A 72,089-nucleotide genomic window follows, 5' to 3' on the forward strand; every position below is an offset into this window, starting at 1 on the left:
GAATTTTCAGGTTTACTGATCAACTTCTTTATCTTTCAGTGTGATTGATCTTGTTGACGATATCTTTAATTTCTTGATATTGCACCATTTGTTCCATCCTATTATCAATCCCGTTCACCGCATGCACCTTGTTCCTCGATTCCCAGCTTTAGTAGATGACGAAAATAACAACTCAGGTAATCGCCCAATTTACCCCATTGCTCTATCATATTTGTCCACTTAGGTGGTTTCATTTCATTTACACCAAATGGTACGTGTACATTGCATATAAGTCAAGTACTGCATAATACTTAAACTTATTTTAACTTAAAAAAATTAGAAATACATTGTTGGTGGTATGATGGTAATAAGTACGTTGCAACGTTGAAGTTTTTTGATACTCGAATGGATTGTTACAGTTGGTGTTTGTTTTTAGCCTTCCTAGTTTTTCACTAGGGGGTTATTTTTAATAATTTTGATGTTTCAAAAAAAAGAAATAAGTAAAATTATACAACAACATCTATCAAATAAACCATGTGACTCTTAACCAAGGGAGAGTGGGGTAACATGTATATAAGTCCTATTTTGTAGAGAGCTCCTCCAAGTGCTTTTGATACACAGGACTTGTTGTAGTGTGTACGTCCTTGAATAATAAACCTTGTACTTGTGTGCTTCATTAGCAGTCACGTTGCAATGATACAGATACGTATTCCCGCAATCTCAATCATGATGCTCATTGATGTGCGCAAAACGGACAGTTTATTTTACGCGGTTTCGTTAGGTCGCTAAACATATTAAGTGAACAACAAGGGTGAGTGGTTTTATATCTATATTTGTGGGGCTTAAATCTACTAGTTCTTCCTATGAGTGAGCAATGGAAGTATGACCTAGGGTCGTTCGTTTAAGAAGTCAACGGAATCGAACCTTTCGCTATTATGTAAACCTAGTATTATTCTTTGGAGTAGTTGAGATATATTTTGGTTTTCTAAATCCTGAATAATAGATATATAGATATATATATAAGTAAATAAAGTAGTAAAGGATAAAACTAGCATTTCAGATAAGGCTAAATTAGGGCATGTTATTGCTTTGGTTAGTATGATGCTGGATATGTGTAATGTCGGCTCATGGGTACGTTATGACCAGTTACATGCTATACTATCCTAAACGGCCATGTCAAAGACATGTCAATGGGTAATACCGATAGGCTTGGAGATTCTGAATAAACATCAACACCACATACCCCCGACTCCAGAGCAACACGACTACGTGAATACACTAGACGGCTCATCAATAAGAGCGACCCGATAAGGTAGCGTATTAATGATCCTTAAGGTTTAAACTTTCTTAAGCATAGCTAGCATAAAAAGCATATCGTAACCGAGAGACGTGATGTCATCCGAAGCTTTCGTTAATGATTGGGAAAGATCAGTTAGGTTCTTATTTAAAAGAAAGTCAACCATGATGAACACCATGGCCAGATTTACAAGTGTAAACTCCATGAACACGTCCGGTTATCCTAACGGTCCAATCCTTTATGATTTAAACAATACAATTCCTAAATTAATTAAAGAATCCCTCAAGTGAAGTGCAATGCCCGAGACCGTGTTATGGTGTATATGTACATTATCCAAACTGAAACCGTTTCCACTATCATACATGATAGAGGCATAGCTACTACAACAGTTGTGCCTCCTCATATACATGAAATGTTTAAATGCTACTGACTACAGTGGCATAGCCTGGGGCCAACTGTGTACTCCAAGAGTCAAGCAGAATGTACATTTACAAAAGACCACCTACTTGAATCCATAGTGTCAGTTGATGTACTATAAACGGTGTGCCTCTGTCAAGAGCACTATGTATCTGGCAGAGTTTTCTTACCAAGGGTGAACACAGATAGTGAACTCTGAATCGGGGATCGCGACTTCCCAATAACAAAGCCTATAACCACTTTCTATTAGATGGAAAAGCGATTGAGTTTAGTCATAATCAAAGAGCATCATAACAACATCACATTACACATTCAGTATTTCAACATCGTAATAACTATAACATAACATACACTGAGAGATAACTACTCGCTAATCATGGTAACAATATCATCTATTAATCGAATACTGAAAGACATTATAAAAGATAGTATAAAAATATAAGAGTACCGTTGATTAATCGAGCTCTGAAAGTACAAAAGTGACTACTTGGGACGCATCTCGAATCTTTTACAGACTCCGTTTAATGCCTACTCTAGGTAATTATCACTAATCTCTAATTATTATCATAATCCTAAAGAGAGAAACTAGAGAAAGAAGTGAGATTAAGAGTAATTGTGTGTTGAAATGGATGACAAATGAGCCTATTTATAGCATTTTCTAGACCTGCAGCCCGTGCAGAGTTTCCCTGCAAATATGGGCAGCCCGTGGAGAGTACCCGTGTAAACTCCATGGTAGGCCGTGAAAACCACCCGTTTGAATCTTGTGCCCATGGTGAGTGCCCGTGTGTTGAACCAACTGGCAGCCCGTGGCAAGCCAAATGGCACTCGTGTAGCCTTGCTTGGCAGGCCGTATTTCGAGAAAAACTTGATGGTTTGGCTTGTTTTCGATGACAATAAGTGTTTTGATGATGACATATGCACATGGCTAAAGGTGATGGTAGACATCTTGACATAAATCTCCTTCATTACTATTCCACACTTGATCTAGCGAAATACCAAAAAGCAAAAAAAGCCTAAAAAGAGAAAGAAGGATCACGGCTGAACCACGGTTGACTGCAGGTCAGACCGTGGAGACCTGCACCTAGATTTGTGAAATCAGGGATCGCAGAAACCCACTGTCCGGTTTTTGATCGAAAATTGTTTGACCACTTCCGGGCATCTATAATTTATGAAACGTGTTCAAACATGCTTAGGATGGTCGCCTTCTTCATTCTCAAAGGAGTTTTGGTTACTAGAACACTAATCTTGCTTAATCACACATAATGACACCTTAATGACGATTAAGCCTAGATTAAGGATAACACATAAGTTTTATAGGAAAACACGTACATCTAAAATGTATTTAGACATTATTAAGATGGTCACCAAGTCCCAATCAAGAATTGCTCTTTCCTTGTACATGTGTTGGATATTGATGTATGCTTATACATTAATCTTGCAAATACCACTTTGCAAGTAAAACTTACTTGTCTTAGTTTAATGCTATGTTATGCTTAAATTTAAGATTACTTTAATGATCTCTTGCTAATCCTTATATGAATATTACTTGACTACTTGTTAATAGTACATGTATACTATTTGACTAAGTGCTAATATGATAAATGATAAGTAGTAAGTTAATATGCATATATATCAAACTTCTCTTGCTATGTGGAACTAGATGGAACTAGTATTTGGACTACTTCATTACATGCATGTGTTACTTGGATAAATTGTATAATGTCATAATCTAGTAAACTTAAAAGACAATGAAATATTAACACACATAGGTTTACTTAAGTCTAAAACTAAGTTTATGAATGAGTTTAAACTTGATTAACTTGATGTCTAACAACACGCTTAATTGTTACAACATGCTTAATTGTTACAACATGCTTAATTTGTCAAGACATCACTAACATACTTAATTAGTTACAAACAAGTTCAAATTTGAATACTAGCATGCTTTATGATTAAAGTGGGTTTGTGTCATCAATGACATGTTGACCATCCAATAGAGATTTAGCAAATGTGTTAATGACAAATAAAGGATTATGACAAAACGGAGATTGCCCCAAATGATTATCATATCTTGTATCCAAGAATGTTAGACTTTCCACTTTGGACATGATAAATCACTATCAAAGCAATCCATCCAAGGAAAATGGACAGATAATGAATATAGTACTTGTATAGGAGGTTGGTTATCTTTTGCGGGTGTTAAATGAAGTAAAGTATCCAAAGAATGATGTCCAAAACTAATTCAAACAGCTATACAACGGATACATATTTTGGACTAGATCACGTGCGGTTGACCCGCGGTCGACCGTGAGCTGAGCCGCAGACAGGGCTGACCTCGTTATCTCTCCATATAAATAGCAAGACTTGGAGAACTTTGAAGACTTGGACCTCTTGCATGCCACAACTCAAATTCATTAGAGAATCACAAGAACACAATACTTATACATATGTTTGTAATTAAAGCAAGAGAAGTTTTATAATCTCATAGATTATAAAAGGGGTTATTGTAAACATACTTTCAAATTCTAATCTTTGTAAGTTTGTATAGTGATGTAATAATTCTTAGAATTGTCTTAGGATTAACATCACTAGATAAGGGAAAGTTCTTGTACTTTGTAATTAGGAGCATATACTAACTTAGCTATCATCTTCCTTAAAGGGAACTAGGGAGTTGATTAATCTCATTGGATGTTAATACTTGTCCAATTTGAAGACAAGTTGATCTAAGTTGGAGGTAATCCTTCAAAGGGATAGAGGGATTAGGTTTGTTGTCTAAGGAGAAGTATAAGACTTGTAAATCGGATTCTCCACCGGATTTGGAGAAAGGTGCTTAGTGAAGCAACAAATCCCGATTAGTGAATCGGGGAGTGGATTAAGGTGGATTAGTTAACATCCACCCGAACCACTATAAATCCTTGTGTTTATGTTCTTTACTTTACTTTCCGCATCATTACAAATATAAACACACCACACATGAGTTTGAGTTGACTAAAGTGACCAAGTATTGTTCATATTGTATTGATCATCGAAAAAGTTTTAAAAATCGTATTAAGTAACTATTCACCCCCTTCTAGTTACTTACAATTAGTATCAGAGAGGTTGCTCGTACATTTTCTCTAGAAACTTTTTTGATTGAGTCAAAAATCATATTGGGCAAAAACCCGAGTCAAACGTTCTTGGGATCAACTCAAACGATGGCATATCTTGAGAGATTGGCTAATGAAGCACCAATATTTGATGAAAAGAATATCTATGTGTGGAAGAGAAGATTTGAAATCTATATCAAATCAAGAGATTATGATATATGGAGAATCATCAAGGAAGGAAACCTTGTGTCTCAAGAATCTTCAAAAATGGTGAATTCAACATTCTAAAATAGTGAAATAGTGAACAAAGTGCAAAAGCAAATTGATGTTATGTCACTACTTTATAGAGTTCTTCCTAGTGAATAAAGAGTTTAAATGCTTTCATATGAAAGTACAAAAGAATTTTGGGATTCACTATGTCGTCAAGAAGAAGAAGCTTCTAATTGTTTAATGAAGAATGGGTTAGAAGAAAAGGTAACAAGACATGAATGTCTTGATGGGAATTTGTTGGTTGATCAAGATGGAAATGAAGACTTTTGTCTCATGGGTTCAAGATACTCTTCAAGTCAAGATGCTCGTAGTGAAGATGAAATGGAATCGTGCTATCAAGAAGAAGAAGAAGGCGAAAGCTCAAGCTTGCAAAGTAATGAGGTACATGTATTCTATCCTTTTAATTATGAAGATTTGCTAGATGAGTACAAAGTTGTAAAATTTGTGTATACTAGAAGTTGTGACAAAATCAAAATATTGGAAAAAGAATTGCAAAAAGTAAATCAACTTAACAAAAGCATAAGTGAAGAAAACAATTTCTTCAAAAAGATCTTTAAATGAAAAAAATTGTTTTAAAGATAAAAATGTTCTGAAAACTACTCACAATTCTAGTGAACACAAGCAATATAGTCTAAGTCCAAGGTCAATTATCAAAAAAGGTTGAAAACCTAGGAAGGGTAAATAAATCTAGCAAGTCTATAGGAGGAATAAGTCAAGGTTTGGGTAATCTTAAGATAAATGAGAATCATTAATCAAAACTAAGAGAAAAGGATTGTGCATTTAAAACTTAATATGTTTTAAGTGAATTTGTCGAAATTTGAAAATTGCACATTCTCTAAATTGTTTAAAGGATTTCTCAGTAAGATTATTCTTAACTTAGGAATATATATGCTTACGTGAATGGATTTCATGCTAGTTGTAGGATAATGTGCTTTATTTGTATAATATATGTGTAACTATATATATAAATATGTATACACGCCTACATACATGTCATTGATGATGAAACATCGGTTAGATATGATCATACAATGTTAAGCTAAGAAAACTTGTCCTCAAGTATTCTTTGAAATCGACAAAATCGCAAAAACACGCTCGATGTGAAGAAACGGACAAGAATCCACTATTCCCTGATGCACGGTCAACCCACGGCAGACCGCAGAGTCAACCACAAAAATTCACTACGGTCTACCCCACGATCGACCGCAGTTCGACCGCACGGGTACAGGCGAGTGTTTAAATCTCCTTCATTACTCATTCCATATTTTCATCCAAAAATCGTTTTTATTTCCCTCTCCTCCACGGCTCAAGATCTCCGACCGCACACCAACGAATCTACTCCTTCTTATCTCTAATCTTCAATTTCGATAAGATTAATCTATGAATTCTCCACATTCAATTGTGTTAGTATGATGAATTCTTCAAACATTGCTTGAAGAAACCCTAATTCGAAATTGCTAATTAAATTTATGCTAACAATCAATTGTGTTCATGAAGACATCAAAATCCTTTGAAATCATGATTAACTTTGCATCAATTCAAGATTTTGAAGTCTAGGGTTCATCATACAACTAGATTCGGTTTTCATAAGTTAATTGTTCACATGATTCAAACATATTGTCACTTAGGAAGAAGTAATAATGTAAAATTTGGTAACATCAAAACACTTGTGTTGATGAAAATCAAGTTTACAATTGTATTGATGAAGCTTACATTTGTAAAATACGACTCCATGCGAACACTATGAAAATCACTAATTTAAGGTGCAAACGCATTGTCACCAACAGAATGTGAGAATGTGAAGAATGTTAACATCAAAATACTAAGTATTTATGATAACTAAGTTTGCAAATCATTGTTTTGTATGAATATTATGAAAACATATGTTCATATAGTTGCAAACATATTCTAACCAAAACAGGGTTAAATTGTGAACAAAAGTTAACACAAGAACACTAGTGTACTTATGTTAGCTAAGTTTTCAAAACATCGATTACACAATTGTGTCATTTATACTTTTACTTTGATTAAAATTAGAGTGCTAATTGTAGTGACCCTAACTTTTCCATGATTATATATTAAATGAAAACTATATTTGCATGATTAAATATTTTCAACATGTTAAGCAATCAAATTTGTTAAGACTTGATTTATTGAAATGAGTTTCATGTAGACAATTGACCACCCAAGTTGACCGGCGATTCACGAACGTTAAAACTTGTAAAAACAACATAATATATATATATATATATATATATATATATATATATATATATATATATATATATATATATATATATATATATATATATATATATATATATATATATATATATATATATATATATATAACATGATATTATGATGAGTAAGTATCTAACCAAGTACATTAACAATGAGTTATATACATAAAATGAAAGTAGTGAATTAAGAAACGCGAAACGATATATATAACGGCTATCGTTACAACAACGTCTTACTAAATACACATGTATCATGTTAAGATATTAATACACTATGTTTAACATCATGAAATGATAATTACATATATCATTAAGCGTATTAACAATGAACTACACGAGTAAGATGAGACTACTAACTTAAGGATTTCGAAACAATACATATATGTAACGATTATCGTTGTAATAGTATTTTACACATATTTATATGATATTAAGATATATTAATAAACCATCTTAACATGTTAACATAACAATTTAACATCTCATTTAAGTGTAATAACAATGGATCAATTACATTTAACAAGATCGTTAACTTAAAGGTTCCGAAACAACACTTACATATAACGACTAACGACGACTTAACGACTCAGTTAAATGTATATACATGTAGTGTATTAAGATGTATTAATACACTTTTGGAAGACTTCATGACATATATCAAAGTACTTCTACTTAACAAAAATGCTTACAATTACATCCTCATTCATTTTCATCAACAATTCTACTCGTATGCACCCGTATTCGTACTCGTACAATACACAGCTTCTAACATGTATATACTATTGGTATATACACTCAATAATCAGCTCCTTATCAGCCCATGTGAGTCATTAAACATGTGGGAACCATCATTTGGCAACTAGCATGAAATATCTCACAAAATTACAAAAAATATTATAAATCATTCATGAATTATTTACATGAAAACAAACTTACACATCCTTTATATCTAATCCATATACCAACGACCAAAAATACCTACAAACACTTTCATTCTTCAATTTTCTTCATCTAATTTATCTCTCTCAAGTTCTATCTTCAAGTTCTAAGTGTTCTTCATAAATTCTATAAGTTCTAGTTTCATAAAATTAAGAATACTATTAAGTTTGCAAGATTAATTCCAAGCTTTCTAATCCAATCCAAGTAATCATCCAAGATCAAGAAACCTTTGTTATTTACAGTAGGTTATCTTTCTTATTCAAGGTAATATTCATATTCAAACTTTGATTCGATTTCTATAACTATAAACTATCTTAATTCGAATAAAAATCTTACTTGAACTTGTTTTCGTGTCATGATTCTACTTCAAGAACTTTCAAGCAATCCAAGATCATTTGAAGCTAGATCATTTCTTGTCACTTCTAGTAGGTTTACCTAATAAACTTGAAGTAGTAATGGTGTTCATAACATCATTCGATTCATATATATAAAGCTATCTTATTTGAAGATTTGAACATGTAATCACTAGAACATAGTTTAGTTAATTCTAAACTTGTTCGCAAACAAAGTTAATCCTTCTAACTGGACTTTTAAATCAACTAAACACATGTTCTATATCCAAATGATATGCTAACTTAATGATTTAAAACCTGGAAACACGAAAAACACCGTAAAACCAGACATACGCCGTCGTTGTAACACCGCGGGTTGTTTTGGGTTAGAAAAATAAAAACTATCTTAATCTTTGATTTGGAAGTTTGTTTTCTAGAAAAATTATATTACATATGAACATGATACTATATCCAATAATCATGGTTAAGCACAAAGTGGAAGTATGTTTTTCAAAATGGTCATCAAGATGTCGTTTTTTCGACGGATATGACTACCTCTTTAAAAAATGACTTGTAACCTGTATTTCTGACTATAAACTTATACTTTTTCTGCTTAGTTTCATAAATTTCAGTTCATTATGAAACCATAGCAACTTGAATCACTCAAAACGGATTTGAAACGAAGAAATGACGGGTAAAACAAAATTTGATAAATTTGCTAGTTTTAGCTACGAAAATTTTGTAACAAATCTAGACTAACCATAACTTAACTAATTTATATTATATTATACATGTATTCTAACATATATTATGTAATCTTGGGATATCATAGACACGTATACAATGTTTTGACATATCATATCGACCCATCTATATATATTATTTGGAACAACCATAGACACTCTATATGCAGTAATGCTTGAGTTAGCTATACAAGGTTGAGGTTGATTCCAAAATAATATATATACTTTGAGTTGTGATCTAGCCTGAGACTTGTATACACTGGGTCGTGGATTGATTCGAGATAATATATATTGATTTATTTCTGTACATCTAACTGAGGATAACTAGTTGTAGATTACTAACGTTGGACCGCTAACTTAATAAACTTAAATCATTAATGTGACGACCCGGAAATTTCCGACCAAATTTAAACTTAATCTTTATATGATTTCGACACGATAAGCAAAGTCTGTATTGTTGAGTCACAAATATTTTGAACTGTTTCATGAAATCATTTGACCTTGACTATTCCCGACGATTCACGAACCATTGCTTGTAAATATATGTACACGTATATATATAATAACTTGAATTAAATTAATAAACTATTATTATATATATAAATATATATATATATATATATATATATATATATATATATATATATATATATATATATATATAAATATATGAATGTTACTTGTATATATATATATATATATTGTTATATTAAATTACTTAACATATATAATTAATATATTCAATTGTGTAATAAAACTTGCTATTTAAAACTCTTTATATATAGAAAGAGAATATATTAAAAATAGTTGATTTCGAGCTTAATTAGTAAACGTCAGTAACACTCGGTTGATGTTTTGTTAGTTTTAATATAGATATTGTACATGTTTATGATGGATTAAAATAAAAGTTGAACTGTAAATCGATTACGAAGATTTTAGATTTGTTAAATGTATCTTTACCTTTTTAAGTTTAAATATTAGTACTCCGTACGTATAAATCGGAACAGAAAATAAATAATTTTCGAACCTTTTTGATCAGGTTTCAAACAGTTAATGAGTGAAATAATTAATTATATTTAACCTAAAAGTTTGGGATTTTTTGGAACACTTTTATACGTTAACTGTTTAGCAATGGACACGCCCCGTGAAACTGTTGGTAGAAACAATCCAAATGATAGGCTGCTCACTGTTTTATTTTTCATCCACACTCGTTCATGATTATTGAACTAATATGCTATTATATTATTTTTTTTATTATTATATGATATTACATGAATGAGCTGTATACATGTTAAACTTGTGTGGTTCATAAATATGTACTGTGTAATATAATATATACAACTCTTCTTATGCATAATTGGAGGGATACAAAACAAAACCCACCATTCAATCTTATCTTCACTCGTTGATTAATCCATCACCTTATCACATATCTCTCTCTCTTCTACTCTAGTGTGAGAACCACCACAAACCTCACCGACATTGTTAACCATCACTAACCATGATCTACTGCAGCTGCTATGTATTACTAGGTTGATTGCAATTGTTCGGTTAAGGTTACTGCAACCACCAGTATCCTTTTGGTCAATCACCGGCCACCTTCACTACTACCACAAACCCGCCACCTTTAAATAAACCATCACCACCTTAACACATGATCAAACCATCTATGTTTTCATTCTTTCTGTCTCAAGCAAACCACCATCGATCTTTACTTTTGACTTCTGTTTCCGTATAGTTTCAAACCCCAAAACCAAAGACAACATAAGGCTACAGTTATGCATATGTTTTTCTGTCGAATCCCAAACAAAAATTAAAAGCATCTGTCCAGTTATCATCTCTATTACGCTGCTGCATCTGTACTTTTGTTTCTGTTTCGTTTTCTATTTCTTACTCGAACGAACCTTGTATGCTACAGCTACTGTAGTTTTAATTCCTTTCGTAAACCACGTCATAAAACCTCACCAACGAAATCAAATTAAACATCACCATTGAGAACCTGCAACTATTTAATTTCTGGTTTTCGTTTGAGCTGTTGCTCGTTATTTTCTATGTGATCACAACCCAAACACAATCACTTGAACCATCATCTTCGTTACTTGCTATTACTACGTAACTAAATTGTTGATTTATTCTATTATCGTAACCATCGGGAACTAAAGAAAACCTCTTAATGATCAAAGGAAATCAAAACCCACTTCACCATTAAACCACTTTCATCAAACCTTCTACTGTACGCCTCTGCTGTTTCGTTTCTTTTTCTGTTTGAATAATGATGATGGTGATGAATCGAGGAAGACGATGTTGATGATGTAACGATGATGATGGAATTGATGGTGATACACAGATGATGATGAGGATGATATCAACGATGTTATGATCGTGAGAATGATGATGTGAATATGATGATGACAGTGACGTTTGATGTGGATGATGATTATATATGTTGATGAACCGAAAGAATCAAGGGTTTAACTCTTTGATCACGACAGCTTGTAATCGACTGTTGAGCTAACCTAGTTGTTGGGCTGAGACTAGATTTTTCTATTAGGCCGAATCGAATTATTTTCCTGTTTGGCCGAGTCCCTTTTTATTTCTGTTGGGCCAAAGTCTTACTTTGGGCCGAGCTTTATTCTATGTTGGGCCGTGATTAATTGTTGGGCAGCGTTCTGTTTTCTATTGGGTAGATTTTATACATGATACGATGATAATAATGATGAACGATTTATTGAATGAAGACAGAACAGATAGATAAATGGGTTATATAGTTTTTAATCCTGGATTATTTCAGAAATGAGCAAACAGAGGAATGATTATGGGTGTTGGTGGGTAATCGAGAGGTCACGGGTTCGAGCCTTGGCAGAGGCATTTTTTTTAAAGCTTGTTTGGTTGAGGTGATGATAATAAAAATACATGATGCTGATGACGATTATGAAGAAGAAAACAGAAGGATGTAATGGTTATATAGGATTGAGCTGTGAATTAAAACAGAAAGACAAGATAGATCTGATGGTTTGGGAGTTGTGTTGAGAAGTTAGAGGTCGCGGGTTCGAAACTTGCTTGGGAAATTTTTCCATCTTTTTAAGGTTGTATTTATTATTATTATTATTATTATTATTATTATTATTATTATTATTATTATTATTATTATTATTATTATTATTATTATTATTATTATTATTATTATTATTATTATTATTATTATTATGATTATGATTATGATTATGATTATGATTATTATTGTTAGTGTTGTTATTATTGTTATTATTAGCGTTATAAAGATTATTATTATTATCTCTTGCATAAGTATTAAAATTATTACTATTAGTATTATTATTACTAATACAAGTAGTAAATATAATTTATTAGTAATATGATTATAATTACAATGATGATATATATTGTATTACTAAAATTAATATCATTACTAATATGAGTGTTATTATTATTAACATGTTTAGGATTATTAATTATCATTATTAACGATATCATTATTATTATTAGTATTATCGTTATTAATAAAGTTATTATTATTATTAGTAACTCGTTAACATAAAAACTAGCATTTTTAACAAATAAATATTTTATGCAAAATATATTTTGTACATATACTATAACGACATTAACATCTCATATAACTACATATTAACATTATATAGTTAAATATATATTTTTATCATGTATAAACCCTAAAATAAATTGTTATATTAGCTATATAAAATATATAAACTAAATATATTACATTTATAACATATGAGATAACAAGTATATTATTAATAATAATATATATGAAATTGTTTGATTACGAGAATATATTTTAATATAAATACGAATGATATAGGTTCGTGAATCCAAGGCCAACCCTGCATTGTTCAGTTGTTCAATATAGTCATATGTATTTTTACTACAAAATACATTATGGTGAGTTCATTTGAATCCCTTTTACTCTTTACATTTTTGGGACTGAGAATACATGCGCCGTTTTTACAACTGCTTTATTAAATGCTTTTGAAATATATTTTGAACTGCAAATACAGGAAATGCTTTTATAAATGTTTGACGAGATAGACACAAGCAAAACATTCCTCGAATGAATTATTATGCAGAAAGAAGTTCTGCGGATTATTATTGAATTATGTGGACATGATAATTGCCACCGTTGAATTATGTGGACATGATAATTGCCACCGTTGAATTATGTGGACATGATAATTTCCACCATTGAATTATGTGGACATGATAATTGCCACCAATTGATGTGAATGTTATGTATCGAGAGAATGATTTTTATACACAGGTTATGTGTATTAGTTTTTGTGCACGAGATATGTGTACGGTTACTAAGTTTTATGAAAAATGGATTGTGTACACGAGAAAGGTGTACTGTATTTAAAAGATATCGCATGTACATTACATGTGGGTATAGGATTCGGGCCCATTTGTACCATGCAGCATTTAAATCTTGTGGTCTATCAAAATGTTGAATTTTATTATTTTATGATAAACCTATGAACTCATCAACCTTTTGGTTGACACTTTAAAGCATGTTTATTCTCAGGTATGAAAGAAATCTTCCGCTGTGCATTTGCTCATTCTAAAGATATTACATGGAGTCATTCATGGCATATAGAGGTCAGAACCTCGCAATGAGACCATCTGATGAAGACTTTGTCCAGGTTGATTAGCGAACCAGGTCTTGCATTAGTATGTCTAACTGATAGTTGTTTAGATGCATTAGTGGGTCTGGACTTCGACCGTGTCTGCATGTCAAAAGTTTTGCTTATCATTTTTGTCAGAAATCATCTGCTTATCATCCTTAGAAAATTACCTGCTCATTATTCTTAGTCTAGACACATTTTACTGCATTGACTGCATGAATAGTGTATAGACAAAATTCATATCTTTGCGTATCTGACAATTCATATCTTAGCGTATCTGACAATTCATATCTTAGTGTATCTGTTACTGTAGACCTTGTCTGATATCTCTTGTAAACCTCTCCGTAATTTAAGGGATCCTGGTACTATATATATCTATGCATATTATGCATTGAGAATACATCCAAATATCAATTACTATCACTAAACTTTTCATACCAAAAATCTTTTCTGTGATCGAGTAAGATGGCCTCTACGAATCGACCACGTTCCTCTGACTTTGAAGACAGCGTGACAGGAGCACACCAGCCAATCAACTACCGTGATTACTGGATAAAATGGGAGTGGGTTCGTGACATACTCACCCTATGGAGAAGGGAAGAAGGTACTCCATATCATAAACCGAATCTACCACCTAACCTTGGAGTACTCGACCCGCTCACCGGAGAACCTGTTCGCAACACCGTGTATACCCTTTTTGCTAGAATTTTTCATCTTGAGACTACCATTAACGGAACTAGAGAAGATATCCGATCTCTACCTCACACTGATAACCAACCAGGGTTAGTAGAAGAAGTTAAAGAACTCCGAGCTCGAGTGTTAACTTTAGAGAGCACGGTACACAATTTGCAAGCACCAGCAGTATCACCAACACCAGTAACATCACCAGCCTCAGCACCAACAGCACTAATACCACTAACAACAACATCCGCATCACCAGATTTGACATCTCATTCTGTACCTCGAGTATAATCATCGTTCTACATGACGTTCTACATTATTTATCTTTGTACGACATGATGATTATATAATCTCTAATGTTTTAGAGATTATGTACTCTTATTCTAACTGAAAAGCCAATGAGTTTAATGTTATATTAATTCATTAAATCCATAATTACATCTGAAGAAAATATATATGTATATATGTTTTCATAAAGATTGTGATTAAAAATTCTTTTGTACAAACTGTTAATGGTGAAAATATTTTAACGGGTAGGTAATACCCGAGGAATATTTAGATTTCACATTAATAAGTTATACTGTACATTCTTCGAATTTGATTTAACGAATATTTACTATCCTATTTACAACCACCGATATACGTATCCGTTCACCAAAGAATAACTATTTTCATTCAAATTCAATTTTATATTTGGATTTTGACCTATCAGAATCCAACAAGTGGCATAATGAAGAAATAATGGACACAATAAAAATTGATTAGAAACAGATTAATTAACAATATAAAATTTTGTTAAGAATCCACGCTAACAAGATCCTAGCTAACTGCTCCTAGCTAACTGTTAATTCCGTATTACCTTTTAATTATCGCAACTTATTTATCGCAGTTTATTTATCGCAATTTATATTCTCGCAATTTTATTTATCGTCATTTAATTTCTGTTATTTACTTTACGTATTTTATTTATCGTCATTTAATTTCTGTATTTATTTTACGCACTTTAAATATCGGGACACGTATACAAGGTTTTGACATATCATATCGACGCATCTATATATATTATTTGGAATAACCATAGACACTCTATATGCAGTAATGCTGGAGTTAGCTATACAGGGTTGAGGTTGATTCTACCATAATATATATAGTTTGAGTTGTGATCGAGTCTGAGACATGTACACGGGTCACGATACGTATTAATTAATTCGAATATTATATATTAAACTATATATGAATTATTGGACTGTTAACTGTGGACTATCGACTGTGGACTAAAAATATTGGACAATTAAAATGAATTAAAATATTGATTATAACATATGAAACTAAACAATTCTTCAAGTTTGCCACTTGATTTCATCTTAAACCTCATTTGTATCTTGACGATTACAATCTGCGTTCAAACCTTTCATGATTCTTGAAAACACCTCAAACGATAGGATGAATCAACCGCACTTCATCCACGGAAGGAAAAGTTTATGCATATAGTTATGCACCTGAGAAACTCTCGGCAACTGAGTAAACGTTTAACGCGTAGATGTGCTAATTCTTTAGTGTTATTATTACCCAAAATAACTTGGTAATCCCTTTCAAAGTAGCAAATTTTGTCACAGCTTCAGCAAGTCAACGTCGACTTTTCGTTCAAAACAACCTTATTATAACCTTGATATATATGCGTGCTCTTTTATTGTTACCGGGGGACCTTTTATATTCCACCATATTACCATCAGCGTTTAATCATCTAAAAACACAATCCTCCTGAAACCACCACGGATTGATAACCGATAATTCAGATATCATAACATTAAATGCAGATGAAACAGAAAAATTGTAGATGGTCTAAACGGCCAAAAAGTTTGATGATAAGGAAGGGAGTGTGAGGAACGCATGATAGAAAATTTGGTACTGAAAAACAGATTGAGCAAACCATGGAGGAGGCCAAGGCCAAATACCAGGACCATACCATATATTCAAAGAATCCAGGTAATTATGGATCCGATGAAAACTTCAACGAATATCTTACTCCGTACTCATGTTAAAATCTTGCGGAAAATCTTTCTTCATCAACCATCGAACTTAGAAATCCCAAAATATCATCATAAATATCTTCGATATTTTTTAGGATATTTCATAAATCTTCTTGTCCGAAATTAGTTATCTCTTCGTGCAATCCGTATTACATCATAAAGGAAACCATTTTAGTTTCTAAATTTCTTTAAAATTCGAGTTTGATTTATGAATGATTTTGAAGTGGTGTTGGAAATTGATGCACGAGTTAGTATAATATAATGACATTTGATCAACGTGATTATATTACAGTAAGTCATGCTGAGTTTCTAAATAGAACATGATGATTCACATATTATAACATCATCATGTGTCATGTTACATAACTCTTTCATTCTGATTAACTTCTGAACATATCAAGAAAATATATTCTTGATAGTTCTATTCTCAGTGATTCTGGTAATTTGACAAATCAAATCGTGCTATTACGTTCTTTCTCGTTTAGAACATTAAGTTCATTTGAAACTCCGTACTTACGAATTCTGGACCGTTGCTCGCTTTACTAGAGGTCGAGAGGATAATAAAAAGGCAAAGAGATCCAAAATATAAGAGAAAATATAAAGCCCAATAACAACACGAAGGTTACAAATCATGGATATTAATACGAATAGCAATATAAAGACACGGTAGAATTAAGAATAGTATCATCCCAAGGTAATAGTGAAAGTAAACAGATTTTTCTGATGGAAGATTGAAAGGAAGAATGACGGAAATGATAATTAGGAAAATATCAAGGATTAGAATTGAATTAAGCATTTTCACAATCTTTTGGATGTATGAACTAAGGAAGAAAGTATAGGAATGGTGAGAATAATGGAACGGAAGAGCTTAATTTATAATGGAAATATTAGACAGAGTAATCGAGGCAGATCACCGTATTTAATTATAGGGATCTTAATTTCCTGACTCGCTGAAGAATCAAATCTTTTAGATTTCGAAGATTTTCTTTAAATCCCTTGAATTCCGGAATTCAACCAAGACAACGTCAAAATTAAAGACGCACCTTATTTTCTAAATTCAACCATGACTAGTCAAGAGTTATGATGAAACCTTTATTTTCTCATTTCACTCTTTTGTGTTAGCTTCACTCGTACTCTTCAATCGAATTATTTTATTCATATTACTCAATGATGATAAAACTCTATTTATCAATTCATATTTATCATGAAAACATTTTCATTGTTAGCTAACACTACCATACTCAAATTTCGGGACGAAATTTCTTTAACGGGTAGGTACTGTGACGACCCGGAAATTTCCGACCAAATTTAAACTTAATCTTTATATGATTTCGACACGATAAGCAAAGTCTGTATTGTTGAGTCACAAATATTTTGAACTGTTTCTTGAAATCATTTGACCTTGACTAATCCCGACGATTCACAAACCATTGCTTGTAAATATATGTACATGTATATATATATAATAACTTGAATTAAATTAATAAACTATTATATATATATATATATATATATATATATATATATATATATATATATATATATATATATATATATATATATATATATATATATATATATATATATATATATGAATGTTACTTGTATATATATATTGTTATATTAAATTACTTAACATATATAATTAATATATTCAATTGTGTAATAAAACTTGCTATTTAAAACTCTTTATATATAGAAAGAGAATATATTAAAAATAATTGATTTCGAGCTTAATTAGTAAACGTCAGTAACACTCGGTTGATGTTTTGTTAGTTTTAATATAGATATTGTACATGTTTATGATGGATTAAAATAAAAGTTGAACTGTAAATCGATTACGAAGATTTTAGATTTGTTAAATGTATCTTCACCTTTTTAAGTTTAAATATTAGTACTCCTTACATATAAATCGGAACAGAAAATAAATAATTTTCGAACCTTTTTGATCAGGTTTCAAACAGTTAATGAGTGAAATAATTAATTATATTTAACCTAAAAATTTGAGATTTTTAGGAACACTTTTATACGTTAACTGTTTAGCAATGGACACGTCCCGTGAAACTGTCGGTAGAAACAATCCAAATGATAGGCTGCTCACTGTTTTCTTTTTCATCCACACTCGTTCATGATTATTGAACTAATATGCTATAATATTATTATATTTATTATTATATGATATTACATGAATGAGCTGTATACATGTTAAACTTGTGTGATTCATAAATATGTACTGTGTAATATAATATATACAACTCTTCTTATGCATAATTAGAGGGACACAAAACAAAACCCACCATTCAATCTTATCTTCACTCGTTGATTAATCCATCACCTTATCACATATATCTCTCTCTTCTACTCTAGTGTGAGAACCACCACAAAACTCACCGACATTGTTAACCATCACTAACCGTGATCTACTGCAGCTGCTCTGTATTACTATTTTGATTGCTATTGTTCGGTTAAGGTTACTACAACCACCAGTATCCTTTTGGTCAATCACCAGCCACCTTCACTACTACCACAAACCCTCCACCTTCAAATAAACCATCACCACCTTAACACATGATCAAACCATCTATGTTTTCATTCTTTCTGTCTCAAGCAAACCACCATCGATCTTTACTTTTGACTTCTGTTTTCGTATAGTTTCAAACCCCAAAACCGAAGACAACATAAGGCTACAGTTATGCATCTATTTTTCTGTCGAATCCCAAACAAAAATTAAAATCATCTGCCCAGTTATCATTTCTATTACGCTGATGCATCTGTACTTTTGTTTCTGCTTCATTTTCTATTTCTTACTCGAACGAACCTTGTATGCTACAGCTACTGTAGTTTTAATTCCTTTCGTGAAACGCGTCATAAAACCTCACCAACGAAATCAAATTAAACATCACCATTGAGAACCTGCAACTATTTAATTTCTGGTTGTCGTTTGAGCTGTTGCTCGTTATTTTCTATGTGATCACAACCCAAACACAATCACTTGAACCATCATCTTCGTTACTTGCTATTACTACGTAACTAAATTTTTGATTTATTCTATTATCGTAACCATCGGGAACTAAAGCAAACCTCTTAATGATCAAAGGAAATCAAAACCCACTTCACCATTAAACCACTTTCATTGAACCTTCTACTGTACGCCTCCGCTGTTTCGTTTATTTTTCTGTTTGAATAATGACGATGGTGATGAATCGAGGAAGACGATGTTGATGATGTAACGATGATGATGGAATTGATGGTGATACACAGATGATGATGAGGATGATATCAACGATGTTATGATCGTGAGAATGATGATGTGAATAACATGATGACAGTGACGTTTGATGTGGATGATGATTATATATGTTGATGAACCGAAAGACTCAAGGGTTTAACTCTTTGATCACGACAGCTTGTAATCGACTGTTGAGCTAGCCTATTGTTGGGCTGAGACTAGATTTTTCTATTAGGTCGAATCCAATTATTTTCCTGTTTGGCCGAGTCCCTTTTTGTTTCTGTTGGTCCAAAGTCTTACTTTGGGTAGAGCTTTATTCTATGTTGGGCCGTGATTAATTGTTGGGCAGCGTTCTGTTTTCTATTGGGTCGATATTATACATGATACGATGATAATAATGATGAACGGTTTATGGAATGAAGACAGAACAGATAGATAAATGGGTTATATAGTTTTTAATCCTGGATTATTTCAGAAATGAGACAACAGAGGAATGGTTATGGGTGTTGGTGGGTAATCGAGAGGTCACGGGTTCGAGCCTGGGCAGAGGCATTTTTTTTTTAAAGCTTGTTTGGTTGAGGTGATGATAATAAAAATACATGATGCTGATGACGGTTATGAAAAAGAAAACAGAAGGATGTAATGGTTATATAGGATTGAGCCGTGAATTAAAACAGAAAGACAAGATAGATCTGATGGTTTGGGAGTTGTGTTGAGAAGTTAGAGGTCGCGGGTTCGAAACTTGCTTGGGACATTTTTCCATCTTTTTAAGGATGTATTTATTATTATTATTATTATTATTATTATTATTATTATTATTATTATTATTATTATTATTATTATTATTATTATTATTATTATTATTATTATTATTATTATTATTATTATTATTATTATTATTATTATTATTATTATTATTATTATTATTATTATTATTATTATTATTATTATTATTATTATTATTATTATTATGATTATGATTATGATTATGATTATGATTATGATTATGATTATGATTATGATTATGATTATTATTGTTAGTGTTGTTATTATTGTTATTATTAGCTTTATAAAGATTATTATTATTATCACTTGCATAAGTATTAAAATTATTACTATTAGTATTATTATTACTAATACAAGTAGTAAATATAATTTATTAGTAATACGATTATAATTACAATGATGATATATATTGTATTACTAAAATTAATATCATTACTAATATGAGTGTTATTATTATTAACATGTTTAGGATTATTATTATCATTATTAACGATATCATTATTATTATTAGTATTATCGTTATTAATAAAGTTATTGTTATTAGTAACTCGTTAACATAAAAACTAGCATTTTTAACAAATAAATATTTTATACAAAATATATTTAGTACATATACTATAACGACATTAACATCTCATATAACTACATATTAACATTATATAGTTAAATATATATTTTTATCATGTATAAACCCTAAAATAAATTGTTATATTAGCTATATAAAATATATAAACTAAATATATTACATTTATAACATATGAGATAACAATTATATTATTAATAATAATATATATGAAATTGTTCGATTACGAGAATATATTTTAAAATAAATACGAATGATATAGGTTCGTGAATCCAAGGCCAACCCTGCATTGTTCAGTTATGATCAATATAGTCATTTGTATTTTTACTACAAAATACATTATGGTGAGTTCATTTGAATCCCTTTTACTCTTTACATTTTTGGGACTGAAAATACATGCGCTGTTTTTACAACTGCTTTATTAAATGCTTTTGAAATATATTTTGAACTGCGAATACATGAAATGCTTTTATAAATGTTTGACGTGATAGACACAAGCAAAACATTCCTCGAATGAATTATTATGCAGACAGAAGTTCTGCGGATTATTATTGAATTATGTGGACATGATAATTTCCACCGTTGAATTATGTGGACATGATAATTGCCACCATTGAATTATGTGGACATGATAATTGCCACCATTGAATTATGTGGACATGATAATTGCCACCATTGAATTATGTGGACATGATAATTACCACCAATTGATGTAAATGTTATGTATCGAGAGAATAATTTTTATACACAGGTTATGTGTATTAGTTTTTGTGCACGAGATATGTGTATGGTTACTAAGATTTATGAAAAATGGATTGTGTATACGAGAAAGGTGTACTGTATTTAAAAGATATCGCATGTACATTACAGGTGGGTATAGGATTCGGACCCATTTGTACCATGCAACATTTAAATCTTGTGGTCTATCAAAATGTTGAATTTTATTGTTTTATGATAAACCTATGAACTCACCAACTTTTTGGTTGACACTTTAAAGAATGTTTTTTCTCAGGTACGAAAGAAATCTTCCGCTGTGCATTTGCTCATTCTAAAGATATTACATGGAGTCATTCATGGCATATAGAGGTCAGAACCTCGCAATGGGACCATCTGATGAAGACTTTGTCCAGGTGGATTAGGACGGGTCCTTTCAATTAAAACGTAATAAAAAATGTTGTGAATATATTTCGATCATACTTTGATATATATGTATATATTTGTTATAGGTTCGTGAATCGATCCGTGGCCAAGTCTTAAATTTTTGACGAAGTAAAAATCTGTGAAAGTGAGTTATAGTCCCATTTTTTAAATCTAATATTTTTGGGATGAGAATACATGCAGTTTTATAAATGTTTTACAAAATAGACACAAGTACTTAAAACTACATTCTATGGCTAGATTATTAAACCGAATATGCCCCTTTTTAGTCTGGTAATCTAAGAATTAGGGAACAGACACCCTAATTAACGCGAATCCTAAAGATAGATCTATTGGGCCCAACAAGCCCTATCCAAAGTACCGGATGCTTTAGTATTTCGAATTTATCATATCCGAAGGGAGTCCCGGAATGATGGGGATATTCTATATGCATCTTGTTAAGGTCGGTTACCAGGTGTTCACCATATGAATGATTTTTATCTCTATGTAGCTTGCGAAATTCCTGATACGAGATGTGTATTTATGAGAAATGAAATCTTGTGGTCTATTATTACAATTTGATAAATATATAGGTTAAACCTATAACTCACCAACATTTTTTGTTGACGTTTTAAGCATGTTTATGGTGATTGTTAAGAGTTTCCGCTATTGTATACTAAATTAAGGACAAGATTTGGAGTCCATGCTTGTATAACATTGTTTAAAAATTGCATTCGAAGGCATATATTGATGTGTAATATTATTGTAAAACATTATGTAATGGTCGTGTGAAAACGCTATATTTTAGATTATCATTATTTGATAATCGTCGTAATATTTTAAAAGTTATGGTTTGATGCAGCCTTTGAAAAACGTCTCATATAGAGGTCAAAACCCCGCAACGAAATCAAGTAATATGGAACGTTTATAATCAATATGAACGGGACATTTCACTAATGTATAGGAAATGGCAAGAACTAAAGATGCCGAATCAAGAGATCAAGGGATCTATGATCCACCTAAAAATGCAAAGGAAAAAATTGCCTACAACAAGAAATGGATTAGCAAAAGGAAATCATAGAAGGAAGAGTGGTCAATTGTAAAGCCTTTCCGGATGTTGTGGACAAATTTTCACATCTATCTCTAACGGGAATCGCTGGTATAAACTCACCTTGAAGGAGTTCGGTGAAATGTTAAATGTTACTACTGAAGGTCTCTTCTTCTACAGTAGTAAACACAAGATGGAAAATCTTCTTGAAAACATTCAAGCAACCGACTTTCTAAAACACTTTTGCAACCCCAACGCCGACCACTCCGAAATTCTCACTCATGGTTTGATGGCAAGGGATCTATTACCCAGATATAACATATGGAACAATATAATAGATCACAACATCTACTATAAAGGAGGAAATCATGCTAATGTTCATGCCACGTAAATCTTCGTCATGTGGGCCGTCGAATTTGATCAAATCATCAATGTATCTTTTCTTATGGCTTCAAGGCTGAACTGTGAACAGTCTGGAGTTCTTTGTCTTACTATTTAAAACATTGATTTGACAACACCTTAGAACACAATAAAATCTCAAATGAAAAGTACTGAGATGCAATAAATGAGAAGGCATCAAAGTTAGGTACTCTTCATCATTCTTATCCACAACTCTCTATAAGAATCAATCATTAAGAAATCCAACACCATCCAACCTCAAGAAATGTGGTCCATTGTTGAGGGAAGAGAAGTGCTTACCCATCATTTGTCTACCTACTCTCTTGATAATCTATCCAAAATTAAGTGGGATGCCTTCCTCCATCTAAGAGGACCACTTTACCCACTTCACATCATAGAATTTTACAACAACTTCCAAATTTCACAAATTGATGGAAAGTTACCATTTTCACTTTATGGAAAATGTTATTCTTGGACACTTGAGGAGTTTGGAAACATCATGGATGTCTCAAATGAAGGACGAACATTCTTCCTTAATCCAAATTCCTTCAATGAATTTCCTGAATGGGTAAAGAGAGATAGTGTTCTTGAAATACTATGCAATGGAACACTCAAAATCGATTCCATCAGTGAGGATGGATTCCTCCGTCAACATCTCGCTCCAACGTATGATCTGTGGCAACATATCATTACCTCAAACGTATATGGAAAGGATGAACAAACTGGGAAAATTGATGCAAATGAAATCACTCTCTTATGGTGTCTCTTGAGCTCATTCAAGGTAAATGTTGCAACTTTCCTGGCATCAAGAATGCAACATGTAGTTCAAAATCCTCATATGTCTCTTCCGTGTGGTCTTCATTTGACCAAACTCTTCACATAGGTAGAATGACATCTCTATTTCACCATGCCATTCAAGCTTCCTCATACCCGATATGTAGAGCTTCAACCAACCAAATCCATGAACCCTCACTAGACAACCCTCCTAACTTTTCTTCTCTTTCACCTTAAAGACAAAATTGCGTGATTCATGGAAACATACTAAAGATGGGTCAACAAATAACCAACCTTGAGGATATCATCAGGAAAAATCACTCCTCCAACCATCACTCTTAGATCCCTTGGCATAATTCTAATGTGTGCTTAAATTTAGAATTTATGTGTTTACTTCTTGTATACTGTGTAACAATAAAGTTAGTGTGTTTTTATGTGTTGTGGTTGTTATTGTTTTTCACCATGTACGATTCAAGGGGGAGCATTTGTCTTAGGGCGAGCTTAGTTCCACGGGAAGCTACCTTTTTGCTTCGACAAAAGGGGGAGAAAGTTGGATAAGTGATGTTAACACCTGTATGTATTTATAGATAAATATCCACCATCACTTTTGTGTTTGTCATCATCAAAAAGTGGAGAATGTTGGGGGAGAATGTGTGACGACCCGAAAATTTCCGACTAAATTTAAACTTAATCTATTTATGTTTCTGACACGATAAGCAAAGTCTGTAACATTGAGTCTCAAAAATTTTGGCATTATATTCATGTAATCAATTACCCTTTGACTATGCTCGACGATTCACGAACATTTATGTGTATATAGATATGTATATATAATATATATTTATATTAATTGAAAACGTTAACAAAGTATTAGATGTATAATACTTTACATGAACATATTGTTTCAATATAAGTTTAATATATTTATCGACGAAATTAAAAGATAATATCAAATGATTGAATTATCAAGATTCACTGTGATATGATTTACGTGTCTCCGTTGAGAGGTCCACTATGATTTATGAAATCTTCACTTTTAACGGTATTCGGAATCATTGACAAAGTGATTTACAAGCAAGAACAAAAGTGTCAATTATCGAGAGTTAGTCAAAAGTTAGTAAAGATTCCTGTTTGTTTTCAAATATATGTTTTATGATAATTTCCTCGTGACTATTAATAGGTTAATTAAAATGTTTGAGAAGTTAAAATAATGCTAGTACATACATGAACTATACCAATTTAAATTTAAAGTGTAAACGTTATTTGATATTATATTTTCTATTAATGAAAAGATTTAGAAAATTATATTTTTATAAACTTTAAATATAATTAGTTTTGAAAAACTATAGATTATATCGTTAAATAAAGATTTCGAGTATATGTATATTTGTTATACAAATTTCTAAATGATAATATATATATATATATATATATATATATATATATATATGTATATATATATATGTATATATATATATATGTATATATATATATATATATAACAAAATATAATATTTATTTAATTATATAACTAATTGATTATATTTACATTTTTTATAATAAAGATTTTAAATAATATTATTTAATATATTTTAACAAATATTAAGAAGACGATTTATAGAAGAAAATGACCAAAACACTTAGAAGATTAAGTTACACTTCGAGTGATATAGTTCACTGATGAATTAAGTATAAATATTGATAAAGGTATACTTCGCGATACGTAATGTACAAGTTTTCCAAGCGTACGAAACGTTGTTTGAAAAACCAGAAGCGGGACATGAGTCGAGTGTCATTGTACAAGTCGTTGGAACAAAAATTACATGTCAACTATGCACATAAATATAATATTATATATAATTAATTATATAAATTACAAATTTTATATATTAAAAATAATAAAACTGTCGGCAGCCAGGGATTTAGTAAGTGTGAGCTGGATAGATAAGGTCCGCGATCGCGGGCCTATAACCCACACACACTCCGTGATCGCGGAGCTGTGGGGTTCAGATCAGGCTTATAAAAGCCGAGTTTTGCTTCTGCTGAATTCAGTAAATCCACCTCTCGATCTAAATTACTTCGTATATATATATATATATATTAAGATTATTATTATTATTATTAATCTTATTATTATTAATTAGTAGTATTAGTATTATTAATATATACATAAAATACTACGACGGAGTGCTGTTTGAGTGATCTCAAACAGGTTTTCAAAACGGGTTTTTGAGTGAGTCAAAGCTAAGGAGATTATGGGTTATAGCTATGGAAGTTATGGGTATTGTTCGGGGGTATTGTTCGTGAAGTCAAACTAGTGTTTATCATCTCCGTTGTGTCTACGTACTTTTTCTGCAATATTGAATCACAATATTGATACGTGAGCATTCATATCTTATCTTTTATATATTAATAGTGTATCCCTGACTAGTGCTCGAGTATATATGATTATGCATGCTTGTATGCTTAATTTCGTCGTTAAATAGTTTATGATAATTCACGAATTTGATACATATGCTACTGAGATAAGGTGTATGATATACATGTCATTGGAAAGCTGGCGAAAAATTAATAACTTTTCATTTAGATATCGTATGGTTTTGTTGAACGGATTAAAAGATATGGTCAACTGAATTATCATTAATTCTAATATATTATTATTATTATTACTATCGTCGTTATGGTTATCGTTATTATTATTATTATCTAATAATTATTATTATCATTATCGTTATCAATATAAGTATCATCATTAAAATTGTTATTGTTATTATTAATACTATCATTATTATCACTAAGGTTATTATTATTATTATTATTATTATTATTTTTATTATTATTATTATTATTATTATTATTATTATTATTATTATTATTATTATTATTATTATTATTATTATTATTATTATTATTATTGTTGTTGTTATTATTATTATTATTATTATTATTATTATTATTATTATTAGTATTATTATTAGTATCATTATCATTAAAACTAATATTAGTATCATCTAATTATTATGATTACTATTATTATCATGAATGCGATATAAAAGAGGACTAAAAGCTATTAAACAAATCGATTAGGAAATAATGAGTATAAGTATTATGATGAAATTAAAATATTGTAAGATAATGATTTAGATAAAAATATCGTTTTCATTATTTTTATAATTATTATTATTATTAAAAGTATCATTAAATTAAAACTATCATTTTTTATTAAAATTATCATTTTAATAGAAATGTCATTGTTATTATAAAATATCATTATTATTATCATTTTAGTATTATTATTATTAAAAATTATCATTTTAAATAGAATTATTATTTTATATAAAATATTATTATTATTATTACAGTTAATATTAAAAAGTATCGTTATTATTAAAATTGTCATGATTAGAATTATCATTTTATTATAATTAATATCATCATTAGTAAAAATAAATATTGTTATTATTATTATTAGTAGAATAATAATAATAATTATTATTATTATAAAATAATACAACTTTTACTCATTATTATTGTTATCAATATTTTTATTAAATAAATATGTGATACAAAGATTTTTTACCACACGTAATATAATTACATACCACTATATTTTTATGAAATTGAGTGAACTGTATAAATTTTATTATTTGAGATATATAAAAGTATATTTTTATCATATATAAATTTTAATATAAATTTTTATTTATTAATAAATGACTTGTATTATTTACTCTAATAAAATATGATAAATATAATTAAATATTTAAAACGACTATATTTAAGCTATATAATAAACATGTATAGATTTTGGAAGTCATTTTGGGTCAAGTTGATTTTTGTTGACTTTTTCATATCGATCTCGAGCATTAGGATTGTGTGTAATACCCCGTCAGAATCCACTAATGACATATTAACTCTGGTTCCAATGCTTGGCTTGACTTCTACATAACAACAATGTTCTAAAGAGGAAGCAACTAATACCTGAGATAAAACATGCAAAACGGATCAACATAAAGTTGAGTGAATCTACATGTTTGAGTAAATAGTTCTCGTATGTTTCACAAAACAGTTTCCATAAATCATTTGTCGAAAATCATTTCTCAAAATCGTTTTTCAGAATAAACCGCTAAGGTTTAATCTCAAAAGTTTGCATAAAGCAAATACTAAGTAATAAACTGTTTGTAAGATGTCAAGTAAACTGTGAGTGACATCAAAAAGTTCTTTTCGTTTTATCTGTTTGTAGACATTAACATGTCCAATTTCAAGTTTGTAAACATCATCTTTAAGTAACATTCATCGTAAGTTAGGCCGCGAGATTTCTGAAAAGCTTTGTAATAATATACACTTATCATGAGCACTTGATTATAAAGCTTTAACCTTTGCGTGAGCCGAGCACACGTCTTTAGTTTACCCTATCATGGCGATACACCGATCAAGTGTACGAGTAACAATAAAATAAGCACCTGTTTATGTTGCGGTGAGGTTTGTCAAACCTAGCGGTACCGTCCCTATAAGTCGAGCTTACAAAGTAATTAATATAATCAAGCTAAGGGATTTTTGATCTGAACTCATATGTATTTTATTGGTAAGTTACTCGTGCCTAATATATAATATGTTTGTAAAAATAGTTTAAGAAATAGTTTCAAAAGCAGCATGTATCTCATCCCAAAAATGTTGCTGAAAAAGGGACTGTAGACTCACCTTAGCAAAAGCACATGAAATATCTTAGCAAAACGTACTGTAGTCGAACAATCTCGACCGAACAACACAACCTAATCATGTAAGTCATCTTAAGTATACACATATAGGTCATACTATGTCAACCCATAGTGTACGCAAAGTCCTAGTGCTCAGACTGACTCAACGAACAAGTAAAAGTCAACTAGTACAAGCAAGTCAACAAAAGTCAACCAAAGTCAACCCTAAAGTCAACTCGGTCAAAGTGTTCAACTAAAGTCAAACATCTCAGTAGGTCATACAAACATGATCAAAAAGTCAAACCTAGGTCAAGTATCACTGTACAAGTCATAATTAAGCATATTGCACTTTTGCACCTTAAAGCATGCCTTAGAAATTCGTACGTCGTAGAAAGATCCAACTATAACTCATAGCACATAAATCATTAAATCATGAAAAACTCCATATCCTAACTACACTTAAAATTTATTCCAAAAAGACCAGCTAAAGCCTCATACGATAAATAAAAGTCCAATATCAGAAAGGGTCTATTCATAGTTCGTTACAGAAATTTCTGCCCGCGTGTCAGTTTTTAAATATTTTTCATAAAATATAGAAAATAGATTTTAACGAACCGCCAATTGGAGTCATATCAATACATCTCAAAATTTTAGTGATAAAATAATCAGAAACATTGATTTAGCCAATTTGTACGGTTTCGCAAATCATTACAGACTCATCAGTTTTTGATCATCAACCGGACACATCACAAAGACGAGCATATATCTCATGGGAAATCATGTTCTCGCAAGTTCGCTTACCAATGAAACATGTCAAGGAAAAATTAAACTAACATATTACAGAATATCAAAGTCTCAAACAAATCCTAGTTCACTCTAGCAATTTTTATGTAACTTTGAAAAACGATTCAGCTCACTTTAAAAACCAAATCTTCGTTTTGACATAACGGGAGCATCAGCTAACCTTTTGTGATGACCCGTCCTTATCCACCTGGACGAAGTCATCAACATCTGGTCCCATTGCGAGGCACTGACCTAAATATGCCATAAATGACTCCATATAATATGAGCAAATGCACAGCGGAAGATTTCTTTCATACCTGAGAATAAACATGCTTAAAAGTGTCAACCAAAAGGTTGGTGAGTTCATAGGTTTATCATAACAATCATTTCAATATATTAATAGACCACAAGATTTCCGTTCATAAATATATGTACACTCGCAAGTGTATAAAAGTATTCTATAAGCTGTAGGCACCCGGTAACAAGCCTTAACGTTCATGTTTTACCCTCTGAAGTACACCAGATCAGGTGTGTTTAAAATAACTTCGAAGTACTAAAGCATCCCATAGTCAGGATGGGGTTTGTCAGGCCCAATAGATCTATCTTTAGGATTCGCGCCTACCGTACATAGATAAGTAGTTTAATGTTACCAAGCTAAGGGTATATTTCTGGTTTAAACCCACATAGAATTAGTTTTAGTACTTGTGCCTATTTCGTAAAACATTTATAAAACAGCGCATGTATTCTCAGCCCAAAATATATATTGCAAAAGCAATTAAAAAGGGAGCAAATGAAACTCACCATACTGTATTTTGTAGCAAGAATACATATGACAACATTTAACAAGTATAGGGTTGGTCTCGGATTCACGAACCTATATTAATTGCATATATATTAACACATATCCCATTTAATCAACTAAGTTTACTTATATTTTATTATTTATTAAAATTAATATCTTTATATATAATTGTACTTATAATAAATATATGATATATACTTTAATTAAGGTTTTATCAATATATAGGGTAATATATTCGTTAAAAACATATTAGTATGTAATATTAGTTGACTTGTAATATATTTTTATATAGATTACATTTGTTTGTTAATAATGATAATAATAATAATAATGATACTTAATAATAATGATAATAATATTAAAAATGATATCTTAAATGATAATTCTAACAAAAATGATAATTTTAATAATAATGTTATTTTTAATAATAATGATAACAAAAATGATGATACTTATAATAATTATAAAAATAGTAATAATAGTACTATTAATAATAATAATAATTATAATATTTATAATATAATAAAAGTAATAATAAAACTACCTTTAAAGTAACAAGTTTCCAAAAATAAAATGTCATTGCCAAGACTTGAACCCGTGACCCCTCGTTTTACTCACAACACTCCTAACCATTCCTCTGTCTGAAATTATCTGTTATTATATCGACTTCAATTTTATTATCATGTAGCGTCCTCGTTATTAAATCTCTTGGCCCGATTATAGAAACAAAACACGGCCCATCAGTAATTTAGATCCGACCCAACAGCAAAAAGAAGTTTCGGCCCAAACAGAAAAATAAAATCCATCGGCCCAAAGAAAAATAACTTGTGGTGGCCTAATCACGATTCAAAATCAGCAACTTGGCCACAAATATAACATTAATCAGATGGCAAGAAGGGTGTCGGTGAATAAATAATTGAATAAAAGGATAGAGAAAAGAAATAATACAGCCGTCATCCTCTTCTTCGGTTTGTTTCACCATCAACGAATTATTCATCATCATATTCATTTGTTTTCGCCACCTTATTTACTGTAACAGGATCACAGAAACAAAGACAGTAGTTTAATTCTACGGTTGTCAAATAAATTATACGGAGGCTTGGCGTGGCTGGTTCGACAGGAACAGAAAGCAGATTGTGGTGGTGACGGTTTGAGAGGGAAAGAGAGAAATAGTGGTTGTCACCGTTGGTGTTAAGGTGGTATTGGAAAATAGTGATGGTGTCGGGTTGCTCACAAATAAAAGGGTGATAAGTGATGATGTTTTATGATAGTTTTGGGTGGTTTTCAAACGGGAAAGAAGCTAAACAGGCAGATTGCTGTAGCAAATAGTAATAGAAACTTTAAATTGAATTATCACGATAGAGATGGTAATGGGTTGTGGTGTTTATGATGGAAGGTGGCTTCGATGGTGGCTTGTGTGGTGGTTTTTAGCTGTTACAGTAGCAACGAATAATACTAGCAGCAGTAGTAATTAATGGGGTTGGATCATGGTGGGTTTTGTTTGGTGTTTTCTAGCTGAAATTAGTTGCTTATAGTGGTGGTGATGATTGTTTAAGTTGATAGAAGCAAAGCAGAAATAGGAATTCGACAGGTTACTGTGAGAACATTATGGTGTTTCGATGGTGATCATTGTAAATAGAAAGACACGAAGTAGTGGTTGTTTTGGATTGTTGAATAGTGAAAAGAACAAAAAAAAATTGAACAACAAGAAGGTATATTGCAGTTGTTATATTAGTTTCAATGTGATGGTGATTTGTTGGGTTGTGGGTTTTGTTCAACATAACTAGAACAGAAACGAGTTAGTGATGTAGTGGTGATCGGCAGTGATGAAGGTGGTCTCGTCAGAAAATAGAAACAAGTAATTGGTGATGATTGAAAGGTGGTAGGAGGTGGTCGATTAAGTGGTGGTTATTGATGGCGGTTTAGGGTAGCCGGAGGTGATGGCGGTTGTTTGTGGTGCACGAGTATATATCTATGTATATGCAAATGCCTAAATATAATTATATGCTATCTACATATTTATAATATGTATGTAATTCAGTTGTGAACTGAAATCAAAAAGCAAACAGTACCAAATAGTATATAACAGTAAAGCAGCCTTCAAAATTGGATTAATGTGCCGACACTTTTTTTTTCCCGAATGACTATATCGTGTCCATTGCTAAACAGTTACGGAATAAAAGGTGTTCCTAAAAATCCCAAATTTTTAGATTAAATATATTTAATTATTTCACTCATTAACTGTTTAAAACCTGATAAAAAAGATTAGATATTTATTTATAAATATCATTTGTTTGATAAAATAATACTTTTAATAATACTTAGATAATGAAAATAGTTTTATTAATAATAATATTAATAATAGCAATAATATTAGTAATAGTGATATAAACAATAATACTAATGATAATAATAATGTTAATTAAAATATAAAAAAAAAACATGTTAAATCTATATTAACGCTAATGAAATGTCAACCAAGTAATACAAACTTTGACAAATTAAGCTCGAAATTATTTATATTTAATATACTTTCTATATATATATATATATAAACAGTTTTTAATAGCAAGTTTTACTACATAAATATATTATATATTTTTAAACAAATAGATTAATACATTTTTATATATATACAAGTAATATTTATATATCTATTTTTATATATATCTACATATATATTTAAATATGTATATAACTATTTACAAATAGTTGTTCGTGAATCGTCGGGAATGATCGAAGGTCAATTGAATATATGAAAACAGTTCAAAATTTTTGGACTCAACCTAACGAACTTTGCTTATCATGTCAGAATTATGAAATCGTATCGTGAGTTTGGTTCAAAATTAGTCGAAATTTTCTTGGTCATGACAGTACCTACCCGTTAAAGAAATTTCGTCCCGAAATTTGAGTGAGGTCGTCATAGCTAACAATAAAAATGTTTTCATGACGAATATGAGTTGATAATTAGAGTTTTATCATTATTGATTAATATAGATAAAACGATTCGATCATGTGAAGCGTACGAGTGAAGCTATCACAAAAGTGTGAAATGAGAAAATAAAGATTCGCCTTAGCTTTTGACGTAGTCACGTTTGAATTTTTGAAAATATGGTGTATCTTATCTTTTGATGTTGTCTGGGTTGAATTCCGGAATTCAAGGGATTTAAAAGAAAATCTTGAAAATCTATAGAATTTGATTCTTCGGGATTTATGGAAAATTAGGATCCTCTTTAATTTAATACGATTATCCGTCTCGATTGCTTTGTCTGGTATCTTCTCTATAAATGAACTTCTTTCGTTCCATTATTTTTACCACTCCAATTCTTTCTTTCTCGATCCATTCTTTCAAATGATTGTGAAAATGCTTAATCCAGTTCTGATCCTTGTTCTCATCCTTACTATCGCAACATTCATTCTCCTTTTCCAACTTCCACTAGAGGAATCTACTTTCTTCTACTTTGCCCTTGGGGTTATAGTGTTTTTAATTCTCCCGTGTCTTTATGTTGCGATAAACTTTGACATACACGGTTTGTAATTTATGTGTTGTTATCGGGCTTTATATTCTCCCTTATATTTCGAAGCTCTATGCTTTTGTTTTCTCTTCCCAACTACAAGTCAAGCGAATAATGGTCCAGAATTCGTAGATATAGAATTTTGAATGATTATAATGTTCCAATCAGGAAGGAACGTGATAGCACAATTTGATTTTCAAATTTATCAACATCACAGAAGATAGAACTATCAAGAATACATTCTTCTTGATACGTTCAGAGGTTATGTAGAATGAAAGAGTTATGTAACATGACACATGATGATGGTATAATCTACTGTGAACCATCATCACGTTTCATTAGAAACTCAGCATGACTTACTGTAATATAACCACGTTGGCCAAGAGCATTATATTATAATAGCTCATGCTTCAGTTCCTAACACTTCTCCACAATTCATTCATAATTTATACTTAAACTTTACAGAAGTTTCCAATATAATGGAATACAGGTAGCACGAAGAGGTATATAATTTCGGACGAAAGGTCGAATTTGACTTGCTGGAGCTGTGACAAAATTTGCTACTTTGAAAGGGATTACCAAATTATTTTGGGTAATAATAACACTAAAAGAATTAGCACAGCTACGTGTTAAATGATTACCCAGTTTCCGAGAGTTTTTCAGGTTCATAACTATATGCATCAATCTTTTCTTCCGTAGGTGAAGTGCGGCTGGTTCATCCTCTCGATCGAGGTGTTTTCAAGAATCATGAAAGATTTGAACACGGATTGGAATCGTCAAGATTCAAATGAGGTTTAAGATGAAAAACAAGTGGCAAACTTGAAGAATTATTTAGTTTCATATGTTATAATCAGTATTTTAATTCATTTTAATTGTCCACTGTTGTTAGTCCATTAGTCCAATAGTCCAATAGTTCATATATATAGTTTAATATATAACATTCGATTTAATTAATACGTATCATGACCCGTGTACCGGTCTCAGTATTGATCACAACTCAAACTATATATATATATATTTTGGAATCAACCTCAACCCTGTATAGCTAACTCCGTCATTTGCATATAGAGTGTCTATGGTTGTTCCAAGATAAATATATAGATGGGTCAATATGATATGTCGAAACCTTGTATACATGTCCCGTTATTTAAAGTGCGTAAAATAAATACAGAAATTAAATGACGATAAATAAAATTGCGAGAATGTAAATTGCGATAATTAAATTGCGATAAATAAAATGTAACCAGTTAGCTAGGAACAGTTAGCGTGGATTCTTAACAAAATTTCAAGTAGTTAATTCGTTTGTTTCTAATAAATTTTATTTTGTCCAATGTTTTCTTCATTATGCCACTTGTTGGATTCTGAGAAGTCAAAATTCAAATATGAAATTGAATGAAAATGATTATTTTGTGGTGAACAGATTTGTATATCGGTGAATGTAAATAGGATAGTAAATGATCGTTGAATCAGATTCGAAGAATGTACAGTGTAACTTATTAATGCGAAATCTTGAATATTCTTCGGGTATTACCTACCCGTTAAAATATTTTCATCATTAACAGTTTGTACAAAAGAAATTTTAATTAAAATCTTTATAAAAACATATATACATATATATTTTCTCCAGATGTAATCATAGATTTAATGAGTTAATATAGTATTAAACTCATTTGGTTTATCGTTAATACTAGATTACATAATCTCTAAAACTTTAGAAATTACATAATCGCCATGTCGAGCGAAGATAATCGATGTAGAACTATGTGTAGAACGAAGATAAAGTAGATAGAACGATACGTAGAACGATGATTAGGCTCGAGGTACAGAATGAGATGTTGAGACGTGTGATGTTGAAACTTGGGTTGTTGGTGGTACTGGTGTTGATGTTGGTGGTACTGTTGGTGCCGGTGATGTTGCTGAAGCTGGTAGGTTCTGCACCATATTTTCCAAATTGATTACTCGAGCGCGAAGTTCGTTGACTTCTTTTATTATTCCGGGATGATTCTTGGTCGTAACGAGCGGATGAATAAGGTTTAGAATTTTAGATAGAATATAATCGTGACGAGATATCCTGGAAATAGGGTGAAAATGGTGTTTCGGGTTGATTTGCCGGTAAGTGTTTCAAGTTCTTCACCAAGAGGTGAATTCGGTTGGTGGGAGGGATCGCCTTCTGCGCGTCTCCATTGATTAAGTCGACTACGAACCCATCAGATGAATTAGGGATGGATGATTGGTTGATTCATTCTGGTGACACTACTTTCGGAGCTTAGGTGAAACTCCATATCAGAATAGCTGTCGGAATCCGAGGAATTCGAACTGGTTGAGGGATTCATTTCGTATGAGCAGATGAAGGATTTTCGATAAGAAATAGATTATAGGATGTAGATTAGTACCCTGCAATACATAATTTACATATGCATATATAATACTAAAATCTCATAAGTTACGGAGGAATCTACGGAAGCTGTCAGACAAAGGTACCAATAACATGTACGCTAAGATATGAATTTATCTATACACTGTCTATGCAATAGAGGCAGTAAGACATGTCTAGACTTTAAGAATGATAAGCAAATAATTTTCGACACTAAATGATAAGCAAAACTTTTGACATGCAGACACGGTCGAAGTCCAGACCCACTAATGCATCTAAACAACTATCAGTTAGACACACTAATGCAAGACCTGATTCGCTAAGACCACCGCACTGATACCACCTGTGACGACCCGTCCTTATCCACCTGGAAGAAGTCATCAACATCTGGTCCCATTGCGAGGTACTGACCTAAATATGCCATAAACGACTCCATGTAATATGAGCAAATGCACAGCGGAAGATTTCTTTCATACCTGAGAATAAACATGCTTAAAAGTGTCAACCAAAAGGTTGGTGAGTTCATAGGTTTATCATAACAATCATTTCAATATATTAATAGACCACAAGATTTCCGTTCATAAATATATGTACACTCGCAAGTGTATAAAAGTATTCTATAAGCTGTAGGCACCCGGTAACAAGCCTTAACGTTCATGTTTTACCCTCTGAAGTACACCAGATCAGGTGTGTTTAAAATAACTTCGAAGTACTAAAGCATCCCATAGTCAGGATGGGGTTTGTCAGGCCCAATAGATCTATCTTTAGGATTCGCGCCTACCGTACATAGATAAGTAGTTTAATGTTACCAAGCTAAGGGTATATTTCTGGTTTAAACCCACATAGAATTAGTTTTAGTACTTGTGCCTATTTCGTAAAACATTTATAAAACAGTGCATGTATTCTCAGCCCAAAATATATATTGCAAAAGCAATTAAAAAGGGAGCAAATGAAACTCACCATAATGTATTTTGTAGCAAAAATACATATGACAACATTTAACAAGTATAGGGTTGGTCTCGGATTCATGAACCTATATTAATTGCATATATATTAACACATATCCCATTTAATCAACTAAGTTTACTTATATTTTATTATTTATTAAAATTAAGATCTTTATATATAATTGTACTTATAATAAATATATGATATATACTTTAATTAAGGTTTTATCAATATATAGGGTAATATATTCGTTAAAAACATATTAGTATGTAATATTAGTTGACTTGTAATATATTTTTATATAGATTACATTTGTTTGTTAAAAATAATAATTATAATAATACTAAAAATATTAATAGTAATGATAATAATAAAAATGATAATACTTTTAATAATAATGATAATACTAATAATAAAATAATAAAAATGTTATTTGTTAATAATGATAATAATAATAATAATGATACTTAATAATAATGATAATAATATTAAAAATGATATCTTAAATGATAATTCTAACAAAAATGATAATTTTAATAATAATGTTATTTTTAATAATAATGATAATAAAAATGATGATACTTATAATAATTATAAAAATAGTAATAATAGTACTATTAATAATAATAATAATTATAATATTTATAATATAATAAAAGTAATAATAAAACTACCTTTAAAGTAACAAGTTTCCAAAAATAAAATGTGATTGCCAAGACTTGAACCCGTGACCCTCGTTTCACTCACAACACTCCTAACCATTCCTCTGTCTGAAATTATCTGTTATAATATCGACTTCAATTTTATTATCATGTAGCGTCCTCGTTATTAAATCTCTTGGCCCGATTGTAGAAACAAAACACGGCCCATCAGTAATTTAGATCCGACCCAACTGCAAAAAGAAGTTTCGGCCCAAACAGAAAAATAAAATCCATCAGCCCAAAGAAAAATAACTTGTGGTGGCCTAATCACGATTCAAAATTAGCAACTTGGCCACAAATATAACATTAATCAGATGGCAAGAAGGGTGTCGGTGAATAAATAATTGAATAAAAGGATAGAGAAAAGAAATAATACAGCCGTCATCCTCTTCTTCGGTTTGTTTCACCATTAACGAATTATTCATCATCATATTCATTTGTTTTCGCCACCTTATTTACTGTAACAGGATCACAGAAACAAAGACAGTAGTTTAATTCTACGGTTGTCAAATAAATTATACGGAGGCTTGGCGTGGCTGGTTCGACAGGAACAGAAAGCAGATTGTGGTGGTGACGGTTTGAGAGGGAAAGAGAGAAATAGTGGTTGTCACCGTTGGTGTTAAGGTGGTATTGGAAAATAGTGATGGTGTCGGGTTGCTCACAAATAAAAGGGTGATAAGTGATGATGTTTTATGATAGTTTTGGGTGGTTTTCAAACGGGAAAGAAGCTAAACAGGCAGATTGCTGTAGCGAATAGTAATAGAAACTTTAAATTGAATTATCACGATGGAGATGGTGATGGGTTGTGGTGTTTATAATGGAAGGTGGCTTCGATGGTGGCTTGTGTGGTGGTTTTCAGCTGTTACAGTAGCAACGAATAATACTAGCAGCAGTAGTAATTAATGGGGTTCGATCATGGTGGGTTTTGTTTGGTGTTTTCTAGCTGAAATTAGTAGCTTATAGTGGTGGTGATGATTGTTTGAGTTGATAGAAGCAAAGCAGAAACAGGAATTCGACAGGTTACTGTGAGAACATTATGGTGTTTCGATGGTGATCATTGTAAATAGAAATACATGAAGTGGTGGTTGTTTTGGATTGTTGAATCGTGAAAAGAACAAAAAAAAATGAACAACAAGAAGGTATATTGCAGTCGTTATATTAATTTCAATGTGATGGTGATTGTTGGGTTGTGGGTTTTGTTCAACATAACTAGAACAGAAACGAGTTAGTGATGTAGTGGTGATCGGCAGTGATGAAGGTGGTCTCGTCAAAAAATAGAAACAAGTAATTGGTGATGATTGAAAGGTGGTAGGAGGTGGTCGATTAAGTGGTGGTTATTGATGGCGGTTTAGGGTAGCCGGATGTGATGGCGGTTGTTTGTGGTGCACGAGTATATATCTATGTATATGCAAATGCCTAAATATAATTATATGCTATCTACATATTTATAATATGTATGTAATTCAGTTGTGAACTGAAATAAAAAAGCAACCAGTACCAAATAGTATATAACAGTAAAGCAGCCTTCAAAATTGGATTAATGTGCCGACACTTTTTTTTCCCGAATGACTATATCGTGTCCATTGCTAAACAGTTACGGAATAAAAGGTGTTCCTAAAAATCCCAAATTTTTAGATTAAATATATTTAATTATTTCACTCATTAACTATTTAAAACCTGATAAAAAAGATTAGATATTTATTTATAAATATCATTTGTTTGATAAAATAATACTTTTAATAATACTTAGATAATGAAAATAGTTTTATTAATAATAATATTAATAATAGCAATAATATTAGTAATAGTGATATAAATAATAATACTAATGATAATAATAATGTTAATTAAAATATAAAAAAAAAATCATGTTAAATCTATATTAACGCTAATGAAATGTCAACCAAGTAATACAAACTTTGACAAATTAAGCTCGAAATTATTTATATTTAATATACTTTCTATATATATATATATATATATATATATATATATATATATATATATATATATATATATATATATATATATATATATATATATATATATATATATATATATATATATATATATATATATATATATATATATATATATATATATATATATAAACAGTTTTTAATAGCAAGTTTTACTACATAAATATATTATATATTTTTAAACAAATAGATTAATACATTTTTATATATATACAAGTAATATTTATATATCTATTTTTATATATATCTACATATATATTTAAATATGTATATAACTATTTACAAATAGTTGTTCGTGAATCGTCGGGAATGATCGAAGGTCAATTGAATATATGAAAACAGTTCAAAATTTTTAGACTCAACCTAACGAACTTTGCTTATCATGTCAGAATTATGAAATCGTATCGTGAGTTTGGTTCAAAATTAGTCGAAATTTTCTGGGTCATGACACCTTTTGACGCAAATATTAAGTCTAAATTGCATAACTTTTCACAAGGAATACAGTAGTACACTTTATATAAACTAAAACACAAAGCATGCAACACAAAAATTCGTATATCATGCAAACCCTAACGAAAACTTCGATTAAGCATATCTTGAGCATACGATAACAAAATCAAGCAAAATCGGAGTCTAAAATTAATAAATTTTAAATATCTTTCTATTTAAACATATTAAAAGATCAGATCTCATGTCAATTAAATCAGATCAACAAGAAACAAATTCATTTTTCATGCAATCAACACCAATCGAGCAATTAAACGATAAACGATAACATAAATCACCATTAATTGAGCACTCAACTTGATTACACTATGTATTTGAACAAAAATCAGATCTAATAAGATTAGGGTTTTCAATTATACCTTAGAAACACAAATTGCAAGTATGTACATGTAGAGGATGAAGAAAGCAACAACTTTAATGCACGAGACTTGTTCTAATTTTAAGTTTTGAGTGGTGTTCTTGTGGGGATGATGATCATTGATGAAGATGATTATGTGGCTATAAATTTCGTGGGTTAGGGTTAAGGGAGGATAAATGGGTGTATTTCTCTAATTAGGAGTTTTAAGGGTTAGCTTTTGGGCCCTAATCAAGGTTAAATGGACACTAGGAGAAGTAATAGCCCAAAATAGATCAAAGAAGGCTCCCTTCTTGTGGATTTTGGCCTAGAGGTTGCAAAAAGGCTCCTTGGGCTTTATTTTGTCTAGGTAGTTTAAGTATTGTGCAATCCATCGAGTGTCGTTAACCGAAAACGCGAACCGGAACGTTAAACGTCAATTTCTCGCGTTTTTAATCTATATAAATTCTAATAAATTGAAAGTATGTTTAAAACATAATAATTACATAAAATAATTATTAAAATTGAAATACCATTCGTTTCGTTATTTTCTTGTACGCGCGTGGTCCGTTTCGGGTGCCGTTAACCGTACCGGATCTTCGGAACGTTAACTAGTCGTTGAAACGAATTCACCGGGTTTAATTTACTAAATAAATAATAAATTAAATAAGTTTTTCATAAATTCAATAATTATTAAAAATAATTATTTTATCGTTTTTCTAAGTTCCGTAAACTGAAAAGCTTTCTAGGCGATTAACTTAATCGTAACGTTTTCTAGTTATTTCGCTATCCGAAATAAGTTCATAAATTAATATAACATATTAATTCAAGTAATCCACTAGGATCAAATGTGCATTTAAATCAATCAAACACATAAAGTTCTAAGTAATCACCGTTAAATATTTAACGGACAAGTAACGTTAGTAAACGGAAAAAGTCGGGTTGTTATATTACCCACCTGTTATGAAAAATTTCGTCCCGAAATTTTAGTGCACGTCCGTCGTAGCTGTCTCCTTGGAAAATAGTTGCGGATACTTTTGTCTCATCTGCTCTTCACGTTCCCACGTGAATCTGGTCCTCTACGGGCGTTCCTTCTATCATTAACAATCGGTATGTTGCTCTGCTTTATACGTTTGACCTTACGATATGTAATTTCAATAGGTTCCTCTACGAAATGAAGGCTACTATTAACTTGTATCTTTTCTAAAGGAATTACCAAACTTTCGTCTGATAAGCCTTTCTTCAAGTTAGAAACATGAAAAGTGTCGTGAATCTCGCTAAGTTCTTGCGGTAGTTTCAATCTGTACGCTACCGGTCCAATTCTTTCGGTAATCTCAAACGGTCCAATATATCTCGGACTTATCTTGACTCTTTTACTGAAACGTACTACACCCTTCCAGGGTGATACCTTGAGCATAACCTTTTCTCCAACCTGAAATTATAAATCTCGCCTTCTAACGTTGGCGTAACTCTTTTGAAGACTTCGCACCGTTTTCAGTTTCTCTTGTATCTGCGCGATCTTCTCGATTGTTTTGTGTATGATCTAAGGACCAGTCGATTGACTATCTCCTAACTCAGTCCAACATACGGGTGATCTGCACTTTCTGCCATACAGTGCTTCAAAAGGCGTTGCCTTTATACTTGTGTGATAACTATTGTTATAAGAAAACTCTACTAACGGTAGATGTCTATCCTATCCAATTCTAAAGTCAATAACACACACTCTTAACATGTCCTCCAATGTCTGAATGGTTCTCTCGCTCTGTCCATCGGTTTGTGGGTGATATGCTGTACTCATATCTAAACGAGTTCCCATGGCATCTTGCATAGCTTGCCAAAATCTAGACGTAAATCTATTATCTATGCCAGAAATAATGGATATCGGCACTCCATGTCAAGAAACTACTTCCTTTGTATAGATCTGCACCAACTTCTCCATCTTATCCATTTCCTTGACCGGTAGAAAATGAGCTGATTTTGTGAGACGATCAATGATAACTCAAATCGTATCATAACCTCCCATAGTCTTGGGTAACTTAGTAATAAAATCCATGGTAATACATTCCCATTTCCACTGGGGAATCTCTGACTGTGTCAACAGTCCTGACGGCTTCTGATGCTCTGCTTCTACTTAAGCACATGTTGAGCACTTACTAACATAGGTTGCTATATCTTCTTTCATATTAGGCCACCAGTACAGTGCCTTAAGTTCTTGGTACATCTTGTCGGATCTAGGGTAAACAGAATACATTGTCTTGTGTGCCTCATCTAGCACTAGTTCCCTTAATCCGCCAAACTTCGATACCCATATTCTGTCGATGAAACATCGGGTTCCATCTTCTCGAGTAATAAACTTCTTATCGATTCCTCGAAGTGGCTCGATACCAACATCCTCTTCTTTAATTCCTCTAGCTGTGCATCGCGTATCGGAGAAGTAAGATGTAACATCCCGCGTTTTTCCGTTAAATTTAATTTTAACACCGTCTTTTTTTTTAAAACATAATCTTTCGTATTTAAATTAATAGTTTCCGTGAGTAACGTTCATTATATTCCCGCTATTTAATTTTGACATCACCCGTTTACTCGAGCGTTTTAAAAATATTCGTTTGGTTAATTCCCGCACCCGACTACAAACATGAGGGACTTAAGTTGACAAGTGGGCAAAGTGGTGACTAGGTCAACTAGTCAACCACTTCACCTCCTCCATCCATTTCCATCCATCTCCCTCATCTCTCTTTCTCTCTAGCAAGAACACACACACACAACACCCAATTCAATCATTCATCATCTAAATTCGATTTAGGAGGCTTACAACAAAACAAATTACATATTTGGAATCCTCTCTTCATCCTCTACAATTTGATACCAACTTCATCTCGTTTGGGTAACATTTCTAAAACTCTAGATTTCTCTAAATTCGTGTTTTTGATTTGAAATGGTGTTAGTTAGTGTCTATGGCTCAAGTCTAACATGAATATATGTTTGGTTTGCTCGATTTGTTGTTTTTGGAGTAACTAGCATGAACTTGAAATGGGTTTGCTTAATCCTTGATTTTGGATGAGTTAATGTTGTTAGATTGTTAAAGTGCATGTTTTAATTGTGTTACTAGTATCACTAGCTTCGTTTTGATGCGTAGGTTGATTAAGAAAACTTCAAAAACATGAATATTGATTTTGTGATGTTTGACTAGGGTTTGATAGTTCTTGACATGAACTTTTGATGCTTGAATGCCATGGAATGTTAATTGTTAGTGATTAGTTGTAATGTATGCTTAATTACCTTCGAAACGGCATATCGTATGTGTAAATTGGATTCCCGAAACTTAAAATGCAATTGATGAACTTGAAACTTTGAAAATGGACTTTTAAATGATCACTTGACGAGAAATCGGTTATGGAAAATGTTGTTTTTGTTTGATGAAACATGTTTAGTTGTGTTCCTTGTCAAAAGAGCTTTCCAACGGTATAAGATACGCTTCCTAATTGTTTACGGTTTGAGTTTTGCGTTTGTTTGAAATTTTACCAAGCCTTGAACAAGTGAAACAGGCCAGGGACCAGGCCACGGCCATTGTCGCGCCGCGGAGCAATTTGTCGCGCCGTGGCCCAAAGGGTGATTTTAGAACATGTTTTTCAAGCTTTCTGACCTTCAACATAGGCATTTGTCGCGCCGCGGAGCAATTTGTCGCGCCGTGACAATTGCCTGTTTCATCCGAACTTCAGCAAACTTGTTTTGGCCATAACTTTTTGACCGTAACTCCGTTTTCGATGAATCAAATATCGTTGGAAACATAATAAGATTTCCTTTCTAATGGTAAGGTTTTGAAATGTCAACTCAAACTTTATTACAATCGTTCTAACATGCTTTTATACTTGATTCTTGCATGAAACTTGACAACGTGATTCACATGCTATACTATTCGAGTCGTAACGAGCCATAGGACTAATTGAACACATTTCACCCAACCATGTGTCGTAACCGGTTAATTGATACAATTTACTTGTTTAGGTCAAGACTAAGCAACTTTCATGCACACGTTTACTTTGTGAAGTACCTTTATACTCGTGCACTCGAGGTGAGATCATAGTCCCACCTTTTCAACAACTTTTTATACTTTTAAATTGTGGGCTGAGAAACATATACTTTGTTACATTTTGTACTACTTACTTTTATACTTTGAACACAAGTACAAGGAAAACAAACATTCTACAGCGAGTTTAGAACAAAAATCCTCAATTCGATTATCATTAGTTACACTTGCCGGGTGTAAGCGAGAACTTATGTTATATGGCCATATGGGTTGACAACCCTCATCCTTGACGGTTCGCTACCGTCTACGGATGAAATATATTTTCGAGAATCAGTGTTTGTTCTAGCACTAAGTGATGGGGTATACAATGGAAGGAAACGTTAAGTCTTGATAATTGGGTGCTCGCGAACCAACTTTTGGAATGCAACTTTTGGATGATCAATTTATGGAAATACTAAATCTTGTGGTTCAAAATATAACGTTTATTACAAACACCTATGATTTCACCAACGTTTTTCGTTGACAGTTTTCTATATGTTTCTCAGGTTCATACATGGCTATTTGATACATGCTTCCGCGTACATTCATACTTGCTTGGGGTCGTTACAGATGGTATCAGAGCGTTGGTTGTAGGGAACTAGGACGTGCATTAGTGTGTCTAACAGAGTCGTTAGGACGCATTAGTGAGTCTAGACTACAACCGGATAGTTAGCATTTGCATTCTGACATACATTGCTATAGATAGCACTTACTTGACTACTTGTGCATTATACTTGAATCATTCTTAGGCAAACTTTTTAATGGTACCCAACCTTCATCATACGAACTCGTATTCCGCCAATTTTTGGTAAAACACGTGAATTCAAGATTCATACGCGTACGGATGACCGCGACTTCGTTAGCTACTCTAGCTCGGGAACTCAAATTCTTTGGTTGTTATCCACCCCGTCTTAGCTTACTATCCATGAGTATTGTAAAGTCACTGTCACTACTCTAGGTGAGTATCGTCATCACTATTTATCGCTACGGTTGCGTACTACTCGCTATCATGACTCGTTACTCTTTTCATACCTAACTACTTTATTGTCTGATTCGAACCGCATTGACGTGAACAATCACTTATACACTTCCCTCGGGGAACGCATCTTTAGAGTTGCACTAATTCTTTCGATTCAATACGAATCATGTTTGAGACGTCGTTACATTTTGTTCATTTTAGATTTTCACGATGACACGAACTTGAACTCATGGAGTGATGTGGGAATGGAAGTATGATTTGGCGTAATATAACGACACTCGATCAACGTGGTTATATTACGGTAAGACATACCAAAGTTCTAGTGACGCGTGATGGTGGTTAGACTCGATCAACCTAAACACCACCATGTGCCATGTACATGACTTCATCTTTTCATGTTTGGACATCCGAAAACTCCGAGAATATTTATAACAACCATACCGGGGACACACCTTCAATTATTGTCAAATTATATTTATGCTTCCGAATGAATTACCGATTCCATTCGACTTCAACCGTATGTCACACGGGTATACTAGCTCGTCCTCGCGCAGTCTTGTTGACTAACTGCAATTTACTCGTTATGCTCACATCGGGGCGGAACTTCCCTCTCACCACACTCGTACTTCCGGTTCAGGAAATCTTTATTCTAAACTCCCAATGGAGGGAGGGACTCTCCACGTTATACTAGTATTCGCCTCGAGGGTGAATAGTCTCGACGAACGTATTTGAAAACCGATAAATCTTCCGCGACGCGAATTTTCTTGAGAAACTTGTCCTAACTAACGTTTTCAATTCCTAGCAAACGTGTTCAATATGCCTTAGGGAAATGTACCCCGTTTCGGATCGAGATCCTCGTTTCACTTCTAGATTTTGGAGTGCCTTACAAAAAGCCTCGGGACCGCGTTTAGACATGAGCACCGCGTACCATCCACAACCCGACGGACCGAACAAACATGCGATTTAAACCTTGGAAACCATAATACAAGTTTGTATTACTAACTTCAAATTTACTTGAGAAAAGTATTTTCCTTTAACCGAATCCTCGTACTACAATGATTTTCATTCGAGTTTTAACGTCACTCCTTTTGAAACCACATGTGACCGGAAACGTCGTTCTCCTTTGTCGAACCAAGTAAGCGATGATCAATTCACCGGGGCCGAGGTTGTTCATGAGCAACCGAGAAAATTTGTTCATATTCAGGTAAAACCCTACGCGACTCGTACTCACCAAGAGCTACGCCGATGTTAGACGTAAACATTTCAAATTCCGCGTGGGAAACCGCGTCACGTTAAGAGTCGCACCTTGGAAAGGTACAATCCGTTTCGGGAAACGTAGGAAGCTAAATCCGCGATATTTTGATCCTTTAAATTCTTGGGGTGTTTTGGACCCGTCGCTAGCCGTTTAGACTTTTCCGACCCATTTTGAGTCTCCGTTTATCCTACATTCGATGTATCAACTCAAAGACGTGTTTTGCGAAACGAGAACTTGTTATCTTCTTTGATGAACTCACTATCGACGATAAACTTCATTCCTAGGAGGGCCAGTCGAAACCATGAATCGTGAACCCAAACTCTAAGACGACGTGAAATGCCCAAGGGAGTACCTTCACTTATTCGTAGAATTTACAACGCAAGATCTCGAGTAAGATTCAACAACTACTACTTCCAACTAAATTTCGGGACGAAATTTCTTTTGAGGTGTGGATAATGTAACATCCCGCGTTTTTCCGTTAAATTTAATTTTAACACCGTCTTTTTTTTTAAAACATAATCTTTCGTATTTAAATTAATAGTTTCCGTGAGTAACGTTCATTATATTCCCGCTATTTAATTTTGACATCACCCGTTTACTCGAGCGTTTTAAAAATATTCGTTTGGTTAATTCCCGCACCCGACTACAAACATGAGGGACTTAAGTTGACAAGTGGGCAAAGTGGTGACTAGGTCAACTAGTCAACCACTTCACCTCCTCCATCCATTTCCATCCATCTCCCTCATCTCTCTTTCTCTCTAGCAAGAACACACACACACAACACCCAATTCAATCATTCATCATCTAAATTCGATTTAGGAGGCTTACAACAAAACAAATTACATATTTGGAATCCTCTCTTCATCCTCTACAATTTGATACCAACTTCATCTCGTTTGGGTAACATTTCTAAAACTCTAGATTTCTCTAAATTCGTGTTTTTGATTTGAAATGGTGTTAGTTAGTGTCTATGGCTCAAGTCTAACATGAATATATGTTTGGTTTGCTCGATTTGTTGTTTTTGGAGTAACTAGCATGAACTTGAAATGGGTTTGCTTAATCCTTGATTTTGGATGAGTTAATGTTGTTAGATTGTTAAAGTGCATGTTTTAATTGTGTTACTAGTATCACTAGCTTCGTTTTGATGCGTAGGTTGATTAAGAAAACTTCAAAAACATGAATATTGATTTTGTGATGTTTGACTAGGGTTTGATAGTTCTTGACATGAACTTTTGATGCTTGAATGCCATGGAATGTTAATTGTTAGTGATTAGTTGTAATGTATGCTTAATTACCTTCGAAACGGCATATCGTATGTGTAAATTGGATTCCCGAAACTTAAAATGCAATTGATGAACTTGAAACTTTGAAAATGGACTTTTAAACGATCACTTGACGAGAAATCGGTTATGGAAAATGTTGTTTTTGTTTGATGAAACATGTTTAGTTGTGTTCCTTGTCAAAAGAGCTTTCCAACGGTATAAGATACGCTTCCTAATTGTTTACGGTTTGAGTTTTGCGTTTGTTTGAAATTTTACCAAGCCTTGAACAAGTGAAACAGGCCAGGGACCAGGCCACGGCCATTGTCGCGCCGCGGAGCAATTTGTCGCGCCGTGGCCCAAAGGGTGATTTTAGAACATGTTTTTCAAGCTTTCTGACCTTCAACATAGGCATTTGTCGCGCCGCGGAGCAATTTGTCGCGCCGTGACAATTGCCTGTTTCATCCGAACTTCAGCAAACTTGTTTTGGCCATAACTTTTTGACCGTAACTCCGTTTTCGATGAATCAAATATCGTTGGAAACGTAATAAGATTTCCTTTCTAATGGTAAGGTTTTGAAATGTCAACTCAAACTTTATTACAATCGTTCTAACATGCTTTTATACTTGATTCTTGCATGAAACTTGACAACGTGATTCACATGCTATACTATTCGAGTCGTAACGAGCCATAGGACTAATTGAACACATTTCACCCAACCATGTGTCGTAACCGGTTAATTGATACAATTTACTTGTTTAGGTCAAGACTAAGCAACTTTCATGCACACGTTTACTTTGTGAAGTACCTTTATACTCGTGCACTCGAGGTGAGATCATAGTCCCACCTTTTCAACAACTTTTTATACTTTTAAATTGTGGGCTGAGAAACATATACTTTGTTACATTTTGTACTACTTACTTTTATACTTTGAACACAAGTACAAGGAAAACAAACATTCTACAGCGAGTTTAGAACAAAAATCCTCAATTCGATTATCATTAGTTACACTTGCCGGGTGTAAGCGAGAACTTATGTTATATGGCCATATGGGTTGACAACCCTCATCCTTGACGGTTCGCTACCGTCTACGGATGAAATATATTTTCGAGAATCAGTGTTTGTTCTAGCACTAAGTGATGGGGTATACAATGGAAGGAAACGTTAAGTCTTGATAATTGGGTGCTCGCGAACCAACTTTTGGAATGCAACTTTTGGATGATCAATTTATGGAAATACTAAATCTTGTGGTTCAAAATATAACGTTTATTACAAACACCTATGATTTCACCAACGTTTTTCGTTGACAGTTTTCTATATGTTTCTCAGGTTCATACATGGCTATTTGATACATGCTTCCGCGTACATTCATACTTGCTTGGGGTCAAGCATACATGCATACACTCTGATTTCTTGCTTGGGGTCAAGCATACATACATACATACGCTAGGGATAGCACTTTTGGATTCAAACTTTTGTTTACATACTTACGCTATTTATAGCAACTGTGTTTTTCAACTTATATTATGTCGCAAGTTATTTCATTTATACTTTATGACTTTTGTAAACTTAGACTTGCTGTCGAATGGTTTTGTAAACTAAACTTGCAAGTCTTGTGCCTTTCAAATGAATGCGACATAATTTTGGTCAAACGAGTCTCATATAGGGACTACGACCACGCAACGGGACCTAAGTTAACGGCGCCGTCAATAACGGTTTTGGTCGGGTCGTTACATAAGATTCCTTCGAACAGTCATGTTCAATGCTCTAACTTGAATAAGCATAACTCTCTCCTTCCTACTCAAGGCATCTGCAAAGACATTAGTCTACCATTATGATAGCAAATCTCGTAGTCATAGTCATTCAATAGCTCTATCCAACGTCTCTGCCTCATATTAAGTTGTTCCTGATCGAAAATATGCTGCAAACTCTTGTGGTCCGTGAAAACAGTAAACTTAGTACCATACAAATAGTGTCTCCATATCTTCAACGCAAAGACTACAGCACCAAGTTATAAATCATGAGTCGTGTAATTCAACTCATGTATCTTCAATTGTCGTGATCCATAAGCAATCAATTTCGTACGTTGCATCAACACCCAACCAAAACCCTATCGTGAAGCATCACAGTAAACTACAAAATCCTCAGTTCCTTCGGGTAAAGACAAAATCGGTTCAGTCATTAACTTCTCTTTTAACAACTGAAATGCAGCTTCATGCAACTCTGTCCATTCATACTTCTTACCCTTGTGAGTCAATGCTATTAACGGTCGGGCAACAGTAGAATATTCCTCCATGAAATCTCCTATAATCACAAGCGAGACCTAAGAATTTCCGAACCTGCATTGGCGACTTAGGAGTCTCCAATTTCTTGACCGTTTCTATCTTCGCAGCCGTAAGTCATACTTTGAAAACTTCGCATACAGCTGCTCCTTCCTGAGCATCTCTAGTATTAAACCGAGATGTTGTTCATGTTTTTACTCATTCTTTAAATATACCAGAATATCGTCGATAAACCTGATAACAAACTTTTCCACCTATGGCTTACACACACGGTTCATGAGATCCATGAACACAGCTGGTGTGTTCGTCAATCCAAACGGCATTACTGTGAACTCGTGATGTGCATAGCGTGTTCTAAACGCTGTCTTCGGTATATCTGTCTCCTTTACTCTCATCAGATGGTAACCTGACCTCGTATCATCTTAGGGTAATATCCAGATCCTTGCAACTGATCTAACAGATCATTGATTCTCGGTGGCGGGTATCTATTCTTGATACAAGGTTTCATAGATCCATCCTTCTTCCTAACAAAGAGCACATGTGCTCTCCATGGTGAAGAGCTAGGTTGAATGAATCCTTTGTCTAAAAGCTCTCGTAACTAACTAGACAGCTCTGTCAATTCTGAAGGTGCAAGCCTATTCAGTGCACGTGCTACAGGCGCCACTTTCGGCATTAAGTCAATCTAAAATTCTACGTCTCTATATAGTGGAAGACATGGTAATTCTCTCGGAAGGAGCTTAAGGAAAACTTCTAACGGTTGGGACATCTTCGGGTCTCTTAACTGTTGATTCAACTTTGCTCACATGTGTCAGAATTGCGAGACATCCTTATCTCATGTACTTTTGGACCTTCGAGCAATTAATGTAACGCAACAGTGTACTGATCTTCTCTCCGTACACCATCATTGATTCGTCTTCAGTAAAAGGAATTCGAATGGCCTTCTGGTCACAACAGCCTCAGTTGTGTCGTCATATAACCAGTCCATTTTAAGCACAAGGTTCTATTGTAATGGCTTCCCAATCGTCGGTATAAGTAATGTTCAGTACGGAAGGTTGTTATGAGCCTAACAGTATGGGTCTTAGCTTATAATTTGCAAAGGATTAGGAGCAATCGTTGATTTAAGTTTGGGGTGAGTTTCGGGTGAGAGACGTTTACGATGTGGGTGTACGATCAAACTTCTTAAAGCAGGACCTCCTTAAACCAAAATGGCATCAATCTTTATGCGTTTTCTTCCCAGTTGATAGTTCCATAGAGTTTACGTTGTCTAAGGCAGATACTAGATTCTAAATGTTGGGACGGAATTCTTTAGCGACCAAGCCTCTATCGGCACCGGTGTTGAGAGTATATAATCATTATGATTGTTAAGCAAGAATGAATTCGTGACAAACTTTATTGAAGTTGATGTTGAAAGCAGGGTGAGTTATCAGACTTGCCCACATCGGTGGGGGAGAAGAACAAAATATCCTTCATGAGGGAAGGTGTGAATACCTCTTCTGATAGACTAAAATTGGAAAGAAAAATCGTAAAGCCGCGGGTGGCTGAATGATAGGAAAGTCGGATGTTAAGTAGACAATATCTACTTCGGATTTCGTAGGCTGTTACAAGGAATTCATCCCCTAAAGATAAATCTGAAATGAGTCGTGATGCATAGTAGCTAGTAGTAAATCGTGGAAGTGCTAGTGGTGTTTAGTAGTATTTAGTATGGTAAGTAGCAATGGGTGGCATCAAGTAGTAACTGGTAATGACAAGCAGTGAGAAAGTAGTGATTAGTCTTGTCTAGCAGTGAGAGGCGACATTGTGTAGCAGTAAGTAACGATAAGTAGTGGTATGAGATGATGAGTATATTCTAGCAGTGTCTTCGTAGTGTCAAGTAGTGTTCAGTGGTGATGGACAGTGTCAAGTAGTGACGAGTTGTGACGTGATTACACGTTTCTTATAGGTTTTAATAGCAATTAGTTCGCACAGTGTAAACTTCTACTCATTTTTGAGATTATACGGTTCATGTTTTAAACGGTGCTTATCCAAGTAACCTACTTGACTCGCTCCAAATTCCTTATTTTGTAATGTCAGAACTTCTATATGAGTTACCTTAATGTAATCCCGGTCATTACATTACGCTATCTCACATATCCATTCCACATTACTCCATAAGTTCAAGATAGCGTAGTCAACTTAATTCTCTTAAGTGTCGCGTTGTGTGTACGCATGTGATTCGTAATATCATATATCTAGTCCAAGTCCATATCATTATGGGTATAGATGCGTATATGCATGTGATATATAATATGTAGCCCTACAGGTAGCATAGTAGAGCAAATAGTGAAGGCGTGTCATATAACAGTCATTCTAAGTACACGGCTATAGACTAGACCCACTAATGCGCCCGACGGTTAGCACACTAATGTATCCTAGTTCCCTATAGCCAAAGCTCTGATACCAAATGTAATACCCTGTCAAAATCCACTAACGACGTATTAACTCTGGTCTCAATGCTTGGCTTGACTTCTACGTAACAGCAATGTTCTACAGCGGAAGCAACTAATACCTGAGATAAAACATGCAAAACGGATCAACATAAAGTTAGTGAATCTACAGGTTTGAGTAAATAGTTCTCGTATGTTTCAAAAAACAGTTTCCATAAATCGTTTGTCGAAAATCATTTCTCAAAATCGTTTATCAGAATAAACCGCTAAGGTTTAATCTCAAAAGTTTGCATATAGCAAATGCTAAGTAATAAACTGTTTGTAAGATGTCAAGTAAACTGTGAGTGACATCAAAAAGTTCTTTTCGTTTCATCTGTTTGTAGACATTAACATGTCCAGTTTCAAGTTTGTAAACATCATCTTTAAGTAACATTCATCGTAAGTGAGGCCACGAGATTTCTGAAAAGCTTCGTAATAATATACACTTATCATGAGCACTTGATTATAAAGCTTTAACCTTTGCGTGAGCCGAGCACACGTCTTTAGTTTACCGTATCATGGCGATACACCGATCAAGTGTACGAGTAACAACAAAATAAGCACCTGTTTATGTTGCGGTGAGGTTTGTCAAACCTAACGGTATCGTCCCTATAAGTCGAGCTTACAAAGTAATTATTATAATCAAACTATGGGATTTTTGATCTGAACTCATATGTATATTCTTGGTAAGTTACTCATGCCTAATATGTAATATGTTTGTAAAAATAGTTTAAGAAATAGTTTCAAAAGCAGCATGTATCTCATCCCAAAAATGTTGCTGAAAAAGGGACTGTAGACTCACCTTAGCAAAAGCACCTGAAATATCTTAGCAAAACGTACTGTAGTCGAACAATCTCTACCGAACAACGTAACCTAATCATGTAAGTCATCTTAAGTATACACATATAGGTCATACTATGTCAACCCATAGTGTACGCAAAGTCCTAGTGCTCAGACTGACTCAACGAACAAGTAAAAGTCAACTAATCCAAGCAAGTCAACCCTAAAGTCAACTCGGTGAAAGTGGTCAACTAAAGTCAAACATCTCAGTAGGTCATACAAACATGATCAATAAGTCAAACCTAGGTCAAGTATCACTGTACAAGTCATAATTAAGCATATTGCACTTTTGCACCTTAAAGCATGCCTTAGAAATTCGTACGTTGTAGAAAGATCCAACTATAACTCATAGCACATAAATCATTAAATCATGAAAAACTCCATATCCTAACTAAACTTAAAATTGATTCCAAAAAGACCAGCTAAAGCCTCATACGATAAATAAAAGTCCAATATCAGAAAGGGTCTATTCATAGTTCGTTACAGAAATTTCTGACCGCGCGTCAGTTTTTAAATATTTTTCATAAAATATAGAAAATAGATTTTGACGAACCGCCAATTGGAGTCATATCAATACATCTCAAAATTTTAGTGATAAAATAATCAAAAACATTGCTTTAGCCAATTTGTACAGTTTCGCAAATCATTACAGACTCATCAGTTTTTGATCATCAACCGGACACATCACAAAGACGAGCATATATCTCATGGAAAATCACGTTCTCGCAAGTTTTCATACAAATGAAACATGTCAAGGAACACTTAAAATGACATATTCCAGAATATAAAAGTCTTAAACAAATCCTAGTTCACTCTAGCAATTTTTATGTAACTTTGAAAAACGATTCAACTCACTTTAAAAACCAAATCTTCGTTTTGACATAACGGGAGCATCACCTAACGTTTTGACGCAAATCTTAAGTCTAAATTGCATAACTTTTCACAAGGAATACAGTAGTACACTTTATATAAACTAAAACACAAAGCATGCAACTCATAAAATTCGTATATCATGCAAACCCTAACGAAAACTTCGATTAAGCATATCTTGAGCATACGATAACTAAATCACGCAAAATCGGAGTCTAAAATTAATAACTTTTCGATATATTTCTATTTAAACATATTAAAAGATCAGATCTCATGTCAATTAAATCAGATCAACAAGAAAAAAATTCGTTTTTCATGCAATCAACACCAATCGAGCAATTAAACAATAAACGATAACATAAATCACCATTAATTGAGCACTAGACTTGATTACACTATGTATTTGAACAAAAATCAGATCTAATAAGATTAAGGTTTTTAATTATACCTTAGAAACACAAATTGCAAGTATGTACGTGTAGAGGATGAAGAAAGCAACAACTTTAATGCACGAGACTTGTTCTAATTTTAAGTTTTGAGTGGTGTTCTTGTGGGGATGATGATCGATGATGAAGATGATGATATGTGGCTGTAAATTTCGTGGGTTAGGGTTAAGGGAGGATAAATGAGTGTATTTCTCTAATTATGGGTTTTAAGGGTTAGCTTTTGGGCCCTAATCAAGGTTAAATGGACACTAGGAGAAGTAATAGCCCAAAATAGATCAAAGAAGGCCCCCTTCTTGTGGATTTTGGCCTAGAGGCAGGAAAAAGGCTCCTTGGGCTTTATTTTGTCTAGGTAGTTTAAGTATTGTGCAATCCATCGAGTGTCGTTAACCGAAAACGCGAATCGGAACGTTAAACGTCTATTTCTCGCGTTTTTAATCTATATAAATTCTAATAAATTGAAAGTATGTTTAAAACATAATAATTACATAAAATAATTATTAAAATTGAAATACCATTCATTTCGTTATTTTCTTGTACGCGCGTGGTCCGTTTCGGGTGCCGTTAACCGTACCGGATCTTCGGAACGTTAACTAGTCGTTGAAACGAATTCACCGGGTTTAATTTACTAAATAAATAATAAATTAAATAAGTTTTTCATAAACTTAATCGTAAAGTTTTCTAGTTATTTCGCTATCTGAAATAAGTTCATAAATTAATATAACATATTAATTCAAGTAATCCACTAGGATAAAAAGTGCATTTAAATCAATCAAGCACATAAATTTCTAAGTAATCACTGTTAAATATTTAACGGACAAGTAACGTTAGTAAACAAAAAAAGTCGGGTTGTTACATTGTGATACACTACGACTTGACCTAAATTGTTAGACAGGTATTGACCAACATATAAATATATATACTTAATATAGGTTCGTGAATCCGAGGCTAACCCCTGCACTTGTTCAGTGCCATCATGTGTGTACATCACTACGAAATACAGTATTGTGAGTTTCATTTGCTCCCTTTTTAAATGCTTTTGCAATATATACTTTTGGGACTGAGAATACATGCGCTTCTTTTATAAATTTTTGATGTAATAGACACAAGACTCAAAAACTACATTCTATGACTGGATTATTAGATCGAATATCACCCCTTTTTAGCTTGGTAACCTAAGAATTAGTGTTTATTATACAACCTTCATGATGGAAAATGGTATGGAGCCTGTATAATGGCCACTAATTGACGCGAATCCTAAAGGTAGATCTACGGGCACTAACTACCCTCATACTGGAAAATGGTATACTTTAGTAATTCGAATTTTTGTATATTAGCTGCGCGCTGTATACTGGAAAATATTCTATATGCATGTTGTTAAGGTCGGTTACCAGGTGTGCACCATATGAATGATTTTATCTTTATGCAGAGGAGAGGATTCTGTTTATAATTATGAAAATCTTGTGGTCTATTAAAATTATGGAAATGATTGATTAAGATAAACTAATGAACTCACCAACCTTTTGGTTGACACTTTCAAGCATGTTTATTCTCATGTATGAAAGAAATCTTCCGCTGTGCATTTTCTCATTTTAGAGATATTACTTGGAGTCATTCATGGCATATTTCAAATGACGTTGCATTCAAATCATTTGAGTTCAAAAAGATTGTTGATAGATGAATGACAGATTAGTCAATTATATTTGGAAAACATGATAATATCGTTGGTATGCATATTTGTAAACTTTCATTGAGATGAAAGTTTGTCTTTTAAAAAGAATGCAATGTTTGTAAAATGTATCATATAGAGGTCAGAACCTTGCAATGTAATCAACTATTGTGAATCGTTTATAATCGATATGAACGGGTCATTTTAGAATGGGGTTAACATGGAATTATACTCAATGATAATACTAATCTTAACCCATGATAATAAGTATTTTGATGATGACATATGCACATGGTTAACAGTGATGGTAGACATCTTGACATAAAATAGCAAGTTCACTAATCCACACTTGATCTAGCAAAAGACCAAAAAGAAAAGAAGGCCTAAAAAGAGAAAGAAGGAACACGGCTGAACCACGTTCGATCGCAGGTCAGACCGTGGAGACCTGCACCCAGATTTGTCAAATCAGGGATGCACGGTCGACTCCACGGCTGACTATGTGTCGACCGCAGAAACCCACTGTCCGATTTTTGATCGAAAAATGTTTGACCACTTTCGAGCATCTATAATTTATGAAACCTGTTCAAACATGCTTAGGATGGTTGCCTTCTTCATTCCCAAAGGAGTTTTGGTTACTAGAACACTAATCTTGGTTAATCATGCCTAATGACACCTTAATGACGATTAAATCTAGATTAAGGATAACACATAAGTGTTATAGGAAAATATGTACATCTAAAATGTATTTATACATCTTAGGATGGTCACCAAGTCCCAATCAAGAATTGCTCTTTCCTTGTCCATGTGATGGATATTAATGTATACTTATACATTAATCTTGCAAATATCACTTTGCAAGTAAAACTTACTTGTCTTAGTTTAATGCTATGTTATGCTTAAATTTAAGATTACTTTAATGATCTCTTGCTAATCCTTATATGAATATTACTTGACTACTTGTTAATAGTACATGTATACTATTTGACTAAGTGCTAAAATGTTAAATGATAAGTAGTAAGTTAATATGCATATATATCAAACTTGTCTTGCTATGTGAAACTATATGGAACTAGTATTTAGACTACTTCATTACATGAATGTGTTACTTGGATAGTTTGTAAAATGTCATAATCTAGTAAACTTAAAAGACAATGAAATATTAACACACATAGGTTTGCTTAAGCCTAAAATTAAGTTTCTAAATGAGTTTAAACTTGATTAACTTTACAACATGCTTAATTGTTATTACATACTTAATTTGTCAAGACATTATTAACACACTTAATGAATGACAAACGAGTTCAAATTTGAATACTAGCATGCTTTGTGATTAAAGTGGGTTTGTGTCATCAATGACATATTGACCAACCAATAGAGATTTAGCAAATGTGTTAATGACAAATAATGGATTATGACAAAACTGAGATTGCCCCAAATGATTATCATGTCTTGCATCCAAGAATGTTAAACTTTCTACTTTAGACATGATAAGTCACTATCAAAGCAATCCATCCAAGGAAAATGGACATTTAATGCATATACTACTTGTATAGGATGTTGGTTATCTTTTGCAGGTGTTAAATGAAGTAAAGTGTCCAAAGAGTGATGTCCAAAACTGATTCAAACGGCTATAAAAAGGATACATATTTTGGACTAGAGCACGTGCGGTCGACCCACGGTCGACCGTGAGCTGAGCCACATACAGGGCTAACCTTTTTATCTCTCCATATAAATAGCAAGACTTGGAGAAATTTGAAGATTTGGACCTCTTGCATGCAACAACTCAAATTCATCAAAGAATCACAAGAACATAATACTTCTACATATGTTTGTGATTAAAGCAAGAGAAATTTTATAATCTTATAGATCATAAAAGGGGTTATTGTAAACTTACTTTCAAATTCTAATCTTTGTAAGTTTGCATAGTGATGTAATAATTCTTAGAATTATGTTAGGATTATCATCACTAGATAAGGGAAAGTTCATGTACTTTGTAATTAGGAGCCTATGCTAGCCTAGCTATCATCTTCCTTAAAGGAAACTAGGGAGTTGATTAATCTCATTGGAGGTTAATACTTGTCTAAGTTGAAGACAAGATAATCTAAGTTAGAGATAATCCTTCAAAGGGATAGAGGGATTAGGTTTGTTGTCTAAGGAGAAGTACAAAACTTGTAAATCAGGTTCTCCGCCAGATTTGGAGAAAGGTGCTTAGTGAAGCAACAAATCTCGATTAGTGAATCAGGTATTGGATTAAGGTGGATTAGTTAACATCCATCTGAACCATTATAAATCCTTGTGTTTATATTCTTTACTTTACTTTCTGCATCATTACAAATATAAACAAACCACACATGAGTTTGAGTTGACTAAAGTGATCAAGTATTGTTCATATTGTATTGATCATTTTAAAAGTTTTAAAAATTGTATTAAGTCCCACCCCTAATTACTTACAACCATGAATGTGAAAGATGGAGGAGAAACTTCAAAGACACTATCTAGGAAACTCCAAGAGAAGGATGGTGGAAACCACTTTTCCAAAGTTCATTAAAATCTTGTTGTTAGGAGTCAACATCACGACTCATCAATAAAAATGCTACTATCTTGTTTTTTCATTTATTTTTGAATTCCATATTGTGTTCATGTTTATGTAATGGTTTTTTATTTATACATGTGATGTGACTATTGTTAGTGACTTTTAATTATTAATTAGGTTTTTGTTTAAGTTTTTAATTATTTACATTTGTATATTTTTGATATGCATATTTATTTTTGTTTCTAATATTCTGCGTTTATCAGAAAATCCATTAAAATTTGAAAAAAATAAAAAGTTAAAGTAAAAGACAACATCGAATGATGATGGAGTTGCGTGAAGAATTATAAGTGCGTCCGTCACCATTGTATGACCAACCAAGCAAAATTGCTAGACTGTGAAATTATTCTTTCCTTTCAAATCTGTATGTTATGCCTCCTTTTCTTTTATTTTACCGATTCATGTAATGAAGGCATAACATGATCTCAAGTGTGGGGAGAGAGTAAATTTTTTAGGGATGTAAAAATTTAATTTTCAAGGATTTACTGCAGATTTAATGACTTACTAGTAAAATTATAATTGACATGTGAGGTATTTACTTTAGTTGACTTTTAGGTTCCTTGTTAACTATGAGAGTACTGAGTATTTAGTGAGTTAGGAACTTGTGTTGATTTAAAATTTTTACTCTCATGGACTTTATCTAAGTAAAAGAGAGAAAAATGTAGGATTGTAATTCTTATTTTACACTTGTGTTAGCCAGTTATCCGGGTCTCGTTAGTACCCAGTATGTGTGCTAGAATCAAATTAGTTACCAGAGAAACCTAAACCCTTATTAGGAATAACCCGATTAACCTAAATTCCTATTCCTAACTTTTGTCAGAAGTTTATATTTTTAGTCAAACTTATATCTTTACATTGATTTAATCTTAAGGCTAATAGAACTTCTCTCAACTTCAAGATCAAATACTTGTTTATGATAAGAAGTAAAAGCTGAATATTGTGAAATGAGTGCAAACTTATAATCACTAACATATGACATGATAAACATGGACCACTGAAGCAGCTAAAGAGTACCTAATGAGGGCCCACTTATGAAATTTGTTAATTGTGTTGCTATATCTCCTACCATAGAGAATAGTCAATCATGAAAGCAAAAGTGTAAAAGAAAGAGTAAAAAAGTCCATGATAACCAAAATGTATAATTTAGATTAAATTCTACATTAGGATTATTTGTACTCCTTAGTCTGGTTCAGACTAGTTCTTATAATAATAACTAATTAGATATATTTTTGACTTATGAATTTTACTTCTACAAATCATACCATTGATGTATCATGAGTCTTGACTAACCTGACAACCGTTGATTAACTGTCTAACTCGAAGTCATTTTTCCTCTGAAAGTTAAAAATAATGGAAACATGTAATCGGGAAAGGTTTATAATGAAGAATAATCATCGCCTAGTGTCATGAGTTATTTCTATATTCGCTATATTACTTTACTCCTACTTCATACTAGGGCTGGCAATAGTTACAAGATTTAGTGAATATCCACCTAATCGAACCATTTTATAGTGGATATGGATGATGATAGTGGATATGGATATAAATGTGGATGATTAGTGGAATGGATATGGATGTATAACTACATCCATGGTTATATAAAATATAATCTGAAATACATATACATATATAAATACATAACTATACTAATATAGGTATATAAATATATATTTGTTCATAGTTGTCCACATTAATATATACCATAAACTATAAAATGTTCATATAGGTTGTGGAATGTATAATTATGTGGATAAGGTGATTAGTCAGGTTCACTTTACAATTATTGAGGGTCGTCAGATTCTTGATGGTTCTTTGATGCTTAGTGAGATTTTGGATTGGTACTAGTTGAAGAATAAGAAACTATGTTATTGAAGCTTGATTTTGGAAAGGCTTATGCTTCGCTAAGATAGAGATACATGATTCCATGTTATTGAAGTTAGGTTTCGGTGGCACTTGAAAGAGATAAGGAATTTGGGCTTCTAAGTTGCCTTCGTCAAATAGACCCTTTGAGTTCTTTTCTTTTTTGATTGTTATCGAAGGTCTTCATATAGTTGATAATTGAGACAAAGAGTATTATTAAAGGTGTCCGAGTTGGGGATGATAGGGTTTGATCGATTTAAAATTGCATTATCAGAGTCTAAAGCGAATTTGATTTCAATTGGGGGACTTCTTTTGCTTATAAAATCTGTGCTTGGTAGATTGGCTATATGTTATCTGTCATTGTTTAAGTCTCCGAATGATGTTTTGAATAAACTAGAAAGTATGATAGTCGCATTGTTTGGGGTAGTAATAATTTCACGAAAAAGATATGATGGGTAAAAATGGATTTCTTTGTCTGCTCGTTTGATCAAGAAGACATTGAAATTAGTGATTTCAAACCATTTAATATAGCTCTAATCTTTAAATGGATTTGGCGTCTAAATTCTAGTCCAAATGCGGTTTGGTCTAAAGCGATCAAGTCTATACATGGTTATGATACAAGTTTGGTTGGAAATGTAAGACGTCGGGGTGTGATGTGTGTAAAAAAGTGTGTGAAAAGTGGTTAGCTTATTCTCAACTTTTAAATTTACATTATCTAAATTATTTTATACTTTTAACATATTACAGCAACAGTCCCGATCAGTGTAGTATAGTAAATCATAATTTAGGTTATCTTCTCAAGAGACGAAGAGCGGATTTGAGTTGTATTTATTCTTAAATCCAATCCTTGGGAAAGAATTAGAAGTATTTATTATATTATAGATTATAATTATCTTTTGGTAAGACTATCATAGGAAAGATATAATATGAGTTTGATTTTAATTCAAGTATATTAAAAATAGTGATTATTCGGACTGTTCAGTAATAACAAAATACAATTATAGACCAATCGTCATCCCTTAAAAAAGGTTAAACTAATTATCATGTAAAGATCACATATTAGGACTTAATCACATATTAACTAAGTTGTTATACAAAGTTAATATCGTAACTTATAGCATTCATATAATCGCATGAAAAATATCATCTAAATCTTGTGGTGAGGATAAAGACAACATTAAATTAGACTGATAAATAGATAAGTTAATAAACCTAATCAGATTAACTCAAGTAACTAGCTAAAAATTAACCTTAAACAAATTCTCATGTAATCGACAAATGAATTCACATAAACTAGGGTTCTTTTGAATAAACCTAACAAAGTGAATATAAAAGCAATTGATGTTCATCCATCTATTAATACTAATAATTCTTAGTTAGATTTCATGTAATTTAAACACTTTGTCCGATATGGTTAATCTTAAAAGTTGGATAAATCAACCAAACGAATACTTAGATTTAATACTAGTTAATCATTTTTTCTATTCACCTAATCATTAAGCATGCAAATAAAGATCCAAATCATAGCAGCAATAAACAGAAACACAATCTCAGAAACATAATTACACGGTTCTGGTCACTTACCAGAAAATGTAGAATTCGAAGCACAAAGTCGGCGACTTTAGGTGTTCCAGCCGGCGACTGTAAACCCTCTAGCCGGCGGCTTCATCTGAAATGTCAGATCAAACTCAGATTTTGTCCAAATAACCACTACGTTTACTTCATTTTTGGAGACAAACAGAAATAGTTAAACATAAGTGTAAACACAATTTAAGTAGATGCACGAATTTAAAAGTAAAAGTAGCTTAAATAAGCAATAAAGATGAAAAAGAAGTTGAATTGAATTGAATAATGTTGAAGAACAACTTGAAAGAAAATCCTAAAAGCTAAACAATTCGTAATTGATTCGTGGCTAACCTTAAAACTTAATGTAACTCTAAAACTGTGAAATTCGACCTCTATTTATAGATTTGAAAACCGACACATCAGCCGACGGCTCTAACAGGTTTAGGCGGGGGCTTTTGTCTCAAATACTTTATTCGGAAGTTTTTCTTTGGCTTAGAGCACAAGTAATTCTATTTCAGCTTACATAGGTGGCAGCTTTAAGAGATCTAGTCGGCGGCTTCAATGCTTAGAATTCGATACAAATCCAGTTTCCTTAATAATCTTAACCCGGGCTTCACGAAAAAGAAACAGATCTGCCTAGCCGGCGGCTTCTTTATCTTTAGCCAGAGGCTCTTGGTGTTTTTACTTGATCTCCAAGTTTCTTCAATTTATGGTTCAATTATGGAACTTTCTGTAATTTTCTTCCTTAGATGGCCGCTTTACTACTTTTAGTCGGCGGCTTTATCGTGTTTTTTGTTTTTTTTTTCCTGTTTTATTCATGTTAATCACATTTTCTAAAAAAACACATTAAAAATACTTTTTATATGAAATATTAACTTTTGGTTATAAAAGTACTTAAAATGATGTTTAAATACCACGATAATAATTTAAAAAATTTATAAAAAATGTATAATTTAAGCGTTATCAAATTCTCCACACTTAAATTTTTACTTGCCCTCAAGTAAACAAAACTTTTCTTATATCAAAAGATGTTTACAATAATATCCAAAAGATTATATTTCATCATTCTTTCGAATAGATCACAAATTTAAATTTTTATTTTCACCTTAGTATTATGTCAAAAGAAATAACAAATTGAGAATTTTATCGGAATGGGTTAATCAAGGTAGTCATGACACGAATAAGAATTGCTTTTAAAAAGCGGTTAGGAATAGTAAATCAATTTAACTTTATAAGTTTTAGTAATCATAACTTAACACTGATTTTTACAAAGATAATCTAAATAATCTTACAGTTAAGTCTTATGTTTAGATCGGAGCGTCAATTATAGCTAGAATTGTATCTATGTTTGTGTATTTGTCCACTTTAACTTTTCCACTAGCCAAACCAATACCCTTGTCCACGTTGACATTAAAGTGCATAAGGATTAAGTTAAGATTAATTTGTGAATGGTAAAATTCTATGAGAATGTAGCATTTAAGTATAACGAGAAAGATCCTTATGCCTTCAGTGGTCCATACATTTTAGGGCACTCGTTTTACAATATTGGCATACTTTTATGATCACCTTACTTTATGGCAATAACTTCCTTGATTCATGTAGGTTTTTATTTGGTTTTTTAACGGTTAAGGCTTCTAAGAGTAACTAATTGGAGTTTTGTTAGCACTCTAAGTATTTGGTATGTATTCAAGTCATTAAACTAACAAATATTTAAAAATCCTAGATATTTGTTTATCATTTACATTACTCCAAATTAAACTCCAAAAAGTTGATTATTAAGCACAAGCCAATTTTTTTCTTTAAATATATTTTTCCTCGAATTCTATAAAATAATGTTACTTCTTAAAAGTGAAAATTTAAAATTTTTACTTAAGGCAAAAAAAAATTGAAATTTTATCCATTTTATCCATTTTATCAATTATGTAAGTGTGTTTACTTCAAAATTTAAAATTTTGAGATTTTAAAAATTTATCTTGGTATTTAATTTTAAGTGAATATTTCACTTGTCTCTCGACACTTAAGATTATGCAATGTGCTTACTTGCATAAAATCAGACTCATAAAACTCTTTGGAAAGACAAATTAGTTAAGGAAGAAAAATGATAATTTTTTTTTTTGAAAGGTGGAAGAAAAATGATATTAGTTGGAATAGGATGTTATAGGATTGTTACCAATTGTTACTTGAAGATATAAACTTAAGAGATGAACTTAACAGAATATTAAATAACACAATATATAAAAGCAACAAACAAACCATAATTTTATTGATAAAACTCAAAACATAGAACCACATTTTAATAAACATACTTGTTCTAAACACAAACACATAACTTAAATAAATAGTCCTAATAAAAATAAATAATTGGATAGGTAGTTTTGATTTTAGAGTCAGTTGTGTAACTCATCTTCCAACTTATTTTATTCCTCAGACTTAACGTGCTCACCAACTGCACTTTCCTCCTCATCTTCTATTTTTAATTTCCCTTCAGTCGTCTTTACCAACCTCATCACTTTCAAAGTAGCCAAGTTACTTTTATGAGAAGCTTTCTCATGTTTTATTTGCAATTCATAAATTTACTTCCTTCACTCCTCACTAATCTTATTGTTCTTTCATAAACTCTAACAAAACCTCTCCAACAGTAATTTCCCTCTGTCTCAAATAACCCAAATAATTAACATCTTCACACCCTTCCTCCCCACACTTATCTCGAAGCATATTTATGTGCTTCCTATTCAATTATTTCCTTGGCACGATCAGAATGATTTCACCATAGTTACGTTGACGAATTATAAGAGTGTTATCACGATAATCCATAATGCACGAGTAGTAGATAAGAAAGGTGTTCCTAGAATCAAAGGAGTAATTGGATCTTCATGCATATCCGTTACTATAAAATTAACAAGAAAACTAGCAAACCCAAAATTAAAAAATTATTTTTCTTGTAAGTATGGATTCCATGATTTAGTTCTAAAGGTGTTTTCTTATTCTTATCATTTCAAGTTCTAACTTCAAATCCAGCACAAACCCCAAATTCAGAAGGATGAAAACAACTAAATGGTTCCTCATCAGACAAGTACTCTTCCTCAGACTCAGTATCTTCAATAAAAATATAATGTGGACCCACACTTGTTTTCCTAGTCATCGCATCAATTTCCTTAGACAATTCCTCCTCAGTTAACTCATATTCCCTCATTTGTTCAATTTCACTAACTTCTTTTTTTTAGCTTTTACTTCACGCTCAGGTTCTTCTTCCTTAATTACTTCCTAAAATTATTTTCTCATCACTTTCAAAATTTTTCCACATATATTTATCACTAGGCTCATAATCTCTTTCCTAATCAGCTTCATCTTCAACAACCTCCTCTATTTCAAAAACAACATTAACCTTCTCAAAATGAACAACCTTAGGTTTTTTGGTATTATGTGTACTTTTCTCATCTAGTAATTAAAAATTTTTAGTGACATTACGCTCAAGGTTTTGATTTGAGTCTTGGTGATTGTTTTGAACTTGGGATAGTTGAGATTAATGGCTTCGTTGGCTTCATTTTGGTTTTTAATGAATGAGAGAATATTATCTTCAATGTTTAAACGTCTTTCAGTTTGGTGGTTTGGAGTATTGTTTAGAGTGAAGGGTGCTCTAGTAGGATAGAAACCAGGTGGATTCTTAAAATTAGTAGGATAACGAGTATAGTAATTATCTGGAGGACGATAGTTGGGATTATCTCCTTGACACTGATTAGCATACGACACATTATTCACTTGTTCCATCGTTAAACTATTAACACAATCTTTCGCTAAATGCGGCCCATTACACTTCTCACAACCAACCTTCATGACATGCATTTCTTCCGAGAGCTTCTCCATTTGTCTACATAAATTCCTCAACTGAGCATTCATTGCTTTCAACACATCATCAGTATCATACCCAACAGCACTTATCAGTCAATGCATGAGCTTCATCCGCAGTCTTACTCAATATATTACCTCCGGCTGAGGTATCGTTTTCTATAATCGTAGCAATATCACAACCCTTATAGAAAATAGTAACAATCTAAAAGTTATTCAACCCATGTTGTGGACACACCGTTAACAACTGCCAAAATCAGACCCAAGATGCATACAATGTTTCTTTATTCTTTTGCCCGAAGTTCACGATTTCATTTTGAAGGTGACGGTATTATAGGCAGGGAAACAACGAGTCAAAAACTTTTCAACCATGTGGTTGCAAGCAATAATTTCACCTTCAGGTAATGAATTCAACTAGTCTTTAGCTTCGCCCTTAAGAGACCAAGGAAATAACAAACATAAATAACTATCATCAACACCTTGGATTTTAAAGAAATTGTAGATTTCTTTGAATTGACGTAAGTGATCATTAGTATCCTCTTTCGGAGTCCCCCTAAATTGGTTATCTTTAATCAAGTGAAGAATAGGACCTTTGATTTCAAAATTATCCTTAATTTCGGGTTGAGTAATGGAATGACCAAGACCTTGACGGCCAGCTTTTATAAGAGCTTCTAAAATGTTTTTGGCAGCCATTTCGAATTTTGATTCAAAAAGATTTACGAATAGATTAGAATCAGTTGAAGACGAAGAAGAATGAGGAGGATAAGTTTCTCCTTCTCCGAAGTTTAATTTCTTAGCAGTAATGGTTTCTTTGCTTTTTTATTAGCTATAGATACAAATTTTTCAGGATCGGATAATTTTTATTCAAAAACAGGATTGTTGGATCGAATGGTCATACAATGGTGAATGACATATGAAGGACAATAAAAGGAAGGTTAAGAATGAGATTCTATATATGAAATAATCCTAAAAGATTTTAAATTAGAATTAGAAGATTATCTATGAATATATGAAGGATGAGTTTTACGAATTAGAGATTAAGATCTTTAAGATTTAGAGTATGAGATTGTAGGAATTTAAATAATTATATATATATATATATATATATATATATATATATATATATATATATATATATATATATATATATATATTATCTAACAACTTTTATCACTAACATTAATTAACCATTCAGGCTTGCCTGAGTGGCCACCGAGTTGTCCAATGAAGCACACCACCCGGGTTCAATTCCTGACCATGCCAAATTGTTCAAAAAGAGAGTCTGACTAGAGGGTGCGCATAATGCGCAATTCATCCGGTACCAGGTCTCGCGCTCGGGGGGCTTGATTACCCGAGGTTTTACCTTCTATGGGAGAGCCAATGTGCTCGTTCATAGGATGGTTTCCTCGCTTACCAAAAAATTTTTTAATAAATTCTCGATTTATCGACTTGTCCACCACTAAATGGCCAGTCTACATCTAGGGATTAGGCAGGACCCTTTAAATCAGACAATCCAACAACCTAACCCTAGAGATCCTAAACACCATTTTCACGAATTATCAATAAAATAAAAATAAATTTAAATTACTTATATTTGCCGCATCCCCAGCAGCGACGCCAAAAAGTCGATGTGTGTAAATGAATGCAATGTGCTTAACTTATTCTCAACTTTTAAATTTATATTATCTAAATTAATTTTATGCTTTTAACACAATACAGGCAACAGTCCTGATGAGTGTAGTATAGTAAAACTTAATTTAGGTTATCGTCTCAAAAGACGAGGAGTAGATTTAAGTTGTATTTATTCTTTAGTCTAATTCTTAAAGAATTAGAAGTATTTATTATTATTATTAGAGATTATAATTACCTTTTGGTAAGACTATCTTAAGAAAGATAGAATGTGAGTTTGTTTTTAATTCAAGTATATTAAAAAGTGTGGGTATTCGGACTTTTAAGTCACAAGAGATTTCAGTTAATTAGTTTCATAACTTACATTGATAATTAACAAAATAACAATTATAGACCGACTGTCATCCTTTAAAAAGATAAACTAATTATCATGCAAAGAACACATATTAGGATTTAATCACATATTAACTAACTTGTTGTGAAAGGTTAATATCCAAACTTATAGCATTCATATAATCGCGTGACAAATATCATCTAAATCTTGTGGTGAGGATAAAGACAACATTCAATTAGACTGACAAATAGATAAGCTAATAAACCTAATTAGATTAACTCAAGTTACTATCTGAAAATTAACCTTAATCAGATTCTCATGCAATTGATAAATGAATTCACTTAAACTAGGGTTCTTTTGAATAAGCCTAACAAAGTGATTTTATTATATAAGCATAATTAATATTCATCTATCTATTACTACTAATAATTCTTAGCTAGATTTCATACAATTTAAACACTTTATCTGATATGGTTAATCTTAAAAGTTGGATATATCGACCAAACGAATACTTATAATTAATTACTATTTAATCCTAGTTTCTATTCACCTAATCATAAAGCATGCAAATAAAGATCCAAATCAAAGCAGCAATAAACAGAATAAACAGAATCACAAAAACACAATTACACAGTTCTGGTCACTTAGAAGAAACTGTAGAATTCGAAGCGTAAAGCTGGCAGATTTGGGTGTTCCAACTGGTGGCTGTAAACCCTCTAGCCGACAGCTTCATCTGAAATCTCAGGTCAAACTCAGTTTTCGTCCAAATAACTACAATGAGCGTTTAGTTCATAGTTGGAGATGAACAGAAATAGTTAAACATAAGTGTAAACATAATTAAAGTAGATGCACGAATTTAAAAGTAAAGGACCATAAATAAGCAATAAAGATGAAAAAGAACTTGAATTGAATTGAATAGTGTTGAAGATCGAACAAATTGAAAGAAAACCCTAAAACTGAATGTATCTCTAAAACTGTGAAATTCGATCTCTATTTATACATTTGAAAACTGACACATCAGCCGGCGACTTTTGCCTCAAATACGTTATCTGGACGTTTTTGTTTGGCTTCAAACACAAGTAATTCCATTTTAGCCTACAGAACCGGCGACTTTAAGTGATCTAGCTGGTAGCTTCAATGCTTAGAATCCTATACATATCCAGTTTCCTTAATAATTCTGACTTGGGCATCACGAATAAGAAACGTATCTGCCTAACTGGCGGCTTCTTTACCTTTAGCCGGTAGCTCTTAATGTTTTTACTTGATCTCCAAGTTTCTTCGGTTTCTGGTTCAATTCTGGAACTTTCTGGAATTTTCTGGAATTTTCTTCCTTAGTCGGCGGTTTTACAGCTTCTAGCCGGCGGCTTTATCGTGTTTTCTGCTTTTTCTTGTTTTATTCCCGTTAATCACATTTTCTAGATAAACACATTAAAAATACATTTTTATATGAAATATTAACTTTTGGTTATGAAAGTACTTCAAATGATGTTTAAGATATTTTATCAGGTTATTTTTTTTTTTTTGGTGAGTTCTTTATATCTTTGTTGTCTCTTTAACTTCTTGGTATTATATATGCATATGTAAAATATGTATTGAAGAATACTAAACTAAGTCCTATAATCTAATTCATTTCAAAATTCATTTCCCTGATCATACGAGATGAACCCCTCAACTAGTTCAAGTTCCTCGGATTTTGATATGGATTTCCACTCGAGCTCCGAAAACAGTGTAACAGGAATGGATCAACCAATTAGCCATCATCTATTCTGGATGAATTGGGGATAAGTTCGTAGCCTACTAAATCATTGGAGACAAGAAGAAGGTGATCCCTTCCATCCACCACATTTCCCTCTTGGCGAAGAACCTGAAGCACTTACCGGCGAACCTGATCGAAACACCATTTTCTCTCTCATTTCCAGAATATCTCGTCATTATTATATACTATCTCAAATTTTAGATCTTATTCATCCGCTCGTTCCAACCACCAATCATTCCGGTATACCATAAGAAGTCAACGAGCTTCGCGCTAGAGTGGTGGCTTTAGAGAATATGATGCAGAACTTACAAGCATCACAAGTGCCACAAACGCCAACTGTACCACCGACAACAACACCAACAGTACCATTACCACCACTAACAACAATCGCATCGCAAACCTCAACTTCACAATCTGTCCCACGAGCATCAATGTCATACGCCCTATAGATACCAAGGAATACCAACACCAACAAACGATGAAGTATTGATTCATAACTTCATTGGAGAAATATTCTATAGTGATTATGTAATCTCTAAAATTTTAGAGATTATTTATTCTAATCATAACCGTAAATTAAGATGAGTGAATGGATAGAGATGATAGAGGGGAGAATAGAAGCCCTGACAGGTGTAAAGACTCATCCTAATCCATAAGAACGAATACAATAACATATGATTACATCGCGAGGTATTTGACCTCTATATGATACATTTTACAAACATTGCATTCTTTTTTTTTTTTAAAGACAAACTTTCTTTACATTGAAAATTGACAGGCATGCATACCATTTCATAATATCCACTATCCAACTATAATTGACTTAGTAATAATCTTAATGAACTCAATGACTCGAATGCAACATCTTTCGAAAAATGCCATGAATGACTCCAAATAAGATCTCTAAAATGAGCTAATGCACAGCGGTGTAACATCCCGTCTTTTTCCGTTTACTTTTCCGTTTAACTATTTAAAGTCCGTTATATGATTATGACATCCCTCGTTAATACGCGTTTTAAAATATCTCGTTTAGGTAATTCACGCACCCGCAACCGAACTAGAGGGACCATTGTTGCCAAGAGAGCAAAGAGGTGACTAGGTCAACTAGTCAA

Source organism: Rutidosis leptorrhynchoides, chromosome 7 (assembly GCF_046630445.1).
Source record: "Rutidosis leptorrhynchoides isolate AG116_Rl617_1_P2 chromosome 7, CSIRO_AGI_Rlap_v1, whole genome shotgun sequence".
Lineage (NCBI taxonomy): Eukaryota > Viridiplantae > Streptophyta > Magnoliopsida > Asterales > Asteraceae > Rutidosis > Rutidosis leptorrhynchoides.